This window comes from Teleopsis dalmanni, chromosome 2, assembly GCF_002237135.1.
Source record: "Teleopsis dalmanni isolate 2A chromosome 2, ASM223713v2, whole genome shotgun sequence".
In the NCBI taxonomy this organism is placed as follows: Eukaryota; Metazoa; Arthropoda; class Insecta; order Diptera; family Diopsidae; genus Teleopsis; species Teleopsis dalmanni.
Genome location: NC_051847.1, coordinates 173,680,745 through 173,737,035, shown reverse-complemented (window position 1 = coordinate 173,737,035; position 56,291 = coordinate 173,680,745). Strand labels below are relative to the sequence as shown.

General features: G+C 25.9%; 1 protein-coding gene and 1 long non-coding RNA gene across 2 annotated transcripts; one reads left to right on the top strand and one right to left on the bottom strand.

Moving 5' to 3' along the window:
• Positions 1-15,659: 15,659 nt before the first annotated feature.
• Positions 15,660-46,199, top strand: LOC119678881. Its single transcript, XR_005252371.1, has 3 exons — positions 15,660-15,730; positions 27,981-28,131; positions 46,066-46,199. It is a non-coding gene; the product is annotated as an uncharacterized LOC119678881 (long non-coding RNA).
• A 6,664-nt stretch (positions 46,200-52,863) lies between these two features.
• LOC119678867 lies at positions 52,864-53,933 on the bottom strand. Its single transcript, XM_038090944.1, has 3 exons — positions 53,844-53,933; positions 53,546-53,782; positions 52,864-53,450 (listed from the first exon to the last, which is right to left on the bottom strand). Exons 2-3 carry the CDS (start codon positions 53,678-53,680, stop codon positions 53,013-53,015), a joined length of 573 nt encoding a protein of 190 aa, XP_037946872.1. The 5' UTR covers positions 53,681-53,782; positions 53,844-53,933; the 3' UTR covers positions 52,864-53,012.
• Positions 53,934-56,291: the final 2,358 nt, after the last annotated feature.

The following is a 56,291-nucleotide window of genomic DNA, read 5'->3' as shown; positions in this document are numbered from 1 at the left end:
CCATTTCGACGCCATCTATGTGTCATATTTAAAAACTATTAAGAAAACCTTAAAAAATTTCACATTGGTTCTTAAAATTAAAGTCAATTAAATATTATTTCTATTAAATATTCTCCAAATATCTTATGAACACCTAAAGACAATGGGGATACATTTTTTAGATACATATATCAATCACTACCTATGCCCTAACACTCTTAGTTCATTATGACTTATTTATTCATTTTTATGTATTGAATTTTAGTGAATATTATTAAACACATCAAGAACTCTTAAAATATAGTTATTTCAATAACATGTAAGTACAAAACTTCTACAAAATTGATTAGGTTTGATTAAAATCTAAAAGAATGTTCTCCTATTTAAGCAATGACTCTCTTAAGAACTTGACCGAAATTCTTTGAAGCTGCACTCTTAGAATCTAAATTTATTGTTTTTTATTGTATATTATAAAATATTTTAAATTCATTCGTGCTTAACTATATTTTGCACTTTGAACTTGAATTACTACGGATCTAGCAGGTTTAAAAGTAATACAGGAAAAGCAAGCTTCACATAATTATCTAACGACAAATATAGTGACAATAAAACAGATTTTTAAAAATATTTTGAAGAATTATGTAACTACCGACATTAATAAAATGTATAAAAGAGAGTAAAATAAATTCTGGGATAAGCAGATATCTATCTTAAACAAACTTTTTTCCTTATTTATTTATTTATTTATATATTATATTTGTTCCACAATCAGTACTTGTGAAGTAAAATTATTCATTTATCCCAAATGAAGTGAAAGGAGTTAATGAGTAGGAAGCACGCAGTTTTTAAAGGAATTGTGTATGAGAAATATAAATTTAATCACTGCCATCAGCGGAATGTACCCATCCAATTATCTGGTATTAATTAAAAAAATAAAATTATTTATTGATTACTAATGTTTAGATAGTTTGATTATATTTCCTTATTAGTAACCATCTCATTTATGACCAACAAATTTAAAGCTGTAAAAATTACTGAAATAGTGCCTGTCCACCTGTGAAATCCATTATTGTTCTCATAACGTTTTAATATATTATTAATAATTACAATTAAAAATAACATATTTAATATATACGAATATGTGCTGACTTTTGAACAGTTGGAAGTTGTAAAACTTTCAATCGATTTGATTAAATTTAATGGCACTGAAATTGCAATAAAATATGAATTTCTCTTCTCCAAATTGATGAACTTCTTGTAGTGAAAATGCATTAAGAAAATTTTATTGGAAAACTTAAAAGCTTTTAAATGCAAGAAAAAGCATTAAATTTCGTATTTAATTGCAAACGGAAAAACCGCATATAAAAACACATTAAATGTGCCGCATTAATGCTCGCGCAAAGGACGATCAATCGATCGCTTTACTTACTATGAGCTCAGGTGGTTCATATAAAATAATTCAACAAAAACGTAGCAAAAAACTAATGAAATTAATGTTCATTTCACGTAATTAAGCAGACGAAATTAATTTATAAGACGTGCCAATAAAATGTAGCGCACTAAAATCTAACGGCATAAAAATCTAACAAGTTGGCGTGGACGTGCAACATGCAACTGTTGCCGTTACTGGTGTTAACTGTTACAGATACGCAACGCTGCAGACTAGTCAATGCCGCTGCCAATGATCGCCAGTATCGTCGATTTGTGCTGCTATCGATCAGGCCGTCCCGTTTGCTGTTGTTGCTCTTGTTGTTGTTTTCGTCGCTACCAAAAAGTGACAGTTTCCAGTCAGTCACAGTTGATTTAGGTTTCTGCAAACAGTGTCCGGTCTATTGATCTGTCACATTGCTGCATTGCCGCATTGCAGCATTGCAACATTGCGGCACTGCCACATTGCAATGTTAATGGCAGCGCAACGCCACCACTGCAATTCACTTTCGTTTGCTGCAACATGATTTTGCTGTCGTTGTTGATATTTTTATGTTGCTGATCTTGTACATTTCTTTTTTCACATATTTTATTTTTTTTGTTTTTGCATATTCTTGGTTTTCTATTTTATATGATTTTTTTTCTATTTTAAGAGGCGAAAATATAGCAATTGAAATATTTATGTCGAGTTTACACCTATGTCAAGGTAATTGAAGTTTGTTGGCAGCAACTTTCCCAAGTTTTATGGTTTCGAAACTACAATTTGAAAAGCGGTTACGAATATTGTGTTTTATGTTCATAAATGCATAAATCAAAATTTATTTTAATTATATATATTTAACACATTTTACTTTGCTAAAGTAGTAGTATTATTTGACATATTAAAGTAAAGATAGTTTTAATACTCATCGTGATTTAAAAATTTTTCTTCCATATTCAAAACTTCTTTAAAACTACACTAATGAAAGAAGCTTTTACATTAACACCGTTGCCTCAAAAACTTTGTAAGTGTATTTTGTATACATATAACACTGCAGAACACATTTCATACATCTTATTTTATAAGTCAAGTCAAAGACTAGGAAACACGTAACGCAGCGACACATGACAAATAGGGTTGGATCAACAATGAATTTTAAGGGAATAACATATATAGTTTTATAGTGGCGGTTTATTATACGATGGCCTTATTCCAGTTTTAGCACGCTGGATATGGATTATCGTATAATATATATCTGATTGTCTTATCACAAATATTTATGCTTTACGATTGAAGCGCATTTAACAACCTCTGCATTTTATACTTAAAGTTAAAATCTTAACTTTAGTTAAGATTATAATTATAATTAAGTATATTATTATAATTAATAAATTATAATTACATTGTTATTATAATAAATTCAGTTGCAATCTTAAAAAAGTTTTATTATTCAGACATGCGATTATAATTATAACTAAGTATATTATTATAATTAATTACAGTTATTATTATACTTGAATTCTCAATAAAGTTTGATTATTAAGACTGACGATTATAATTTAAAGTAATTATAACGAAGTATATTATTATAATTAATTACAGTTATTATTATACTTGAAATCTTAATAAAGTTTAATTATTAAGACTTACGATTATTATTATAACTAATTATAACTATGTATATATTTAAATTTAATTCATTATAATTATTATTTTATTAAATTATATTTTTAACCTTAATAAAGTTCAATTATTTAAACTTAAGATTCTAAGATTGTAATTAATTATATATGATTTATCATATAATTATTTTGCTTATTATAAGCTATTGTATTTAATAAAGATGTGTTTAGAACTTTTGTGAACTACAATCGCTATTTAAAGTCACTTTATTTACGTTTGTTTTCGAAACTATAAACTGAATACACCTATATTCAAATAATTTTTTATTTGTTTAAAAATAAATAATAAAAAAATTACTTAAAATTTTTCTAATTTTATTATTTTAATAATTTTGTTACATTAATGTATAACTCCCGGACGTGTGCACAAACAAAAAAAATATTTTTATTTAATAAAAACGTAAAAATACTAAAATTATTTTAGCAAAAAAAAAAAAATAATACATAAGCACAAGTCCTAAAAGCTTAACACCAAACTACATATTAACAGTGACAGCAGCAACATTTAAATACAACACGTCGATGTCAACGTTAACAACATGTTGCTGAACGTATAATATAATAAACATTATCATTAGCAACATCATCAGCGTCATGGTAATCGCTGGCTATCGTCGTCGTTGCAACACAATCAACAATAATTTTTAATAATTTTTATTTTATGTCGTTTGAAACACCTACGCAATCCCCATATCGTACGAGAGTATCTTTTTTGCTAATAAATTTATTATTTTGGTTAAATTTAATCTTTTATTTTTTTTTCGTGTTGTTTTCATTTTTTGCAGTTTTAGTTGATTTTTAGTGCATGATGCCGAGAAAGTTGAGATCGTTGTTGGTGTGATTGTTAGCGATATTATTTTTGGCATTATTTATTTGCTTTGTTGTTTGTTGCAAGTGGCATCATTAGTGTTAAGTTTCATATAAAAGCGTAAGTAGCGCGATTTATAATGAATTTCGCAAAAAGGAGGTGTTAATTTAAAATGAAAAATAAACAGATTATGTCAAATACAATTTACAGATACAATACGACTTTTTTAAGCGAGCTAATATTTTTTATTTCCATTTTTACCATACATAAAGAGATTTTATACTTGAATTATAATTTTTTTATTTTTGTTTGCAATTGAAAATATTTCATTTATATAAGTAAATAAAAGTTTATGATTTGAATGCACCGGAAATAAATTTCTAATACCTTTATGTATTAAATTGGTGTTATTATTTTGTGATAACTTTATTATTAAAGATTTATGAATTTTGCGTGGTTTTTTAGTATCTCAATTTCCATAAATAATAATATTAATACTCACAGCTCCAATCAGTTCGAGAAAAAAAATAACTGTTTTCCATTTTCTCTGTATATTGTACTGCTCTTTGGAAGCGAAGGGTAGCTACCCTAGTTGGGACGTCTTTCAGTATAATTTTGTTTTTTATTTTTTAAGTTGTTAGAAAGATAATACTTTAAAGTCGGTTTTATTTTTTAAAGAATTTTAATTTTTATTTCGATCGTTATTTTTTTGAATATATCTATACGTATTTCGGCAAATTCGCTTTTGCCTTCATCAGGGGAATTTCAAATATTAGGAATTCTGATATCAAAATAAAAGCTAAAATTCCTTAGAAAACAAAACCGACTTTAAAAAAGTTCAGTAGTTTTGATGAGGTGAATATTTACGAACATAAGCAACCGTACACAAGTAACCGTATAACCAATTGGTAATGATGATTTAAGAAGAATAAGCTGTGAAAAACCTAATTGGATTTATAGCACATTATTACATAAATCAACAATCTAATTTTATGTAAATAATATACACAAAAATTTAGATTTATTTAAATATTTTAAGTTTTTAAAGTCAAATTTGACGCAAGGACTATTAGAAGGACATGTGACTAGTAGTGACTCAAAACAACCAAATTATATTTTTGTTTCGTTGAACTTCTCAGCATCAACATCGGTGGTGTTTAGATATATTTTTTGTGCTTAATGGAACCCGATTGGTAGCAGAAGAAAGGCAGACCTGATCACACCAGGAGTAGGCAAAATGATATGGAAATGTTACACATACGGAAAAGCTGGGGAGAGTTGAAGCAACTGACCACCAATCGTACCGAGTGGAAGACATTTGTTGCGACCCTATGTTCCTCCTAGGAGTTAGAGAATTTAATATATATATATATATAATGACAGGCTTAAACTTTAAACCTACCAAATTTGATGCAAGTACTTTACATGTTTCAACCACATGTGCCAAAGCTGCACGAAAGCTTCGTTGCTCAAATTGCAAGATTTTTTTCTTCTTTTTTTTTATTTCTTAAAAAATAACAACTAACCATAATTAATTTTTTTTTTCTTAAAATGTATATTACTCTACTAATTTCACCATATTTATAGTCAAGTTTCCCATTATTAGTGCCTTCTATAATCTATGTTTTTCTATGTATTTCAGTATTAAACTACTCTGATAACAAAGCACTTTCTTTTCCATAAATTATTGTATTTAATGTAGAAGAATAATTAACAATTGTAGCAAATTTTTTTTAATTTATTTAAATTTTTTTTTTATTTTTTGCACCAACCAAATTGAAAACTGGCGATTGTGTGGGCTGTACTGTGACATTTGCTGTCACCGAAATCAAAAAGCAACAAATAATTACAAAAGATTCAGATTTTGGATAATTACTTGAAAAAAAGCAAAACAAGCTATAAAATATATAAAAAGTCGTGAAGAAACTGAAAAGGAGGCGTGTAAGGAAGACGCTCTTTATTTATGACTTTTATGTATCTTTAAATGAAAATTAAATAAAAAAATATCTTACCATTTTTCGCTATTAAAGTTTCATTTATGGTTGGTATTATTTTTATTTTATTTTATTATGTTTTTTTTTTGTTTTTTGCTGTGATATAACAAATCCCACATATGAAAACACCAAAAATTATGCACTTTCTCTTTTGATAAAGTAAGTAGGCTTAAATTGTCAATTTGCATTTGATACTGTAAATGATATAATTCAATTTGAATTTAATCCTTTTTTATGCAAATCAGAACAGTGTAGGAAACGCAACATAACAACTGACAACGCACCATAAAGTAATATAATAGTTTTTATTTGCGAAAACTAAACCTAAAAAATATTATAGAAAATTACTGTAATTGTAAAAAATGTAGGGGTATAATTTATATTTAATTCTATGTATTGAAATCCTACATATAACTATTATAAATTATATAAATAATGTAAACAAATCGCTTAAATAGAAAATATTATTTAAGTAGATTAATTATTCTAATATCCCGAAAGAAAGAATAATAATAAATGTTTATTTCACTGATATCAACTTTTCTTTTCAAGCTTTATCAAGTATAAAAATCTATTTGCAGGTTGTTGTTGTTGTCTTATATATTGTTACAACATTTTTAGAAAAAATCTACTATCTACTAAATCTACTTAATGTCCTTATGAACGACAATATTCCAAAGAGAATTACAAGCGGCAACTATTCGTCGAAACGTCCAAAAGGCTCACACATATTAAAATTCATCGATGGAGACAACTGCGCTAAGCATAATGGATCTTTTGATTTAAAGTGCAAAGTATTTCCCAACTACAAACGTATTGGTAATTATTTTCATTTACTGTCGCATATTTAATGCCAAAGGACAATTTTAATAGTCTCTTCATGTCCTGTATTATTTATTTTTATATACAATCTCAAATTGATTTTGAGATGCTATAACCATCGCAAATCCAAACGTAAAGTAATATTCAAACCTAATAAAGAGAAAATAAAGTAAATTTATATAAATTAATGAAGGGATGGAAGAGATACTAGTGGCATAATAGGGAAGAGACTACACCGCTTAGTCTACTAATACATCCTTTAATAAGGGAACCATTATTAAGAGATGGTTTTAGATAGACGCTAGTGGCAGTACCTCAAAAATATACTGAGATCTCCCACACGTTTTTAAGAGGGTATAACCAAGATTTAAGAAATACTTATTTAATATTGGAAAATAATATCAATTAAACTACTTATTTGAAATCACAAAATGTGGACAACTTTATCTAAAATTTTGTGAAGACACTTTTGTGGAGAATTTGTAAAAAGAACTTTACAAGAGATGTATCTTTTTGTTGCCTGATAATTTAAAATATTTCTGTGAATATTTTGAATTCAAGATCACATTACAACTATAAATACATAATATACTAATTGGAACTAGAACAATAGTTTATATGTTTTCTTTCTTATATTCGAAAGCAGCTTCTGAAGTTCCCTAAGAAAGGTTGAACACTTTCAACAAAGTCATCTCTCTTTTACGAATGATATTATTTTACATTGTGAAAGATAATTATATTATTAACAATTTTCATTACTCCGTTTTTAGGGAGGGATGTAGTTTAAATAATTTTCTAAAAATTAGTTATGATTTTTTGATACGTTGTTCTACATACATATTTTAATGACCTATCTCATGTATACACTAAGTGTAAGTTATTATGCCAACTCTACATATGTGTCTAAATATCTACTAAAAGTATTTAATAGAAAGTTAACTATCTACAAGGTATGCAAAGTAAAGCTAATTGTTATAATAATTGATGAACTATATTAAAAGTTTGGTCTTCCATAGCCTATCTTTCACCTTCTTGTAGATAGAATTTAGATTTAAATGCATTATTAACCCATAAATTTTTCAATTAATTTGATGTATAAAAAATATCTAGCGTCCAAGAAGATTTGAAAAAAAACAAGATTTTGAGTCCTAACTAAGTGTTTTTAAAGCAATATATACTGAATGTATAGATTTATTCACTTTATCAACAGACGACTTTCTGTAATGTTTATAGGTATACACACTTATTCTTATTGGAGTGGAAGCTTCTAAACGCGTCCAAACACAACACATGTCGGTAACGCTTAACTAGCCAGATCATAGTGATCAGTTAATATATTTATCAGCAGCATACATTCTGCAGACGATATAGTGTTTCGCTTATAATGTAAAGATCCAAATAAAGATGAATCTTCACATTTATGATTATGTGGGATATAATCCTATGACTCTCGATTTCAAAACGTGAGTTATATTGTATATTCAATATAGTGCTGCCCACTAAATAATGACTTTCATGTCTATGGTTATATTAATTCAAAATGCAATTGTCTGAAATTAAATTGAAGAATCTTATATAAATTCAAATATAATAATTTACTGTTGATTATTATATACATTTCTGACAATTTAGTCTTTCTTTAGTTATGTTGGGAATTTGATAAGGTAAATGCCTCGCCATATGAATTACTATTTTTTTCCTACGTAATTAATATAATTAATTCTACTCATTTATCGTTACGACTTAATTCAATTTCTTATCAAATATCTAATTTTTTTTTTGTAATCTTTATATTATTTCATACCTCTATGTATTAAGTCTTAATAAAAACACTGCTGACTCATGTCATTTCATCTGCTTCTATGTGGTTTATTTTATCCATCGATATAAATCCAAGCTTTGAGGTGATTTGTTCATCAAGATAATCTGTTCATTCGTTTGTCAACTGCTGTTTTTTCACTTATCTAAACTTCTTCATCAAAACTCATCTGTATAGTCTATTTAAAAATGAAATAACAAATAAAACAGAAAATAGAATGCAAAAAATATGTGAATACAATTGGTTTTATATTATTTATTAACCTAAGAGATATCTTCGTCTTATACAATATACACATATATAATCTGAATCGTTATTAATATTGAACTTGTGCAGATATTTAAACGGTAGAGTATAAAATTCAAACAAAACATTTCTGAAAAAAAAGCAGCTGGAATGTTCTTGGCAATAATAATGTATTATATATCTCTAAAACATACATATGATGAAATAATCTGTGAAATCAAACACAGCTTTCGTTTAGTACTAAGATGGATATGGTTAAATTTTTTTTGAACAGCTTATATATGTATATTGTGTTCACTTTCATTTTAAATAGGAGAAGATAATATTTAAATATAAATATTTTTTTAAAATTTATTAAATAAATATTTAAATAATAATTATTCGAATAAATAATTATATATTAAATAATTAATGTATAAAAATAAATATTTCTTTTGTATAATTTACTGGGTACATTGCATGACTGAATGGCAATAAGTCCGCATAAAATCTAGAAATCACTAGAATACCCATTCAATTCTATAAACCGGTTCTTACTTTGAAATAATTTAACCTACAACGAATCCTTTTTATGAAAGTGCCTTGTAATCCAATGATATCGGTGTTGGACACTCTTAATAATTCAAATGCAAAACTGTTAATTTGTCTTGCGGTATTCCATCTCAGTAGCATATATATAGCTGATATTGTTGACAGATGAATCTATCAAAAAAAACAGAGTGCCGGCTTTGTTAAAAAGCAGGTAATATATCTAATCATGTTCTTTATTACTGTTCTGTTTTGTTTTGAGCCATGAGTCGGTAATTATTTTACATCATTAGCTGCTGTAGAACTTAACGTTATAGTTTTCTCAACATGATTTTCTCAACCAATTAAGATCATGTACCAAGAACGCCTCAATGGAAAGAATTTCATTCATATCAATTGAATTATATGTTTGGAAATAATTCCTTCCTTATTGAATAAGAAGGCACATCTAAATCTTTGTTATTCTTTGTGTCACAGCTCCGGTTCAAAAACTACAACTCCACATTGAGTAAGAACAAAAATTCTAATACTCTACCTGGGTAACTGCAGCTATCAAAGCAATTCCTTAGTGAGTGAAACCAGCGTGCAGGACAACTGAAGTTGTGGGCACCTGTATCTCGCTTACCCGGAATTTATCTGGAGCTAGATGAATACTGTACCAAAAATGTACTATAATCGTAACGCTACATGTGAAGTAGTACCCCACTTATTTCTATCTACATATATGTCTATTTGTATTTGTATTTGTATATGTCTATTTGTATATATACGCTATAAAATGTGTAGAATAACCACCTCATATTCGAACTGATATTTCAAACGTCTTTAAATAGGTTTAAAAAGAACTCAACATTAGGCATACTTGACGGTAGTTGCCTTATAAATACTTGAAAAAGTTTTACACATAAGCATAAAAATAAAATAAATTAGAAATAATTTTAATTAGTGCAAATTTATTTAAAAAGTCAAAAATATATTAATACGTATTTTTTCCAATCATGCTAACGTCCAAAATTTTAGGATAAACACAACTTCGAGTATAAAATAAATAAAAAATAAATGAAAATACATGTATCTCCAAAAATAAGTAAAATACCATATTCATATATACTGTCAGTATAATTAAAAACATCTCTTAAAATTCCAAACAAATCTACATTCATTGTCATAAACGTACTCATCCCTTACGGATGTGGCACAGGCATTGAAATTCTAGGAAGCAAATGGAACAACAACAACATCTATGATGGAGAAGTCTGCGGGCACGCAATCGATCAGAACTCTACGTGGTTTCAGTTTAGTGGTTTCGATTTCAAAGAAAAGTTTGGAATGCGCGCGGGCGCAGCACTTTCAATGTCGATGTACCGAAGCTGATAAGGATTGGGATGGTTGATATTAGAATTAAATACAAAAGAAATAAATAGAATTAAAAGGGAAAAGCAAAAGGAGAAGAATTGATAAATAAATAAAAGAACACACAATGCATATCATTATAAATACATATGAGTTTAGAATATAAGAAAAGAGAAGTTAATCCTGATGGATTTGTTCGGCAAAGATTGATGAAATATTTGACAAGGCAGAAGGAAATCATTTTCTATCTGATACGAACAACTTGAGTGACTAAACAATCAGTAAAAAAGATAACAAATAAAAACGTCATAAATTATAATTTACACAAAAGAAAAAAAATGTATAAAAAAATTTTAAATTCAAAAGAAATAAGAATTTTATCATAAGTTTATTGTTATGCTAAGCACACATCACAACTAACATTAAAGAGTCACAATATTATTTTTTTGTGTAACGGTTGAAGTACTTTTATCTGTAAGAGCAGTTACGGATGAGGATGTACTGAGCAAATGTGGATTTGTTTGCCAACACGTATTTGCATCTCAGCAGTTCTTCGTTCTGTGCAGCATACAAAGCAGCATCGAAACACAATATTTATCTCAGAAAGCCAAACTACAGCTGTCATTAAGTTATCTGACCAAAACTGCAAGCGAGTGTCCAAAAAATAACTTACATGTTTTTGTCATGGATATGAGCATATGAAATGCATAAATTTTGTTAGAATTTTGTCTCTGTGATGCAATTTACACAATCTCAACTGTAAATAAAGATAAATTCATTAATGGAAACTGATAAGAAAACACTGATTCCCCTCGATTCCCCTACACAAAAGCGGCCTGCAGCTGCAACAGATACATTTAATGTAACTCACTTATCACAAGAACAGAGTCGACTTCCATGTAAAATTTGTTCGCTTTTAAGCAAATATGTCGTACACGTTCTAATTTAAATAATAAAAAAAAGTTGCTCAAACAAAATTTTAAACTATTTAACAACATTTCTAAGCATTTTAAATATTTTTCACCTACAATTTTTTTTCCATTTATATTTTGTCTATTTGCCTTCGGCATCCGAGGTTTACGTTCTTCTAAGCTTTAGGCCTGCAGCAGCCATGAGTACTTGTTTTTCGAATGTTTTTTATATGTCGAAGGTGCACAAATGTTTGTTTACCTCAAATATTTGTATCTTTTGTTGTGCTGTTACAACAGCTGTAATCAACTGTTCTAAAAATTACCAAAAATTAAAAAAAAATATAAAAAATTTGAGTTTAAACACTTTTTATGATGCTGACTGATAGTGAAGAATTTCGAGAAAAATAGAGACAAATGTGTGCCTGACATTGTTTTTTTCCAAAAAAAAAAGATATTACCAAACGTGTTTCTGTTTACCCTAAAATTTTAAAGATTTACGGTGCTTCATAAAAATAGTTGATGTTTTAATTTTAGATTTAATTTTACTTAAAAGTTCAGTTGTGAATGAAATATATCACACACAAAACATATTAAATTAATAGATTTTAATATTTTTGAGTGCAGATTAGCTAGGGAATTCAATGAATACTGCAGTAGTTCAAAGAAAGATGGGAAAGAGGTAAGTGTTACTCATCTAATTCGTCACTATCTAGCACTCGTCTGGTTATTTCTATCCAGAATTGTTTTTTTAATTCCAAAACATCAAATTGGATACTATTACATACTTGGATACTCTCAATGTGTGGATTAAAGAAGTAGCTCGCTTCAGAACAACACACTGTGATTTTCAGATTAGAAAATGCCTTAAAACTCTTACTTTTAGTTCTTCGTGGTATCACAAAGTATCTTATGTGAGCTCACTTTGCATTTGTTCCTAAGTTTCTTTTGTTATGTATAACTAAGAATTACTATATTGAAAGGTTTCTATATATATAATATTTTATTATAATAATATCACAACATATTTGAAATGCTAGTGTATTGAAACCTTTAAAAGTTTAAAAAATCGAATACATATAATCCCCGTTTTGTTCTAATTTTTAAATAAAAAATAAATTACTAAATCTACATATTGAAGTTTAATTTACTTAAAAGTGGAACAGCATCCAAATATCAATTTATCTTCCAAATAAATCGATAAAAAATTTGCTTTCAGTTCAAATTTGGCATTTTTAAATTCTAAATATGCCTTGAATACTATGTATAAAACTTGAATATTTCTTTATAGACTTATAATCTTCTTCAAAAAGATCTCAACTTATATAATCTATTTTATTAAAATACAGTGAAAATACTTCTTAAAGTACATTTATCCTTAGTTAAATAGGATGAATAAATAAAATTAATTTCCATTGACCTTAATTAGCTATTTTTCACTGTTTTGCTATCACATTCTACGCAAGATATTTTAAGATAGAAAAGGACATACTAAATCCATCCCATCTAATTTAGTTACATTAATAATTCTTTCGTCTTTATCGATAAACAGTCTAACAAGCTAATTAAAAATTATTTTCCTAATCATCTATTTCTTCTAAAGGCCAGAGCCGGGAAGATTTTAAAGTAATCAACTTAACTCTTCGACTCAACAAAAATTCAAATATTCTTTATGAATCAGGACAATGTTATAAATTTGTTTTAAGTTTCTTATTTATAATTACGGGAATATTTTAAAACTAAAACATTAACTTAATTTATTTGTTTAAAGGACCATCGCTGTACATCAGCTTTTTCAAGTTTATCAGCTGTTTCCTTAGTGTATAATTTTAATACTCAACGGTTAACTATTGAAAAACTCTAAAAATTTTTCAGAATAAAAATATTTAAAATGAGAATAATAAAAATATATTTAATTAAAACAAGTATTTGTAATATAATAAAGTCTAATACTAAGTTTTAAACTTAAATATAAAACCTCATTCCATGTATTTTTATATGGGTTTTGAATAGATTTAGAATGAAAAACTCCACTTATTATTGCATTTAATATTGTATTGTAAGGAAAGCAAGTTTAATTTTCCAAAATAAATTTTCTAATAGCCAAAACAGCTTATTTAGCGAAATTCAAAACAACAATGAAATAAACAATAATAAAGATATTATTAAATTTTAGTTTATTATGTTATTAAAAATAAAAAAAAAAAGACACACCATTATCTGTTCATCGAATTATTTCTGTATAACAGGTTTTTTTCACTGAACGATCTTATTAGTAACTACGAGCTATGCTTTCATTTAAACAAAATTATAAACATCAAACATTTAATTTAGTTCTGATTAATCTGGAATACTTCTAGTGTAAGATCTCTTCTTTTTGTTAAACGTATCAGCGCCATCTTCATAACTAATGACATTTCATTCTCATAAAACACCTTCTCCACTCAATTGGCACGTCTTCAGAAATTCCTACGCAATCACAACAAAAAACACACAAACGAAGAAACAAACAAAAATTCAACCCTAAATTATATATAATTTTATACATTTTCCTTTGTGCTTATGTTTTACTTTACAAAAAGAAAAAAAAAACAAAATCAAAACATTCCAACAGCCAACAAAACAAATTCATTCATTCATTCATTCGGTTTTCTACCCAATAAGCAAAAAAATGCCAGTGTAAAAGCAACAACAATAAAAACAACACTGAAATTCCATGGCAATAAATTTTTAACAATTTTGTTTTGATCGGCGTATTCGTTTGGCAAGCAAAATGTTGTTAGCACATTTCAAACCAAAATGTTGCAAGCGGTTTGTTATCAATCGAGCTTGTATGAAAGTAAGACACAACTTGGTGCTATGAATTTAACTGTAGTTTTTAATTTAAAGAAATACCATTTTTTTAAATAAAAAGTTAATGAAAATTAAAATCAAATGAACTAATTAATAATATTTAACAGTATTATATTACTAGTGTTGTTAACTGTTGTAAACAAAAATGTATTTGCAACATAATTTTATCAGAAATTGATATTGTGTTTGATTTGAGAGTCCAACAAAATTGCTTGTTTGAGTTACTAAAGCTGTAAGCCCTGTAGACACTGCAGTGTTTTTAACCAAATACTTAGAATTAATTGTATTTATCTAAATTATTTTCGTATTTTTTTAATTATAAGGTAAGAAATCAATAAAACAAAAATACAAATAATTTTTTATTTAATATTTTAAAATATCTCATTAAAATTTTTTATTAATCCAAGTCAAAATAGATCATTCATAATTTTGTGTAATATTTGTGTAATTCCACTCTCAAATGAAAAGAGCGCTCTTATAAGAAGAAAACATAAAAACAGAATAAAACAAAAACAACAATTCCTCTGCTTTTAAGAAATGTACAATTTTAGTTCATATGCTCAGTCTGTTTTGAACTTCTTTCGAGTGTGGTTATGTTACGGGTTTTCGTTGGTCTGGCGGACAACAAAAATCTGTCTTACGGGAAAACGTACGCAATTGCATTTCGCGTACGTAAAAATAAGTCGCTTCAGATAAGCAAATTTTCAAATAATGAAAACGATTGTTTGAGAATACAAAGTGAATAACGCGAACAAACTATAAACAAACGAATTAATTGTTTATTTTCTTATACGATTTTAAAACGAATTTTAATGGAAGATTACAAAATTTAATTGAATCAAATTAAAATTACAAATGTTATTTTTTGTTATTTTTGTTGTAATAAAATTAGTGGGAGAATGTGTATGAAGCAATTACAAAAATATTGAATAAGAAAGAAAAAAGAATTCCATTTGTTTATAAAGTTGCTGCGCCTTAAATTAAAATTTATATACAAAAAAAAATTGTTGAAAAACGAAGTGTTGAAAAAAATATTAAAGATATATAAGTCTTTTCTAATATAATAAATTTAAATTTAATTTTTACATATAAAAATTATTCTAAGCCCTTAAAGTGTAGTGTTATTTTTACATAAGTTGTGAAAAATATTTATATAAATATTATTATCAATTTTATTGGATCGGAAATATATTTAAAATAATACGAAATATTGAAAAAAAATTTTTTTTTAAATTTTTTTATATATCTGAATAATATTACAAATTATTCTAAAAAGAATTGGTGTTCAAACTTGTAAGCAGTTTTGATTCGGAGACGACTAACATAAATGGTAATTCCAAAGTCCCATTATAAAAACCCATTTAAGGTTTTTTCTGTGATTAATTATGGATATAAATTATATTGGATTTTTTATTAAACTTAAAAATAAACTCAAACATTTTTTGTAGTAGTAAAGTTTATTCATTTATATACTTTATTAAAATAGGTCCTAATCATGTGAAGAAACTAATTTATAAAATAGTTATATACACAAAAATTATAGAATTCGTAGCATGAATAACATAAATTTTCACTATAGTATACCTTATTAATGAACTAAGTATTAATAAGTACTTAATTGATAAATAATTTAATAATAAGTAAATAATTAATTAATATAAAATAATTTTGTACATAAAAATGGAATATACAATATTTATAAAATAAAAAAAAAGAAACCAAATTTAATTTAGCTGGGCTTAAGGTCGTATATTTAATAGTTCGAATTATTTACAACATTATTAAATTATTTAATAATAATTTATATTAATTATTATTTAATTAATTAATTAATAAGCAATAATTGAAAATTATTATTGTTATAAAAATTATTAATAAAATAATTATTAAGTTATTAAATTATTTTTAAAACGTTTGTTTACTTTTTCAAAATGTGACTTTAAGCAAACTAAATATTAAAAAGAAATTATATATTGTACTACTCATATTGCTAGACTACAGCTAGACAGCTTATATAAAGAAGGGTTAGGTTCGTTATTCTTCAAAACTCCAATCCGTATAGGTTCATTGGATTGTTATGATTAATTCACAAACCATCTATTATTAATTTTGCTCGCATTATTTTAATATATAATACATATGTTCTAATTATTTTATAAAATATATGTTTACTTTGTTTTCAATGGTTTCTGACACAAATTTACAATTATTATGAAATGTTTTGTTGTAATTTTTATCCTTACATATATGAATTCATAGAAAGTCGTGACTTTTGCGATTTTACAGTTTGTATCCATATAAGTCTATAACAATATAATTAGTTTTAAATAAAAATATTTAAAACTTTAATTAGCTCTAAATTATTATTATGAAAATTGGGATTTAAATATATTTTTATTATGATTTTCTGCATATATATATTTTCATTTAAATATAGGTATATTTAAAATAAAATTTTTATTTTATAGCGTACTTTACATTAATCTAATGTACTTTTCTGTTGATAAATATAAAGTAACTTTTTTACCTAAGATTTACTTTTAATGAAATTTTTATTTTGGACTAGTTAATGTCAGGCAAAATATACAGCACTCAAGATAAATTTATAACACTGTAGATGTTATAAAATTATTAAAATTATTCGGAAACTAACACCTCCTGTTATATACTATTTGACAATTATATTTAGGAATTACCCTAAAAATTTTCGATTGGGTCACAAAATCGAGCAAAAAAGATAGAACAAGAGCAAATCTAAAAATGTCAATCGAAAACGTTATAAATCATAAAATTCCTGGTTTTTTAATTTATAATAAATATTTAGATACACATAGTATATCCTTGCTGGAAAATAATATGCTAGCGAATCTTATTTTCCAAATAAACCCACAGATGTTCTATAGGACTAAGGACTGGTGATTCTGGTAGTGTTTGAAGTTGCTTGAGAGCATAGTACAGCATCCAAATCCGTACGATGGGTGTTGTATAGTTAGAGTCGTTGTCCTGCTGAAACAAAAAGGTTGCCTCAGGTCCTAACATTCTGACATTTTCTTTCAAATTTGTTTTTAGAATATTTAGATAGCCATATTTCTCCATTGTATCTTGTACAAATTCAAGTCTGACCGCACCATTACTTGCTATACACCCCTAAATCATTACGCCTTCACCAACACGTTTTACTGTTTACTGTTTACCATATGTTGTGCATAATTTTCTCCTTACAAGTTATCTAACTTTGATTCAAAATATGTAAAATTAACTCTCATCGGAGAAAATAACTCATTTTCAGAACTTTATAGGTTTATTTATACGCTTTCTTGCAAAGCTTAATCATTTTATTCTATTATATCTGGATACGTATGGCTTCTTTCCTGCAATCAGGGTATAATACATGCATTTCTTCAAAATTTTCCGCAGAGTTTTAGGACATATTTTGTTTTCAAGTATTTCGGCTAGTTCAGCTAGTTTGAAGGCTGTTACTCTTGCATTTACTTTCACCTGGTTGATTATGCTACGTCTTTCTCTATTTGACAAAATTGAGGGGCGCCGAGTGCGAGGTTTAGAAACTTAAGTACTGATCTCTTTGAATTTATTTGTAATTCTCTGCACAGATGAATATTGACGACCAATATCTTCAGCAATTTTTCTTTGGCTTACGTCATCTTTCTAAAATTTAAGAGTTATTTGTCGCTCACTAAAACTAATTTCACGTCTTTTATTTTATATTGTAAAAATTTATTGCTTATATAAAAAAATATTATTAAATGATTAATTTTTAGACTTTTTAGAAAGTCAACTAATAATTAAATATCATTTAATGACACTTTTATGCTTGCAAGCGAATTTAAATTAGCGGTAAATGTAAATATTAAGAAATATCCGTAGACTTTTTCTACTTCAAAAATTGCTACTTTTGCATATAATAGTGCTCAATTTTTTTTTTTAAAGAATAACTGTTTAGTTTTTATATTGGAACTTTATTGTTGTTTCTTTGGTTAAAATAAATCAGGAAATAAAAATGAATTTGAGTAAAAAATAAAAAAGTTATGCGTAATTTAAGAAAAATTCTGTGAATATCCGTAGACTTTTTCTACTATGTGTATATATTATAATCTCATTTCTATTCCTGTTAGATAGAACAGGGCTCTGAGCTATTTATGGTACAAAACAGTGCAAATATTAAAGAAATTATGTATTACTTTCTTTTTTTTCTATCTTCGGTCTTTTTTTATTTGCAGCATAGTGAGGGCCACCAATTCTCTTCCATTTTTGACAGTACATTGAAAGGTTTGCGTTCAGATATTATAGTTAAAATGAACAAATATTCGCCGGAAATGTTCAAATACAGATCTTTGAGTGATTTGTTTGAAAGATATTGTTTCAAAAATGCTTTTCTAAACATAATAACTATTTCTATTTTTCATTTTTCTGATCAAAATTGATCAATTTTTTTTAAATTCTATCTTAATCCGCGTGTTTTAGTAATTAATTTTTTTTATTTATCAACTTTTTGTTTTAATGTTTTATTAATATTGATTTGACATAAAATTCTTGTCCGTTATATGTTTTTCATTTCTAAAAAATATTTATTTTCAATTTACTATTTCACATTTCTAACGGGAGTGATTCGCCAATGGTTCTCGCTAATATTTGCTAGTTTTGCCAACAAAAAAAAATTCTTTAGTTATTAGATTTTTACTTATAAAATAACAAGTTAGCAAAATAGTTTAAAATCGTTTAGTGGTTTTGTTGAAATTTCATTTTGAAAATATTTATTTAGAATTTTAAACAATATATTGTTTATAAATATTATATAAATTTTTTTCTTTGCATTTGTATTAATGTTAAATATTTTTTTATATAGATATATATGTATAGATAGATCAATAAAATATAGAGAACTGGATTCTCATTTGAACGGGAGCCTTGGGACTAATAGATCTTTTATGTTAACCTTCTCATATGACAGTTTTAAAAAGAAACTGTATTTTTTTTGCAAAATATTTATTTTAGTATTGATCTTGGTAATAGCTATGATTGAGTTGAAGAGCTTATTTAATATATAATATAGTTAAATAGGTTATTTATATATTACATTATGTTTATTTTCTAAACAATAAAAGATATTTAAGCAATATTTATTTTTTATTTTATTACATTATGATAAAATTAGTAATTTAATATTAATAACAATTATTATTTGTTACATATATAATTAATATTATTTGAATTTCTGTACACTATCATATGTTCAATCCCTGCTGAATTTTTTTCAAAAAAACCAAATATCTTATAACAATCCCCGACCAACTGTGCTCCATATCTATTCCACCTATAAATAGCAAAAACTACAATTGTTCCAAACATACTCACATATATACATATAATATATACATATATATACATATGTTTTTGTACAATTCCAGATATGTGTTAACATATTTCCTGTATTTTTAGTATTTTGTTCACTTACCACATGCCTCTCTGTTGATCTCTTAATCCTCCCACCAATTGCATTTCTAACACTCAACAAGGTCGAGTTGAAAAAAACACTTCAATTTTTAACTAGTTTGGAAAATGGTCTTCTGGTTTCCTCTTCTCTCCCCACTTTGACTACATAAATTTGTACTTTTCGTTCTAGTGCGGTTCTTTATCTTTCGTGCTCTCTGCGCACTTTTCTTGATAACTCGTTAACCTTATTTATAGCATAGCATTTTTACAGTTAAACGAAAATTACGTATGACTGGCCGAGCGGCGTAATCGTATGTACTTGCATTTATGGCAGCACTCCGTTTCCTACAAAAGACAATAACAACTAAGTTTCGGCGTATTCTATGGCCAAAGTCGTAAAAGTAGACAATTTTTTTTTATTTCTAATATTTTTTAATTCTCTACGTTTTTTTTGTAAAATTGTCGTCATTTTTTTGTAAGTTTTTGTTTTTTTATCAATCAACTTTTTACCGCGCACATTGACGTTTTTATTTAAAATTTTAAACTTTATTTGTTTTTTTTTTTATGTTTTTATTGTTATTTGCTTTGCCGTTGCTGATTGCTAATTTGACAGTTCAACTGTCAACTGCTCGTCGTTCTCTTCGATCGTAAATCATTTTGTTTACAAATTCGATATTTTACAGTTGTTTTTAATATTTTTGCTAATAAAATTTTAATTTAGTTTGGGATTTTATTGGCACAGAAAACCCGTACATTTTATCACTTTGCGTTCCTATTTGGAAAAATTTTTTCTATTTTTTTCTTTTTCTTTTATAATATGTTAAATAATATATAATAGCTTTTTACATGTAAAGTATCGAATAATCGATATTTGGACATATACGGACTCGTATACAGTTTGTATAGATCACTAATGGAAGTCTAATATACGACTATATATACAAACATATATAAATATACAAACATATATATTGATTTTTTAATTTTTATTTATTCTATATAATTATTTTTATTATCTAAAATAATTGTAATATTTTTTGACATATAAAGTATCGAATAATCGATATTTGGATAAATTTAGTGTATAATTTGCATAAAATAAGGTGATAAGGTTTTTTATATGGTTTATATATCTTATATAATATAACAGAGAAATAAATAAAATTTTAAAACAAAAACATTAAATAAAAATTATCTTTTATTTGGTTTAAGTTTTGAAATTAATACTCTTTATGGTAATAGAAATTTTTTATATAGTTATTTTAAAATAATAAACATATAATATCAAATTTCTTTGTTAAGTTTATTAAAACTTTTATTTAATATTAATATTATTTAATATTAAGTTTTTCCATATTACATAATTGTAATAATATAAATAGAAAATACTCTTCCAAAGTTACTAAATTTATGTAAATTCATCCTCAAAGCAGAATATTATATTAATTTTTTGTCATTGTTATTTATTTATTATTATTTATTGTTTAATAAACTGCCAATAAAAGTGTTAAAATATATATATAAATATAAAAATTTTGTATGTGTAAGTTTTTATTAGTTATAAAAAAATTCATATGATTTTTATTTATTGAAGTAATAATTGTAATAGATTTAGTTGTAATTTATATAATTATAAAATAGAAAGTATTAAAATAATGTATAAATATAAAAATATTAAATATGAAAATTTTTTATTTTATTTTACCCATTGTTTTACAAACTTGTGTTATTTTTGTTTCAAGAAATTACTGGAGATGGTTTTAAAGTACATAATGAAATTGTGAATTAATTCAAGAAAAAATTTTGTAAATAAAGATCATTATGTATTCAAAATTTGCGGGTTTCCCAAAATATTAAATTGCTTATGATGTATATTGGCACTATGATAGCAATTTAATTGTCGACTGCCTTAAATTATTCTTGGAAGCTACAGGGTTCAAAAATGACCTCTTTGTAACTAAATTAAACTAAATTAAACTAAATTAAAATATATTTAGCGAGCTTAAAGTAATTAAAGTCAGTTAAAGTTAATATCTTATAAAACTTAGTTATTTTTTAAGTAAATAAATAAGTTCTGAATAAAATTTTAGTTAAAAAAAATAAAAAAATTTGTGTACTTATATCATAAGGGTATTTATAATTGTATTTGATTTTGAACTATTTAATTTATTACGAACAATATTACTAAATCAGCAAATTTTAGTTCGAATATTATTGCATCATATTCTTACATAATTTATATTCATGTAAAATATTTTTTTTAATATTCTATATTTTATTTATCTATAATATATAAAGCAAATGTAGTAAAGAAATGATTTATTGACTATTAGTTATAAAGTAAAGTAAATACCAAACAATTAGCAGATAAGTAATACAAAAATTATGAACATATTACAAATTAATAGTATCTGAAATAACTAAACTAAATTTTATAATTTTTTTGTCGACTTAATAATTAATTAAGTTTAAATAATTTTTGATTATATATATTTTTTTTTCTGTACTATGTGTCACATTTTATATAATTTTTTACTACTAAATTACGACAATGATTGGAATAGTCGTCTGCTGGATTAATATACTAGCTTTATATTTTTTAATACAGTTTATAGTATAGTTGAGTTACATTTTGAATTAATTATGTGTATGCGATTATGGCAATAACTGGTGAAGTCCTCTGTCGGATCTATATACTAGATATATATAGTTATAATAAGAAAATAGTAGCTGTGTATTTTTGATGTATGTCATAATAATTTATTACATTTTATATTAATTTTGACTATAAAAATGACTGGCACTAGATTCAAACTCACACCTTTCCCTCTGCATTTTACACATTATCTATATTCCATGTCAACATCTTTTGATCGTCTGTTTAAGTAGTGGTAAACATTAATAATATGTATCTGATTAATAACTAATCTAAGTTCAAAGCTGTTTGTGTTATATTGAGCAATTCTTATACGGAATCATAGATCTGTTATTGAAGTCGATTGTTTTCAAAAACAAATTCTTTTAATCATAAGTTATTTAGTTAATAAATTACTAATAGTAATAAGACTTTATTATTCGCAAATTATTTTCGCTATCTTCAAAGTGTATTTTAGTAAATATAGGAAAGACTTTCTGAAATTCTCTGAGTAAGAAGCACACCGTTTGGGAGACACTGCCTTATCTGTAACATGTGTCGCTAAAGCTTTTATACACATTTTCTTTGTTTTCTGCTCTGTTTATTTGCTTATATTTATTTAATATCAGTACTGTTTTGTTTTTTTGTTTAAATATTGTTTTTTATATATAAATATATTAATGCTTTATCTTCTGATTCATTACATTATTTCTTTAAATAAATTTGTTGTTGTTGGGCTTCCCGCCTTTTTGCTTGTCTTGCTCTCTGTCAGTTAATCACACTTTTGTTCTGCTCCATTCAATAAAGTGTAAACACTTTTTTTTATTTTTCTTATTAACAATATTCACCTTTTTTAACAAAATTTTTCGTCGTGCTTGCCTCTTTTTTCGTTATGTTGTTGTTGTCACTAGTTTTTGTTTTTTATAATAATTTTTATGTTATTTTTGTTTTTATTTTTTTTTCGTTTGTTTTGTTTACTTTTCACAATTCGCCAAACAAAAGAATTTTGCTTAAGTGGCAACATTTTGCAAGACAACGACTTAAGCCGCCGCAAAACTTCACTAGAAAAATTGCTCATACAATATTTTTAAGAACACTTGTGTTTGCCGCTTAATTACATGTTAATTATGTTGAAACAAGTAGAACTCATGTCTCTGCCTTAAGGTTGATTTTTTTTAGTTATTTTTTTTTAAACTTATACTAAATGCATTTTTAATTAAAAATTAATATTTTATTACCTTATGAAAATAACTCAAATCTATTTTTGGTATTATAGTTATGAAAACTGTATTAAGGTAATCAGTTCCGGTTCTTCTCTTGGTCATACCAATATCGAAAACCAGCGATATATGATAAAAAAAATGTCATACATAATATATAAAAAAATATAGGGAATTTTTTTACATAACAAAATGTATAGGTACAAGTATACATATAATTTAATTATTTAATTATTATTTAATTATCTATTTATTTTTCTATTTATAATATTTTTTATTATCTACCTATTTATTGATTTATAATGTTATTTATTATTTATGTATTTTTTTTACTTTTTTTATTTGATTTTGATTTTTCATATTGCGGCTCTTATTCAGTCAACAAACAAGACGCATGCGTTTTGGGCTTTAGCAATCAAAGTGGTTTCCAAATTTTTGGTTTCTTAACAGTAACATTATGTCCTAATAGATTTAAGCGGATCCTAGGGATCGCTGTTATAACCTAACCTAACTTGATCAATAAAGAGGGACTAGGAAGCACATCTATACTCTCCTATTGTTAGTGCTGACTTCAAACTGCTTCTGTGTAAAAGGCATATAGTTGAAATAAAGTACCAAACTTTGCCTCTCAGTGATTCTTAGTTGCCACGTGGTTAGTACGATGGCGTGGAATTATATTGAAACATACATTATCTGTCAATGAAATATTCGTTTGCCAAGTGAACATGTAGATCAATCTAGACACAATATGGTTCTAAGATACCAAGAAAGAGCGATATTTGATCGCCACTGTCACCTAAATGTTTTGTCTTAGTGATTGTTTGTTGGTACTTGGCTTGTGTAATGGTGTGATATTGAAATATACATTCTCTCTTATTAAAATATTCTTTTGCATTGACTTTAGAGCTAGCTCCAAAACATTTTTGTGATCATCACTTAGATTAACCAACGTGATGTCTTTAGTTAGAGATAATTAGTAATTCTATTAGACCATCTACTAGCAAATACATTTGTTATAGTGAAAACTAACTACCTATCTTTTTTATATTTTGAGTAAAGGACTTACTACTTAATTCTGCAAGATTTTTAACTAATTTGTTTCCTATTTATATTAATCAGCCTTATAAACTAATAATTATATATTAAAAAAAATTTAATTTAAATTTTTATTTATGCAATATTTTTCGGCAATACTTTCACGTAAATAAATATTGCCCAATTATGGCCCTAACTTACTGCTAACATAAATCTGATAAAAAATAAACAATAAACATATTGTTAAATCAGCTATAAAGCAAACATTGTCTAAACCCCAACAGGTCAATACCCAAGAAAGCAAATATGTTAATCTTCCAAATAATGATTTCGTTCTTTGAATTTTAATCACTTTACAAAATAATTTCTTTACAGTTCTCGGAACAATTCCTAGGCACGCAATGTGCGCCTTAATCTCTACAGCGGCTCCAAATTGGCCCTGTTCAGTGCCCTTTCGCAGACTCTAATTAAAGTAAATTTCTTAAATACATGCGTTTTTTGCCTTCACATACAATTTTAATGCTAAAAAATTATCTATTTCATATCTGAAATATGTTTTTCATGCGATAAAATCATGCCATTTCCAGCAAACTCGGCGCAAACAGCAAACACTGAACAACAAATAACAACACTGAGCAGCAAGTAGAATGACTGAAACTACAACAATATAAAAAAAATATATTAAAAGAAAAATAATAAAATAATGTCTTGAAAAATGTTTATGTTTCTTGCAATGAATTTAAATTGTTGTGCTGCTGTGTGTTTTTATTTTTCTATTTTTTTTTTTGTTATTGTATTTCATAGATACATTTTTGTGTCTTATTTTCATTTGTAATGAAAACGACGGAAAACATTGACTGCCAACACATGTTTCTATAATAATTTCGTTTTTTTTTTCTTTAGTTGACTTAAATACTAATTTTCTGATATTTTCTTTTATTTATTTTATGATAGACTATTTTTCATTTCATTCTTCTCATATTTTTCTTTCTAATTTAATTTTTTATTCATTCATTTGACTTTTTTCTCCTCAGTGAGTAGAAAACACTTTTTTCCTTTATTATTATATTTTTTTTCTTCTAAACTTAAATAGTTTCTAGTTTGTTATTATAAATAATGACGTAGTTACAGTTGTTGTTGGTGTTGTTGTTGTTGTTGTTGTTAGAAATTACGAGGCCTACTTGAAGTATTTTCTTTTATAATTTTTTCCATTCGATAATTCTCTTGAAAGAATATCAGAAAATCAAGTAAATGTTTTCTTACGACATTCAACCCATTTTAGTTTCAAGTAGTTTTACTGGCCCAATACGTGTCTCTCTTCTATCTTCAATACAAACGTGGAAATCTTACATTATTTTATAGTCTTAGAATATTTTATAATTTTTGTAGTTTTTATGGACTGCGTAGCCTTTACGTTCTTTACCACATTACGTTTTCATCGAATGTATCTTTAATGGTCTTTATTTAAAATCCAACAAAAAAAAACGAAACTAATAAAAACGAGTCAGAAATTAATATATTTAATCAGTTTAAATTTTGAATTTTTATTATTAATGCTATTATTTATATTTTATATTTGATATGTGCTGATATCGTTTAGTTTATTTAATAAACTTGTATCTAACGAATATGTTTAGATACTTATTATGATTTTCAAAGAAAAGATTTAAATTTTTTAAAGAATTGTTTTTAAGTAAATATTTTATTTATACGTTTTGGGAGCTAATTTCTATCTTAAACTGTGTTTCGAGGCTACACACAATAGTTACTAGAATTAATAGACTTGATAAAAATATTTCTATTTCTGTAGATTGTAACTGCTTATTTGGTCTATTATTATTATAATTAATTTATGTATTTTTGTATTAGTTGAATTTATTAGAATTAGCAAAACTTTTAGAAACAAACGAAGGTATAGTATAATATAGTTTTAAAATTTTATAAAAATATATGACATGGTCTTTATTGTTATACAATATATTTGAGGTTTTATAACTTTGCCTATAACACTACAGAATCATCGTTTTTGTATTGAGTGAACAATAAATTTATTCCATAAACGAAACACTTTTTTTGCTATATGTCAGTGAGACGGTGTTGTCAAATCAGAAAACAAAATAGTAACAATAATTATAAAAATTGAAATATTGAAATATAATTCTAAAAATTATTCTTAAATAATTTTCTAATATTTCTAATATATGCAATACACATAAAATATAAATTTTAAATACAAATTTATACATAATTTTGAGTATATTATTTTTTTGAAAAAATGTTTCTAAATATTAATTTATTTTAACTATTTTAATTATTATTACTAAATCTAAATGTTAGTTTTTAATAATTAGTAAAAAATAATAATACATAATTTATATATAACACTGTATTCAAAGAATTTTTATTGGTTTCGATATATTTTAATTATAATTAATTTTTAAATTTTATTTTTAAATTAAAATTTTATAAATTTTAAATTAAAAATTTCTATCTTGTTTATGAAGTGTTTTATTTAATTAATGTTATTATTGTTTTAAAATTGGCACTATAACAATATCTTAGTTATATTTTTTAAAACAAAGGTTTTCAATTTTTCTTAAAATTTAATCATTTATTTATATTCAAATTAAATATGAATTAAATATTATTTTAATTTTTGTTTTTTGAATTTATAACTTTCTACAATCATTTTTTTTATTTATATTACATTAATATATTAGTTATTAATATTGTTTAAATTCTAATTGAATTATAATAACTTTTTTATTTAGTACCATTTTCATTTTCATTATATATATATATAATATAATAAATACTATGTTTCATAACATTTTTTAACAGTCAAGCAGAAACTGTTGATTCGTTTTTGACTCTCCTAGTGCATTATTTCCAGATGGCACCATCCCGATTTTTAATTTAAAACTTAATTTCATGTCGCAAATCAATTTATATCGCAAAAGTGTATAAACATTTTTCTTACCTTATAATAATATAAGATATAATAAATTATATATAAATAGTTTGGTTTTTATTATCTCAATCTATGATATCTAAGATATTTATGTAGGATAAATTATCGTTCAATATTATTACACATGTAAAATACATTATAAGATTTATAAACATATAATATATACAAGTGTTAAAAATTGTAAATGTTTGTTGAATTATTTTTAACACGTTTTTTTGTAATTAACATATAGTTCCTGATTCTTAAACATTTATTTTTACCATTGCAGATCTTAAACATCAATCTTAATTTTTCTTTAACATATCGGTAAAAATCAATCGGACGGATATCGAAATCTGAATTCAGTTTACTCTATAAAGAAATAATTGGATTACTAAAAAAATATTAGCAGTTTGTATATGAACAAAGTGATTTAAGAGGTAAGTTACAAAACATGTTTAAAAAAGAATAGAAAAGTAGAATTATTAATATTAGTGATCCATTGCTTACGCTTCTTTTAACATATATACAATTATATCGGTATAAAATCAGCAATTAAAAAGTCTTTAAATTAAACTCAAAATTTTGAAGAATTTTCTAAAACTTCAACACTCAGTTCCACTTCGTTACTTCTAATGTAAATTTAAAAACAATTTTGAAATTATTTTCAAATAACATCAAAACCAACTCCAGCTAAACTATTTTTAATAGCTCTATACGTAAATATCAAAATATTTAACCAACCTAAATAATTTTCCCATTTCTATAAACACAAACTATAAACAAAATCAATTATTCTTTCTTGTTGTCATTTACGAGTTCGAGTACGAGTACGACTATGACTACGAGAACGAGTACGATTATTTACAAGCTCAGCAACACTACTAGCCCGCAACACCCGAGTACAATATATGTGAAAATCTTTACTTGCACTTTTGCTCGATGATTTACGGTTTTTCTTGAGAAAGTCTAGAAAGTCAGGAAAGTTGCCATAACTGTCTGTTAGCCATACAACTCCCTTTCTAAATAGCTCCATTGGGTGTGTTCGCTCTTTAATTCGTTTTGAGTTAACGAGTTATGTTAAATGCAGCGAGTAATTTGCTTCTCGCTCTATTGCAACCGAATTATACGATATTTGGCTTAACCAATCAGTCCGTGATGTCAATAACTGTCAGACGCTTGTCAATCTGTTGTGGTCTTTCAGTTTTTCAATCTTTCAGAAATTTTCCCATATTCTGTGTTCTCTGTAATGTATTTTAAACAAAATTTTGTTTGTTTATTTGACTTTTAATAATTACAGAAATATTACAAGATTCTTTGAAGGGAAACGTGGAAACGTAGGCATTGGTATTGTGTTTATAAATGGTAAGATACTTTATCTTTATGCATAATTAACCTTTGTGTTGCTTTAATAATGGCCTACACATTTTTGGTTCATATTTACTTGTTTACATATATAGAAATGTATAGTGAAACAAACAAATCCGTAGAAATTAATAAATATTGATGACTAATTGATGATGATTTAATGTTCTTTTTTATTTATTTATTAATTTTTTTTTTTGCTTTAATGGAAGAATAAATAAAGTTATGACTCGCTTAGGGGAAAATGTGTTGGAGTTAGTTTCGTAAAAACGTTAAAGTTTCACTGTGGGAATAGTCAGCAAAGTACATATTTGCAGTGGTAAATAGGTGTGTTTCTAAATTTTGAAATGGGTCATGTTACTAATGAAATAAGTAAGTTTGATTGACCTTATTCTATTTGTGATATCACTGTTTTAAATTCTCATTACATACACATTTTAGTGATATTCAAATGCTAGTTTTTTAATATGTAAATATATATATACGTCTTCTTTATATCATATTTTACTTAATTATTTCGTATTTCTATTTTTCAGTATGTTTTAATTGCTTTTTTTTAATAACACGTTATCTCTTTAAATTGAAGTTAAGATTATAGTCTCAAAAGTCTAACAATAATATATTATAAATGTGCAGATAATATGAAACACACATTTTTTTCACATGTTTTAAAAAATTAAAAATATCTGGGCATAAAATTAAAATTTAACTTAAAATTAATTAATTTAAAAAACTGAATCTATACTTTCTTTAAAATATGAAAGATATAAACTAAATTCAAAATTTTGTGCGTCATTGCGCGTCATTCATTCATATCTAGTTTCTGATAATATTAAGATAAACGATATATCTTATCTTGTAGTATTTTGTAAATCAGAACTTAAGTTTTTTTCATCATATTTTATTTACTTCAATAAATTTTTTTCATTATACCAACGAGTCGAAACATAATCCTTTGTGCTTTAGTCATAAATTATACTCAGCTCATCTCGTATCTAGATGACTTTATTCCTAATTGGACAATGAAAATATACACACACATCATAGTAGATATTTCAAAAATATTTATTACTTTCATTGTCTTTTAAGTGAAAGTCATAATTTTTAGTTCTTACCTATTAATTTATAATTAAGTTTTCATGTTAAAAACCTATGGGAAGGCTTCTTTTATTGTAAATCTTCTGTGAATGTCATCTCTTAAAGTAATATGACTATCATGTGATCTATGATTCTGGTATTCATGTTCTTTTGTATCTACTACTTATAGTATAAAGGACTAACATCTTAAGGTGTATAACATTTCCAAGATCAGTGGATTCATTATTTTGTCAGCTATAACTTAGATAGCTTCGACAGTGTAAAAATAATGAAAACTTTTTTAAATTGGCATTCGTTCTGCATCGATCACATCTTCAAATGTTGTAAATTATATTGTTACTTTATATAATGTACAAAATATTTAAAATCTTGATGTCTTTTCACAGTGGTACGAGTTGGAAAAAATGACAATAGTCATTCTAATATCTAATATAAAATAACATACTAATTTTGATACTAAAAAGTTTGATAGATTGTTACACAAAATATTGATATACACAGATGTATAGATATAGATAGATATGCAGATATAGATAGATGTATAGATATAAATAGATATACAGATATAGATAGGTGTATATATGTAGAAAATATAAAAAAAAAAAAATAAACGATTCTAAAAATATTTTTTGTAATGATAGAATGGTAGTAGTTCCATGTCTTATCGTTTCGTTAAGTCTACATAATTCTAAAAAGTAGCGCTTGGTTCTCGTTTAATTTTTTTTTTTAGGAAAATTTTACCTACCTGTACCACACTTGAGATTGTAGTTTTTTAAATATTAATTTTTTCTATATAAACAAATTATAACTTAAAGGTTTAAAATTTTTTAATTTAAAAACTTAATTACTTCATTATCTAACAAAACAGTAGTTGATTATTGTTGTGATTTGTAACAAATTTAAAACGAAAAACAACGTATTTATATTATATCTTAAAAAAATTGTAAAAAAAGGTTTAAAAAAATCAAAACAAAAAACCTAATTTGCTCAGAGCTAATAATTAACTTAATTTTCCTAAGTAATTTAAAAAAAAAATTTTTTTGAAGGGCATTAATTGCTGTCATTTTCAAAATTGTGCACTTAACTTTAAAGCGCTAATTTATACTCACAATAGACCAATTTTTTTTTTTCATTCAAGCTGAGCTCGTAATTATAATCGTATATTATTTGACATTTTAATTGGCCTAAAATACCTCCTCTACTTCAAACCACCTCATCATCACTCTCTACAATAAAAAAAAAAGTCAAATAACAGTGATTTGAGTTTTTGTGTCATTGTTGAAGGTGGTTCCGAATATAATGATGCCTGCCATATCATTAAAATGTACATAAGTGTATATTTATAAACTTATATTATATAGTTTTATTATATAATTGTATTATATGTAGTATTTTTTATCCAATTTTAATGAAAATTACCAATAATTTGCGCACTTGAAACTTTTTATTCACTTTTTTTTTGAAATTTAATTTTTAACTTTAGTCAAACCGAAAAACATAATCAAAGCTAATTTCAATTGCTACAGGAAATGAAAATTGCCAAGCTCTGTAATGCCATTTGTAAAGATACAACAACAAAAAGATAAAACCACAGGCAGTCAGTAGTGGAAATGCTATATAATTTAATCACAGACATTAGTGGCAATTTTTCATAGTCGCTGATATCATTGGCGTACAATAAAAGATACAAATTTTTTTGCAAAGCAACCAAAAAACTAGTAAAAATATTATTATTATGAATTTTTATATTATGCTTTTTATTATCATTAATTGATAAATGAAGTATTTTTAACATAATTTTGAAAATTTTCCAAGGTACCTAAAAATAAATTATTTCAATAATTTTGGATTTTATTGTTATAATTTTTCAAAATATAGTTTTCTTTTTAAAGGTAAAAATTTTTAATCAATTAAGATACAGATTTAAGAATTAAATTAACCAACTAAATTCTTGAATGATGTTGATCTTAATTAAATAAGTGCCATTATTTAGTATATTGACTTAACAACAAAGTTGCTAATAAGATAATTCGTTTAAAATATTTCAAATTCTATTTTTCTACTGAAATTAAACAAATCCTTTATTAATTAAATAAATCCTTTTTTTTTTAAGTAGTTGTTAAGTTTGCTTATTGTTTAGAAAAAAATTTAACATCATTTTATTTTTATTTATAGTAATTACAACTACAATTATTATAAGTAACTAGTAACTAGTTAAATTGCTACTAAGTTAAGTACAAAATAAGCTATCGAAATAAATTCGCTATAATATTTTATTAGGAAATTGCATCTACCTAATAGCCATTATTGGCTTGGATTGATCAAAGTTAATATTTTTATATTATTAATATAATATTGTATTATGGCAAATCTGCTTTACAATACACTTTAACTGTATACAATTTTATTTCTATAACTAGTTACTATACTATTAGTTATTCAAATGAAAAAATTTTATTTTCTAAGAACATTCTTTAATATATACAAATTCAATTTCAAGATGATTAAATATAAATAGCTATAAGAATGATTTATAATTATGACATATTAAATATATGAAGTATTAAATTTATATGCTAAAGATAGTTCTACTGTTCAATATTCTTAATATAAAGAACTGTTGACATTTTTAAATGGATTTTCTTGAGTAAAAAAAAAATGTTAATACCATATTTAGAACTAGCAAAATTGTGAAAACCTATAGCTATGTAGTTTGTATAAATAGAAATAAAAAATAAAATTACTTATAATATAAATGAAATAAATCTTTTATCAATAAGTCATTAAAAATTCTAATAATCCAAAAAATATTTCTTGTAATTACACAAAAAAATATATAATAAGAAATTGAATCTTCTACCTTAATACAATTTCTTGCAATAAAGTAAATTATTGCAATAATTTAAATAAAAATGTTAAAATATATTATGTAAATAAATCTATAACCTAAATTTATTTTGAAATATAAGTAAATGCCGTTAAATCATTAAGTTAGATGTAATTTACATAAATACGAGTAAATTGAGCTGATATAAGTATTTGAATAAATAATTATTAATTATAGTCAAGTGTTTTATATGAGCTTAAAAATAGTTATTTATTATAGCATTGATAATAGCATTGAATATTAAACTATATTAGTTGCAACAGGAATACTAGTTAATTAAGTTTACTTTCATTTAGATATTTACAATTTATAAGAATTTATGTATTTATCATAATTATAACTTGTAACTCAATGCAAAGAAAGGTGTTGCATCGCATAGTTACGATAATCTATAGTAGTTAGAATATAATTTTATGTTTCGATGAAACTAGTTATTATGAAAACATACATATATATACGAGTATTGCAGTTCATACTTTTTACTATAAATAATAAACTTATAACAATTACTTGTGCTAATGCAATTTGATTATTCATAGTTGGAAAAAAAACAACTAATTTTATTGCTACTCATTTTGTGTTTATAAGAGTCATTGGAAACATGTTCTCTCATTTAACATATATATATATATATATATATATGTATATATATGTATAATTATAAAATAATTAATATATGAATTATGAACGCAACTAGTAGGAATATTTGAATCTAACACTAGTTGCTATTATAAATAGTAATAATAAAGCAACTACATATTTTATATTAACCCAAGTTGTCCAAGGAACTATTTACTGTAAATATAACTAGTAGTAGTAGTAGACGAGTATAACTTTAACTTGCTATTACAAATTCTTAAAATGAAACCAAATATAATAATTAAACTTAACTAGTACGAAAAACGTTTTTATTAGTTGTTTTTAAAAATGCAGATTAAATGCTTCTTACTACTAACTGCTATACGAATAGTGTGAAATCTTTCCAATTTTTCACACTTTATTATTTATTTTATTATTATGTCTTTAGCAAACAGATCTATCGGTAGCAATTTCCAATTTAATTCCGATTGAGATATATTTATAATTATTATTTATCTCCTTATTAGCAATTAGCATATAATCCTAACAAAAAAAAATTGGTTTTCAGTTAATTTAATTTTAATTCAATTTTTTAAATTAATTCTACTCCAATTGTATTATAATAAATTAAAAAAAAAAAACTCAGAGGGTTTTCGAATAGCAAAGAAAGAAAGAAAGAAAGGACAAACACAAAAATTTATTTAATTTTATTGAAATTTGGCTGACCATACAACGCTGTTTCGAGTATTGTCAAGTAGTCATCATCAGTGGTCTTAGGAAATAATCCAATTTTTAATTAGTTTATAGTCCGTATATAATTTGTTTGGACTGCAAGTGCCGGGCTTAGAACTTGTGCCTGTCAAATTAGAAGCGATGACAAATTGTGTTTATCTACAAGTAGCCAAGGCTGCACAAACTTTCAGTGCTTTAAAAGAAAACTGATATTTAGTTAGTTTAATTTTAAGTCAATTTTTAAATTAATTTTATTCCAATTATATTATAATATTATATTAAATTTTTTAGTACATATATTTTCTTTTTTTCTAATACTAATTATTTGCTTTTAAAAGGCAACATTCATACAAAATTATAACGACTTATCTTATCCGTCACAACCGAAACACTGATAACACCCATGCTAATCTTTTGTATCTGCCGATACTTAGATATATGCAAGCATATATACCTCCAGCACTGAAACTGTATATACCGAATTTAGTGGCGTGGTTAATTTATTTTTAATTATTCAACAAATCTGGCGTCATCTTTATACGAGTACGAGTATCTTGTCATTGTTGTATATCAAGTTTTTTTGTTTTTCAGCTTTTATCTATTTTTTACATTGCCATTTGGTATTGTATAAAATGAAGTTTTTATTTGAACAAACAGCAGAGATATAAAATCAACTTTTGTTTACAATAAAAACACTATGTAAATTGATGTGTTTTTATACGAATTTTGTAGTTTTTTGTTTTAAATTTAATTTTATGCCAATATAAAAAATAAAAACTTTAATATAAAAAAAAAGAATAAATAAAATTCGTTGCGCTTCGTTTCAATTATGACGTCTGTGTGCTCTTCCATTGAAAAGGCATTTAGTATTTTAACTTTATTTTTCCATATATAAATAGTTGTATTTAAAGTTTATATTATACCGGTATCTATTTACATATATATATGTTTGTTTATGTATATAGATATGTTAAATGATTGTGATTTTGTCTTTATTTGTTATGCAAATTGTGTGCCATTGTGACTAAAACGCGATCTGAGTTTGTGTTCGCAACTCTGTTTGTGCCGGTGTGTAGGCAGTACACGTACAAGGTCTCAAATATGGTAGTCTTTCTTTCTATATTTAATGCCATAATTCTATTAGTTAATACTGGGCATGTCGCTTACAACGGTAGCCTCAAATGCTTTATTCTGACTTTACTTTGTGCTCTTTTAGAAGTCGAAGTTGGTGGCTTATGGCTTACGACTTACGGCTTACGGCTTACGACTTACGACTTACGACTTAGACACGAAAACCAGTACAATGTACTCTTAACTGAAAATGCAGTTGCTGGTACATTGCAAATGTAAATACTTAATTTCTTATGTCTTCTTTTAATTCTATTGGTATTTTTTATTATTTTTCTACTTTTTTAAATGTTTTTACTTTTATTTTATTTTTTCATGTTGTATCTATTATAGCGTGGGTGGCTTTGGTAAGACCAAACCTCTATTTTATTTCTACTTCCAATAGCTTAATTAAAATTATTTGTACTATTGAACATTAACGACTTTGAAGGCAACTTAATTGATTGATATTATGGGTCAAAGTTCTATACAAGACAATTAATATTGTGATGTTAAAGCGATTTTTCACCTACCTCTTTCAATGATAAAATTTAAGGTCTTTTAAAATTTAATATTTTTGTTTTTCTGAATTATTTTAATCTAATCTATATCTAATATTATCTAGAAATTAAGTATATTTCTAGAGGTTAAGATTGACTTGAACCTACTCATAAATATGTATTGTAGACCAAAGATAGTTGCTAACACGATGTCTAGATTAAATCGGTATGCAAAACGTTTTCGTCTAAAAAGATATAAGTAACATATATACAAAATATGCTAAATCTGTTTCTTGGCAATATATTTTTCATCTTTATAAAGTAAATAGTCTTATAACATATCTTTGATATACTTCTGATCTAACATGCTGCTGTTAAAATTTTTGGGTAAAATATTATCGAAAAAAGCTTAAATTACTATATTACTAAATTATTATACATATATGAGAAACAAAATAAATACTTCACTAAAAATACTGAATAAGTAATTTCATATACTAGACACATGCTTTTAGTAATTTACTTAAGACTAAAAAAACATTTTCATAAAACAATGTATTAATAAAAAGTACAATAATGTCATTTAAAATTTTAATGTAATATTTAAATTTTAATTTTAACTCACAAAGAGAACTGATGTATAACATAAAAATAAAAATGATATAATTAATATGACATCATGTTTGTGGTCGGGGCATTATGACATAAAAAACTTTGAACTTTGAAAAAATCATTTTTATATAAAAACAGTTTTAATATAAAATAATTTTTAGTATTGTAATTAGCATAGTTCAAGATTTTTTTTTAGTTTTATAATGTGTGCTAATCTTTCAGCAAAGTCAACCGTTTAAACGTTTTTAAGTTAGAAGACAATCAACGAATTTTTACTATATTGATTAGTTATCATTTCTGTTTGAAAGTAATTTTGGATTAATCCTACACAATTTTTTACTGTGTATATATTATTATTAATAAAAAATACATAACCTTTGTTTAGGTAGTATGACGTAATGAAGATCGAGTCGCATACCATAAAATAATATATGTAACATATGTTATGTTTGTATTCAACGTTAGATAGGGAAGAAAGTGTGACTCATCTGCTCTGTTATTCTTCGGAACTCGCCAAAAGACGCACATTCACTTCTTCATTTAAGAAATGACTGTCCGATATCCCTAGCATAGGTGTTAAAAATGTTGCCTGCTTAATTAAAGCGACAATATGGTTTCCTGGTCCAATTTAAGGTTCTCCGGAAAGTGTTAAAATGGCTTTATGTTTGTGTATATATTTATATGTATATGTGTCTATGTGTGCATGTACATATATAAACTGTGATACCAGAATGGATCCAAATTTCAAGCTCAAGTGAGAAACACATATCTTAATTTCGTTAAATAGTAAATAATTAATTTTTAAGAGAATTATCAGACTGAAGGATATTAAAACTTTTTTACTTTATTTTTAAGCGGTCTACAGCTCCATTTTTATAATATATATTAGTTTACAAAATTGCCAGTTAATAAACTTTATTTATTTTCAGTCAATGAATTTGTTATTAATAAAAACAAGATAATGATAATAAAACTCGTAAATTGCATAAATTTTAATAAAAATTGCATTCCAATCAAACAAGTCGTCTGTATTTACATTGACTTATGAAATATCAATTTTAATTCAATTTTGCATACACAATCTTTTGCATTCATTATAGTTATCAAGTTCCAAATTATCATTATTGACACACCATTGACGTCTAACCTGAGTCATGCGACGTGGTACGTTGTGCTTGATTTATTCTATGAAATTTAATAAAAAAATTTACTGAAACCCTGCATGAGTCTTGTCATGTGCCGAGCATGATTACCAGAGTGTCAACATATCTCCAAACAGCCAATTTTTGCGTTGCAGAATTTCAAGCTCGATGGCGCCTCGAATTTTATATTGAATAATATATTCGATTTAACAATTTATATGCAAAATTGACTGCATTTTAATAAAATTTATAAACAAAACAAAATAGAAAAAAACAATTTTATTACTGAGAATGGGTTTTATTGTAATGGCTTGAACTTTGTAATTGCTATAATAAAATCTATAATTAAACGTGCTTATTGCCATTTATTGTTATCAGCTATATTGGTATACACATACAATATTTGAAAATGTATACCCGTATGCATTGCTGGTTCAAAGTTTTATATGCAACCTCTCAGACGACAATTAATAATAAATAGAAAATAATAAAATTTACACATTATTCACTTATAAAATAATTATTGATTGTTGTAATAAATTATGCTGCCGATTGATATTGCTTAAACCTTATTTTTATTATGCAGTGAATTCAGTAAATGCAGTATTAAGTTACTTAAAGTTTATTAAGACGACGTAATAAACAATATAATAATTCATACTATACATACAATACATAGAATTATTATTTAAAAATCATAATTATAAAAAGTACGTATTAAAGTCACTAATTTAAGAAAATATAAATTATTATAATATTAAAGTTTCGCTATAAATATATATGCAAATATATAATATGTTATTTGAAAATAATCTTTTAACTTTAATTTGTGTGATTTTCTGTAAATGACTAAAATTATATAGAAGAGAACTTCTGATCGTTACTACGAGTATCTAAGAGTGTATGTACTAAAAGATCTTAATGATATTAGATCACTTAGGTTTGTGACATTAGGGTTCCTTTTATGAATTAAGAATTTAAAATATAATAAATACTTCAAAACTAATATATGAAATTAAATAAAATATTTAGATGAGATATAAAAATTTACGACGAAGGACCTAGTACTCCAGTTCATTATTCTTAATTAACTTTAAAATTAATTTTAGTTTTAACTCACAAATTATTATAATAATAAAAATTTGCACTTTTTAACATTAATAAGTATTAAAGTTTATATTTTTTAAAGTTAATTAACATAATGAAATTATTTTATAATAATGAAAGGTAATAAATTTTTAATTAAAAACAGTTAAATAGCGATCTTTAAATTTTATTTAAATTTTTTTATTTTTAATTAGTCATTTAGTCATTAATGTCACAAAAAAAATTAAAATGTGTAATATATTATAAATAATATATAATATTTAATTTAATTAAGTTAGATATTTTAAATAATTTGAAAAATTTTTAACCAATAGTTGTTATTGTAAATCAAGTTATTTGCAAAATGTACGATATTAAATTATATTATTAGATATAAGAAAATAAAAAATAACAATGAAAAACTAATTTTAAATTTAATTAAATATTTTGAACAATATTTACTGCCTTTAAAAAATTAATATGGTAGTCAGAACTAATGTAAAAATATAAAAAAAAACTAAAAAAAAACGATAAAAGATAAAAACAGATTTAAAAATTAAAACAGATATTATTAGTTAATGACAGGTGACAGTAATATACAAAACAAAAGTTATTTGAATTGTTTTTAAATAATATTACGCGAATAATGAAATATAAACCATAGATAAATAAATAAAAAAATTAATATTATTAACAGCTTTTATATTAAATTATCCTATGAAATAAAAATCATTATGAATATTATAAATAATAATTAAATAATAGAAAAAAAATAATAAAATAATAAAGTAATAAATATAGCAACAAATAGTAATTGTTCAATTTTATTAATAAATAATGAATAGTAATATAAATAAATTTGAAGAATAGCTTTAATATGATAATAATTTTTAAATTGAAAATAAATATTAACATACGTAAGAAATAAATATAAAATTTTATAAAGAAATTGTATCAGCATGTAATACAATAATATTATTTAAAAATATTTTCTCAAATAAATATTCAATAGAATAATGAAGTTAGTAAATATTTTAATATAATAATAAAAAAATAATAAATTTTTTAATATAACACAATAACCCATTTAAATTATACTTGTACCGTAGTGTAAGAAGCAATTAAAAATATAATATATTTGTGTATAATATATAATCAGTATATAGTCACGCATATTCTATTGTTAAAAAATCACGTAGGAATTCTAAATTATTCTTCAGACTTTAATTTTCTACTAAATAGAAAATATATTCAAGAATAATTATCTGGAATTAGAAATCATATAATTTTTACCAAGAGAATTTTGGTTAAATCTACAATAATGAAGCCATGGAAAAAATTTGGAACTTCTGCCACAAGTGACAATATATAATGAAAACCTTTTTGAGGTAACATATATGTTGTTTAGATTTATTTATAAGATTAGTAATAATTGATTATTATAATCACATTAAGAGAGTTACTTACACCAATAATCTATTTTTCGAATTTTTCGAATTTTTCGAAATTGAAATCTATAATATGTAATCTACGTACGTATAGCATCCTGTCACAGACTAACCTTTAAACCTAAAATTAAACCTGTTTCCTTAAGTATTATACGTTAGAAAATATATTTATTTGTAATTTCTTTTATATATCTAATTTTATAGTCTGTTATTAGATTATAAAAATAAAGCTAACAGATTTTAAATTGCACAAATATAATAGAAAGTTTCCAATAAAAATTAAGTTTATAACATATATTATAATCATATTTTTTGTGACAGCACAAATTTATTTTATTTCTTCTTATATGTCAGGAATGTTACGATTTTCGAGTAATATATATTTGCCTTGGCAATTGAGCAAAGAACATTAATACTTACACTTTGTACTATTTTTGAGTAATAACGTTGAAGAAATACAAATATTATCCAATTATTAAAATTGTTTGTTTGCAGCTCCCGCACAATTGTCTAGCATATATCTAAATAATTTTAATAGAACTTTGTATTGACGCACCATTTCATTTGTCTCGTTTATACGTTAATTTACCTTTATGTTACTTCTCGATGATAGTCTAATATCTGCATATGTTACAAGATTCTTCACTAATTTAGAATAGAAATTCACAGGATATTAGATTTTTAACAGAGTGAAAGTCATAGTGGTTCTTTTGTTCTTGAAACTAATACGGTATTGGGTTTCCAGCAGAACGGTGCACTGTATTCATGGCAGACATTTTGTTTTTGTTTAACTTACGTTGATTTCAGGGAAAAAATATTATTAAAATATTACATATTGTTTATGTTATACTAAAATTTTAAGTAAAAGGTTCTTAATTTAATAATAATTAAGATTTTAGTTTAATTTTAAAATTATATTTTTAATTTAAAGGTGTGGCCCCTTTCCCCCCTACTACTGTTGCTTTTTATAAATTACTCTTACTTTTGAAATAATGTTAAATTTTGAAGTTTTTAAAATTTTTTTCTCTTTTTGCCAACAACCAAGGAAACGAAGGAAATCTTTGCAGAATAATAATTCCCAGCCTACCTTTCCCGATCAAGAGAAGTCATCATACTTGTAATTTGACTTTTACGCCCATTTATATTAACGAAATGCATGCAATTAAATCCCAAAATTCTTCAAGCTCTTTTCTTTTGCTTACTTTTTGAGCTCCTTATTATTTTTCTCTCTTGTTTTCTTTTTTGGAACTTTCCTGTTTCCTGATTTAAAGACGTTGCAGTCCATTAAGAATGTTTTAACGCGTACATGTCAAAATTTTTGATGGTTCAGTGCGATGATGATGGCGTCGGTGTCGTTGCCGGTGTCAATGTCGGTATCAGTGTCGGCGGCATTGTTCCTTCTTTTGCTTAAAAGGTTTAAACAACAACAAATTTGAGTTCTTTTTCGAGGCGGTAATGTATCATGTTTACGTAAATAATTACGCTATATGCGAATTTGTTTATTTATTTGTGGCACGGCGAGGGTGCTGGCCGGTTGTTCCTTAAGATGCATTGATATGCAGATACCTTTATATTAAACTTCTTCTTCTTCATTTATTTACTCGTATTTACTTATTTAGGTTTTTAGTGTTTTATTCTTAAAATTCACAAAATGTCAGTTTCGTTGTTTTATTTTCAGTCTTTTAATCTTTTTTGAATTCTGACAGCATTTCTCGTTCTGAATCGAAATTCATTAGTCATAAGGTAAACGAGTGGTGTTAACTTTTTTTGTACTTTTATGTAATTATATTGTCTGAGCACTATATTAATATGTATATATACTTGTATTTTAAATAATTCTTATATTTGCATTGTTATTTGCATTTCCGTTGTATAAATCAATCATTTTTTTCAAACACTATACAATAATTTTTATAAATATTTTCCACAGACTGCACCACTGACAAAATACTAAGAGTTGAGCGTACTTTGTGGGACGTTAGTGATAACAGTTTGACATTTATCGTTGTATGTGTTTCTTAATCAATGTAATTTTCTATATATACATATGTATATGTATGAGTGTCTCATTGTGTCTAAAGTGATAAGCGGGATTACCATTGTTTTATTTTTGTTTCAATAGATAAAGTTAGTTCTAGAACTGCAATATGCTAGCACAATCACTGCTTAGTATTTTAAATAATACTATTCTGAAGTTATAAAAAACAATGATATTCAGATTTATTTGGTGTGTGGATAATAACTTATGAGAGTGAAAAGATAGGGGACCTATGAAATATAGTCAAGTTTTTCTTGTGTATGATGACTTAAAAGCATAAAAATATAAAGGGTTCCAAGCCTTTTTCACATATATAATATTTTTATATTAAACTCTCCGATTCTGAACAATGTTAATTGTTAAGGACCTCTAGTTTTTTGAAATGAAAATAGTGCTTCTTTACCTGTAAAATATTTTTATATCAAACTCTTTCCGATTCTGAACAATGTCAATTGTTAAGTTCCTATTAAGTTTCTTGAAATGAAAACATTGCTTCTTTACCTATAAAATATTTTTATATCAAAATCTCGCCGATTTTAAACAATGTCAATTGTTAAGAACGCCTATTTTCTTGAAATGAGAACAGTACTTTTTTATAAAAAAAGACAAATAAATGATATGATTTTTTTTTAGCCTATTTAAAGCCTAGTGTGGGGTAGAGATAAGCCCCCCAGCCATTATAAAGTAAAAATGCGTAATAGCACTAACTCAATAAGAAGAAGAATCAAGAAGAACAGTTTCTTTTTTACCTATAAAATATTTTTATAGCAAACTCTGTCCGATTCTGAACAATGTCAACTGTCATGAACCTCTAGTTTCTTGAAATTAGAACAGTACTTTTTTATTTATAAAATATTATTATATTATTTAATATAATAATAGTATATATAGTATATATATTATATAAAACTTTGCCCCATCCTGTACACCTTTAATTGTTAAGAACTTTTAATTTCTTAAATTGGAAACAGTTTTCCTCTATTTATAGAATATTTTTATATCAAACTTTGCCCCATTTCGAACACCTGGTATTTACCTGATTATGATACTGTAGTTGCATTAATGTCATCACATATTCTAACAATTTTATGTACAGCAAGTTTACTAAACAATCTATTAAGATTTTTTATTGCTCTGAAGCATTTAGTAACTATTTTAAATATCCAAATAACTCTATACAAACTTCCATTTAAAAATTTTTGAATATATATTCATATTTGCTTAAAAATTAGTATGCAAGTTTCTAACTTCCAGTTTCGTAGCTTTTAGCTTAACCTTCACTCATAGAATTCTTGTTATTTAAAAAAAAAAAACAGCTTATAAAACATAGAATGCGTTGCATTAACATTTGAAAAATATTTAGACATTAAATATTGATTAAAACCAAACAAAAATCAGCAAAAAATCAAATAAAAAAAAAGTATCTTAAAAATAAATCGTCGCCATTCATTACGTTCAAAATTTTGTGTGGCAGCTCAGCAAAAATTAACTCATCGTTTATCGATATTTACAAAACACTAAAAAGTCGAAAAAAAGCAAAAATCACATAAAAAGACAAATTGTTTATTTTATTGGTTTTACTTGCAAATTTTTTAGATAAATGACCAGGGTGTAACGCATAGCTTAGCTACAAAATTCAATTTAAAAATACAGTGTTTCCAGCTGATAACGCATCCGGTTTGTGCAAATAGCTGAGTGTGCAATGAAAATAGAACTGACACTATCAGAAAGCAGCCAATTGTTTGAAGTAGTAAATGCAGAGTTCTTAGAATATTTATAGATTACCCATAAGTATGTGTCTTTACCATGAAACTGTTGAGACGAATGCCGAGTTCGCTGTAGTGTGGGTAATAGAATGCAATCCATTCATATGCAATCCATTTACATTTTAACTAGGCTCCACTGTAGCTGTTGTACATTCAATTTAAACAATGTTTTCTAGTAATTATTTTTCATAAAAGTTAATTTGCAAATATAAATAACGACAACAGCCTTAGCCGCAGTCACAGCCACAACTACAGCTACAGCTACAGCCGTGGACGCAGCACCTAACAACAATTTTAATTAGTTACAAAATAAATGTATGAATGAAATCAAGAAATATTGTTTTTGCGTTTGCGCACATTCCTATGGAATTACATCATGTTTTGTGGACATAAGCAATAAACCAAGAGCAGTTCCAGTATTGGTACGTGGCTTAGTAGTGCCCGACAGTAGTAGTCTTCTGACATAGGCAGATATTTGCGCAGCTCTTCGTAGTACGCTGACACATATACTCAGCATACACCACACCAAATACTGCTTCAGAGATGAAAAACAAAAACAAAAACAAAAACAATAACAAAAATAAAACGAATAATAAATTTACTTTAGTGTTGTGAAACAAGTTTTAACACAACAACTGTGTACAACTATCCAACAAGTTCATTTAAATTAACTTATATTATTGCGCCATACTCTACTCTACTCGTACTCTCGACTCTATAGTATGTTAGCCAGTGTACATTAGAATCTATGTTAACACATGTACAGACACCAAAAGTATGCATAGATTTGAATATTAACAGGCGATAAATGTGACGGAGAGACTTAGAGTCTTAAAATCTGTTTTTGTCTTTATTAATATTATTTACTTCTGTTCTTTCAACGTATCAGATTCTATAGAAAAATTTATTTGTAAATATAAGTTGAATAGGCCAGAAATCAATTGTGATGCTCAATAATATTAAGTATTAAAACAAGTTATTAGTACAGATTAATTTAAAAGAACATCAGTATTAAATAAAGTAAAAGAAGCAGACGACCGACTGAATGACTTACTTTTTGATAATCCTTTGATCGAAATTTTGTGAGACTAAAATGAAACGTGTGACAGATATTCGTATATCAAAATAACTTTTGAACGGCAACATTTTAGGTAGTTTGACCAAAAAGATAGAAATATTTCTATGATAATTTCACAGTAAGTCATTGCTAGATATTGCCTTAGAGTCATTGCCTTAGATTAAAATACATACTAAAAGCATGCATCTGACAGATACTTCTGTATCAAAATAACATTCGAACGACAACATTTTTGGTAAATTAACCAAAAACATAGATATATTTCTATCTTTGACTTCATACTCAGTCTTTACTAGAACACATAATGAATATGTATACAAAAATAGCCCTATAACAAAATAACGACATATTCGGTAGTTTCACCAAAAACATAGAAGTATTTCTAAGTATAACCATCCTCTTTGAATTAAGACTCATTCAATGCTAAATATACTTTAAATTGGAATATATACTAAAACTGTACGTCTAATAAATAACTCTATGTCAAAATATTATTCGAACATCATTTTTGAAAGTTTGATTATAAACAGAAATTTTTCTATGTTTTGCTTGGACAGTGCCAAAAACATAGACATATAATTTATTTATTGACAATTCATTGCTAGATATGATCTGGATTTGAAATAGAATATAATCATTTAAAATTTTTAATAATAATGTTTAATATAAAAAACCTAGGTTGCAACCAAATTGGTGAAAATGTCTTAGCAACTATAACTATTTTCAATACCAAAGAGCATGGCCTCGTTTTCATTGTCTCAAAACAAAATAGCAAATCAAATTTTTCTTATATGTATTTAATCTAAGCTCAAATGAAATTTTATATAAATATTGGAAATTATTAGTAGGCATCAATGTCTAACATAAATTGATTGAAGAAACAAAATAAACATGTAGAGATCTCAGTATCAATCTATAAGTTAAACATGAATGTAGTTTATTTGTAGGTGTTTGCGAGGAGTGTGGTGCCATAACAGTAAATTATTGCTAATTATATTATATGAGGTGGGAGGTGATCAGCCACTGCAACCAACCATGAGCTAAGTAACCCATTTCATCCATACCAAAGAAGTTTGCTCCAAGAATCCAGGTACAATTATTTATAAACACTATTACCTTATTTATAAAATATTTTTATATTAAAATCATCTATATTTTTACCCACAAATTATGATCAACAGATTTCGTCTATTTCAAAGAAATTATTTCTAAAAATCAAGGTATAGGTGTATAAAATATTTTTATATCAAACTCTTTTCATCCGTCTACCGTAAGATAAGAAACCGATTTAGTTCATTTTAAAGTAACTTACACCACGAATCAGAGCTGAGTTTTTTATCTAGAACAAAAGAAAACATATATGGAGTATAAAAAAAATTTAAAGAAAAAGAGAAAGAAAAGTTAGTTAAGCAAAGATACAAGTACAGATGAATGGATGTGTATATAGATGTGTATATCTCCAACACCATCTGCTAAATGATGTTTCATTAAATGATGTTAAGGACTTATACATTAATTATACTATTGCTATCAATTCTCAAATATAAAAATATTTCCTATATATCTCTTAGTATAAATTATGTGTGTAATATTGACATTTTCATATTTTATCGCTATTTTTAATCAAAAAATGACAAATTTTTAAAAAATATTTTTTCTTTTTGCTTTAATTAACATATAAGATAAATTTACTATGTTTTGCGATAAAGTCATTAATTATTATAGGTATGTTGCTTTCATATATATTTTGCAGACATGATATTTTATCTTGTTAGCTGATGATAAAAACAGATCTTAAAATATTTGTATACAAAATTTTTAGGCTCTATTTTTGTACATTAACTTATCTCATTAAGAATACACAAATCATTAATTAAGCAGATATTAAATTTTAACAAATTTATACATGTTTGCTTAATTAATTTAAATTTATTACAATAAAATAATTCGGGGAAGTGATATTACATTTATTGTTAATATTTTGTTTTGTTTTTACATGTTTTGAAAATTTCTACATGAACAAACAAATTCTAATTTTAATATATTATTTGAACGTGCTGCTTAACGATATATTACAAAATATAATTTCTATACGTAGATAGATATTTGTTTCGCTGTTTACTACAAAATATTTAATGTGCATGTGCATATGTTGTATGGCATAATTTCGTAAGAATATTAAAAATACTACACATTTTCTGTCAACGTAAAAACTTGTTACCCGCCTTCTACGGAATGTGGATTTATACATTTTTGCTACTTTGTTTATTTTTTTATTATTCACTATGCATACTAGCTGCATTTTTCTATCATATTTTCACTGCTGTAGCCGATATCTGAAAATCTAACAGCCATCTTACAAATATGTTAGCTTGTTCTGTTACTTACATTGTGCATCAGCACACAACAGATTTGGTGGCAGACAACAAAACTAATGGCCTGTCAACAGCTGCAACTTTGAGGCAACTTCTCCTCAGTTGCCGATGGCTGATGATGGGCTTAATGCAACATCGATAAGAAATCGGATTATGTGGCATTATGTTTGGAAATTTAATTAACATAATTAACATATTTTTAGTTTGTTACATAGATTCAATTATGCTATTAATTTAATTATCTGCATCTGTAAAATCAAGCGGTTTAAGTATCTCCAAGCAATGGCTATTGTGTTGATTTTACTTATTTATATTGATTTATTGCAATTATTTTAAGATTTCAGTTTAATTGAAATTTTTTAAATTAATTATAGAAAATTTATTCAAAACACATTAAATCCAAAAATTATCTTTGATTCATTAAAATTTAATACATTTTTTTATAACCAATAAAATATTATTAACTTCATAAATTTTATATAGCGGCACATGCCTAAATGGGTCCATGTGGCGGTTAACGATAGCATCAATAACATCAATATAGGTTAATATTGGTATATATTATATATTTAAATTTAAAATTCTAAAAATACTTTTTGTGTATTTGATTTTAACAAAATGATTTCATACAGTTTTTTTTCTAATATATTAATCAGAAGTTTTAATGATAACATTAAGATAATTGAACTGTAAGATATTTTAAAGCAAAATATCAAATAATGAAACTCAATATATGTATACATAAGCCTACAATATTACTTATTTAAATATTTAAATATATTTTAGTTTAAGTATTAGGTAATTATTACTTATTATTATTATTAGTTACTTATTATTAGTATTAGGTAATTACATTTATTAAAATATTTAACTGATTAAAAATATAAAAGTATATTTTTATTTGTTTTAAAATTTGTTTTATTAAACAATTGATTACTCACAGATCTGTGAGTAAAGAGTAAACTCATTTTCCTTGGCATTTAAACTATATCAAACATAATAAAATTAGTAAAAATATCTTTAATATATTTCAGTCCAATCTTATATGATTTTCTAAATTATATATTATTGCTTAGTAATGTGACATCCTTGAACATTTGCCAAAAAGATTTGTATATTTATTTATCTTATATTTACGTTTACGTCAAGCGTACATTTGCACCTAAAAACATAAACTAATTTTATAATTCAATCAAAAGAATCTATATTTAGGGATATTCAAATATTCATAAAAATTCATTTAATATATTTGCAACAAAATTTATTGAATAACTCGCTTCTGTTGTTTATTTTTTATACAATATATTTTTATATAAAGAACCTTTTTATATGAACATTAAATTAGTAATTACAACAATCTTGTGATATAACATATTACGTATACTAGTATACGTATACTAGTTACAACTAAAACCTACGTGTTTTCCATTATTAATAGTTTTATAATAGTTTTTTTGAATGCTGCAACTGTTATATTAATATAGTTTAAACGTTTAAAATCCGTAATCTATTATTATTATTGTTAAGAGATGTGGCACTGCGACCGTCGGATCTATTGTGACCCCTTCTGGGTTTAGAGTAGGTCTCTAAGCACTATTACGTCAATTAAAAGTAGTATAGAATACTTCACGACTTCAACATCTATAGTTTGTGGCGCTTGGTCTATTCGAATGTTGAATCTAAAGTCGTTTACGATTGGCAAATCTAAGGTAACTTTTTCACCAAAGATTTACTTTTAGTGCAATTTTCAATTTCGATTGCTTTTAAGCAAAATGTATAATACTCGAGATATTTTATAACGTTCTAAATATTTTGCCCGATTAATAATATTACCCTGAAATTAAGTAATTTTATTTTATCTGACAATTAAAATGTATTTGATATTGTGATTACTCTAAATAGGATTACCCTATTCGATTAGGCCACAAAACTCAAGCAAAATATGACAGATTGGAAACAAATCTAAATTTGTCAATCGAAAACAACATAAAAGAATGGGTATGTACAGTATGTACCCTCATAGTTTAGTTGTGTGACAAAGTTATACTAATTACGATATAAATATCCTGACTTTAGTCAGTCTTGCAGTCACTATTCAAGTTAACGCAAATAAACAACAGTCGAAGTAACAGCTATTAGCACTTAAAAAACAAAAATGTAAACGACAAAAACATCAAAATTAAAGCATAAAAAATGAAAACAATTTTGAATGATTAAATAATGAAAATAAACTCAAATTCAGAAAAGTGTGTAAAAAAAATTTTCATATTCTAATGTAAGAAACAGGGATTTCATGAAATAATATTTAGGCAGTAATTAAACAAAGTTGATGACAGAGTAAATCCCCTCAGTTCATTTTCGCATACAAAGAGTGCGGAAATAAAATCAAATATACAACTGTCAAAGCACCAGCTATCAGCACTTAAAAATGAAAACGTAATAAAATTTACGTAACACTGAAAAAAAATAGAAAATAGAAAGTGCTTCAAATGAAATATATAAAAATAAATCTTAATAAAAAAATGCAAAGTAAATAACTTATTTACTTTGAGTTAAGCCTTTTGTATAAATATTTTTATTATTAATAAAATTAGAAGCATGGATTTTATTTCAAAGAATAAAATCAAAATAATAATTTTATATATAAACTATATATTTAAAATATTTTAAATATGTGTATAAAATTAGAAATAATGATATGGGTTCCAGGAAATCACATCAAAACAATTATTAAATATTTACTCGTATACTCGTGGTTCTATATTCCATAAAATAACACATATCACTTCAATAGTTATTCGTTTGAGTTCTTTTTTTTTTTATTGTTAAAATATGCAAAAATATATAATTTTATCAGCAGTTGCATTATACGTAAACAGGCGAATTACAAACTGATAAAAGCAGCTAGAAAATTGTAAAATGCATTTATGTAAATCTACTTTTAGTACTCTCGCTCTTCTCGCTTAGTTCCTTCAAAGACGAAAAATAAAATAAAATAGAAATATAGAAAAATTAAAAATAATTTGCAATACTAAAAAATGCATAAAAGCGAATGGCCAGCGATCGTTTGCGATGCCACAAAGAGTGACTTTTATTTAACAGTTCGAACCCTAACAGCTGCTACAGCTGCAGTTGCAGTTACAGTTCTATCTGTAGCTGTGCCTGTGAATGTGGCTTCTATGAGTTTGCAGCATTCATTCTCCACTGATTCTTAGTTGCATTTATGAAATTCATTCTATCAAGGCATTGCAATCTAATCGTTTGTTTTTGTTGTTTATGGCAAACAGAGCGTATCAGCAATGTTTTGTAAAAATAATTATTTTGCGGCTTTTTGTCGTTCGACAAGTTCTTTTGCACAATCTACACTACACTGTTGTAGCGGTTTAGAAGGATATTTTAATGGATACTGGCAAAGATGTAAATATGTATATGTGTGACTAATAAAAGTACTTATAATAAAGAGCATGATAAACTGTGCTAAATCCTCCCCATTTAACTGTAAGTTCTTCAGTAAATGTTTTAATAGACCACAACAATACTTCAACAACGTAACTCATTGTGGTGAAGTACTTTAGGTTAAACATGCATTAAGACCACATGGATGAAGGAAGTGCAGTTTACTGTTTTCGCTAGCAAACGAAGTCAATGAAGCGTTTCTTGAATTAATCAAAAAAAATTAGAATATTTATTATATATTTTATTTTACCATAAAATTTGCAATAACTGTGCTTGATTAAGCCCGCCTTCTTCATGTTTACAAACAGCACATTCCGTACCCCTTTGCAAAAGTATTTAAATTTATATGCACGAATGATGTAATTTTTATAGAGTAAAATTGCATTTACCGCTCAATTTTGAAACTGAAACCTTTAACGTGCCGATTCCCTGCTGCTCATATGCCAATATGTACATAATTTAGAGAATTCTGAAATGCTCCTTCCCCTTCTCATTACTTACCGACTTAACTCATGCATGCAACAGTTTGATCGCATCATTTTTCTGGCAGCACATGCCACCGCAATATGTTCGACTGATCCGATCCTCATTTAATTGTGTATCGTTTTTGTTCTAGCGGAACAGGCAAGAGAAGCTACTAAAATTACAGCAACTAAAAACAAAAGCGCAGCATTTCGAAGTCTCGGCAAACAGTCTCATCAAATATTCTGTGCAGACATTAGTTGTTATGTGTTTATGAGTGGCAACCATCACGGAAGCAGATGTTTGCCAAAATAGTGGAAAAAACAATGCCGTTGGAATAGGAAGCAAACGCAACTCCATGTGGCAGTACCGCATATTTGAATTTGATGAAAGTGGTACATTCAACTACATACCACATAGTGCGACTGCAGCGTTCGTATGTTTTCAAAACAAATCGTTCCTAAGGAATCCGTCTATGCGCCTTTCAAAATAATTAAGTTCGTCGTCATGCCTGTTATGGTCTTGGTTATGTCGTCGACTTCGCCATTGACTGTTCTTGATGTTCAGTCTTGGTGCTTGTCATGGAGCTCGTCTTTGTGTTCATGACTTTATTTGCGTTTTCATTATTTTTAACTACTGCCCGCGTCACATGGTTCAATGAATTGCTTTATTACTGTGAAAAGTTTCAATATATGGACTGGCAATGACGTATTAGCTTGGCTGCAAATGTATACGTCGCAAATTTATAGGTGGATGATAATGAATTTTAGTACATATGTCAAATTAATTATGTGTTGTACCTACTTATAACAAAAATATTTTTTTTTACTTCAAATTTATTTTTATTAAGTAACAGAGTACTACTTCTGAAGATGTAGGATAGAAAGTACCTGCTTGGAAAAATTTAAAGGTCTCAACACTGTTTTAAAAAAAAATTATAAACTTCATACGCAGAAAAAGATTAAAAAATATTTAAGTGTCTTTATGTTAATGATACTCAAATAATAATTAAACTTAAACTATTAAACTAAAATCTTATTACTTGTAAAGGATTTCATTACTGATTATATCATAACTTTTTATAGGCCTAGGGCTATTACATTTCATGAGAAATCTCAATTATGTAAGAATTAGGTAATTATATGACTTAATTATTTCTGTTCTGATTTTCAGATTGTGATATAGAACTATTGTTTTAGTTCCAATTAATGTAGTCGGGAAATTAAACATACTTATTGAAGAAAAAATAACATACTTATTGAAGAATGGAATAGAAGGTATATTAATAGGATAAACAATTTGGTTAATAACAGAGGAAGTAAGAAGTCAAGATGACTGATACTTCAATATTTTTCTTAAGCATACTTAATAGTCTTTTGAAATTATTCTTAGTTCATACAGATTTAAACTCTGGGTATAATAATAAAAAAAAACAATTGTATTGCATGGAGCATATCATCTTTAAATATATATATTTATTCACAGATGCCTTTAAGACATATAAATTTATCGTAAAATTTTTATTGTGAAAAATTGAATAAGCCAGTATATAGAAAAAAATTTAACCTCCAATTTTTAAAACAATCAGATCTAATGCTCTGTTGAATCAGTCTGGTTATTTTTGCTAGTTGTTTCAGCTGATAAAATAGTCTCATTTTCGTCATCACATGAAGATCCCAAATAATATTCAGTTGAAACGGTAGAATCAGTTTCATTACTGACTGCACCTACTGTCTCTGCATAGTTCCTTTCACATTCTTCATCCGCTCTTCTATTCATCCGCCCAGTGAACACATCATTGGCACCATCTTTCTCAGTGCCTTTTTTTGGGGTATCAGTGTTAGTTATAAACTTAATAAAATATGCACGGTCAAGCAACTTCTCGTTTTCCTCTGCTTCAAGCTTAAACCAGTCATGCTCAGGAGCATCATCCACACCATTTTCATAACCAATAGATTTGCGATCACAGCCATAATGATCAGTAATGTTACTTTCTACTACGTTTCTGTATTGGTTTAGTTGAGCTCGCTAAAATATTTTATGAAAAATTACAAAATATTGATTTGGATTTATTTTGACATTTGAAAACTAAAAACAAACAATACTAAAATAAAATAACTTACGGCTGAAGTCAAGAGAGAGAAACCTTCCAAATTTTCATTAGATCCATTACGACCATTACGACCAATACGATCAGTACGACCAGTACGATCAGTACGACCAATATGATCAGTACGACCAGTACGTGGGAAAGGCATTTTAAAAACTTATGTAGTCTTAAACCAAATTAACCAAATAAAAACGCAATAGGTGCTCAATCAGCCCTCATCGTCTGGAAGATTTCTAGAACAGGTACTTAACTGTAAATATTTAATATTAATTATTTAATTCTTTTCTTTTTTGAAAATTAATGCTATTTACATGCAAGTCAAGTCTACTGTAAAGCAATTATAATAAAGTTTTACTTTTGACGTTTATTTTCACAACAAAATTTGGAACTGATTGTAAAGAAAATAACTTTTAAATGTTTTGAAATACACAAATCATTTTTAAGTTAATTTAAATAATTCATGACATTCTATGTTTTTTTTAACTGCTACCAATAAACTGAAACTGGTAGAAGTGTAAGAGAAAAATAGTCTAACAGATAGAAGATTTATAATCAAACGAAAACAGTTATCATTGTATTCCACGGAGAATAACAGATTGTTATTGGCTACGAGTATTTTTGATTTTTCACATCGAATACGTACCTTGGTTATTCTACACCAGCACTGTCCAAAGCATGACCCACGGACCACATACAACTCGCGGATAATATATCCGCGACATATTGCTAATCTAATACAATACCCAAATTTTTCCTTAATTTTGGTGGAATTATATTATTTTAAATTAGTGGTATCCCAAAAAAATGAATTCAAGTGAATAAATTAATAACGTACGTACTTGTTTCTACGGCCCTCCAATCTACATAGTGACATATAGTCCTCCAAAAATTTCTGTAAATTTTCAATTGTAATAGGCCTATGACAAATTTATGTAATTTACTTTTTTTTTGATATCACGATCAGTAGTCAGCTGACGGTAAGTGGTCACGCTCATAGTGTGCAGCTAATTTTTTATATCCTCATACCACTGTTTTTCTGAAAGAGACATTCTCTTCTCTCCAATAATGCACGTCTCCAATTTTGTTTTAATATTTACTTTTTATTTTTATTTTTTTTTTATTTGTAATCAGTCTTTGAAGTAATAAATCTCGCAAAATAAAATAATTTGGTCACATTCTTAACCATCGCAACCATCGTTTTAAGTAATCTCGCAAAATTGAATATTGAAGAACTTGTAAAAACTGTACTGACGTAATATACTTGTAAAAATTTCATTGCAAAATCTTGGCTCTCAATATTGTAATAGCATTATAGAAACCTTTTAAAAAGATAAATATTGAGAGTAATTTCATTAAAGTTGACACAAAAATGAGGTACAATGCAGTCCAACAAATGGTACTCTCAGATTTGCTTTTTGGTTTAAAATTATTTGATATAGAAAAGTAAAAAACTATACCATATAATAGTATCATTTCTTTTGTTGAATCAATCCTTTGGCAATACGAATTCAAAAAAAATTATATCGTTTGAATGACACCCTGAAATCTTTCTAAATAGAACAAATTATTTTAGTTGTTTCCATGACATCATATTTGTTTTATTATATTTATATTTACACGGAAAGTGACAAGTCCTATAACTAGTCCTGTGCAACTTCTACACAGTATTGAAGTATTGATGCAATGACACAATTCTCCTTTAGTACTCCAATAACTACACGAATTACAGATTTGCTGAAACCCAAAATAGCTTTCGTTATACTCCTGTGTAATCTATGTCCTAAGATTGTAATATCGTCGCAGTCTTCGCGATTTAAACCACTAAGTTAAAAAATTATTCGTGAGTAATAAATTCAAATTATATTTTTCATTATAAATTTCGCAATAATCAGCGATACATTCAATTAATGTAATCAGATATATACTTTGTTGTTGTAGTTTATTACTGTTTAAACCTTTCTATTTGAATAAATATATTCTTCCTTGATTAATTTTATGGACCTATTTCAACCATAGACATCTAGTTTCTTAGGGCTTCGTATCTTTTAAACTTCATTTAACAAAAAGACTCTTAAAATTTTAAATTGTTTAATTAATGGAAAATACTACAATTTTTTTAGATTTTTATCTTCGTAACATATGTAACGCTGTTGTACGGACGAGTGATTTTCACTCACTTAAAGTATCCCAAAACAAAACCTCCTATTTTATAAATGTTTTTCATTTTGTGAAATCCATTAATTATTCTTTTTGTATCAAAAAATTTCCTTCTAAGTTAACACAACCATGACCCTTCGACTCCCGCTAATTGCTGCTGAAGATTTACAAAGAAACAAAAAATGATTGAAAGAGACTGAAAAACATATTGAATGGAATAGAAGAGGTCTTCCATTGCCATATTGTAAAGCTTATAAAAATAAATCAACATCCGTTGTTATGCTAAACATTCAAAGCCCTTGCGCGGTGTTCCCAGCGTTAAGTAAACATTTTACATTTTCCCAAGCTAAGCACGTACATGAGCCCTTCGTGCGCATTAATACCTCAATAAATGCCATATTTGCTTTATTCCGACTGACTGTAGGTATTTCTGCTACAATTTAGAAAACATTAAAAGTGTTAACTTGTTATTTAAGCCTTACCATCGCTTCCTTACTCCTCTCACACACCAAAGCCATTCATTGTAACTCAGAACTTTTTCATTGCTGCTAAGCTATTCTCAAAGCGCTTTCTGACGATTAATAACCTATTCTTCTGTAAGC

Excerpts from the sequence above, each read along its gene's own strand:
- LOC119678867 (XM_038090944.1), bottom strand. The coding sequence starts at position 53,680 with ATGCCTTTCCCACGTACTGGTCGTACTGATCATATTGGTCGTACTGAT. Across the intron at positions 53,451-53,545 it reads TCTCTCTCTTGACTTCAGCC|CGAGCTCAACTAAACCAATA; the intron begins GTAAGTTATTTT and ends AAAATATTTTAG.